The 72089-nt window shown below is 39.0% G+C and overlaps 4 protein-coding genes across 4 annotated transcripts; all 4 read left to right on the forward strand.

The window, feature by feature from the left end:
* Nucleotides 1–17720: 17720 nt before the first annotated feature.
* Nucleotides 17721–20795, forward strand: LOC141631403 (uncharacterized). Its single transcript, XM_074444079.1, has 4 exons — nucleotides 17721–18362; nucleotides 18584–18728; nucleotides 18994–19957; nucleotides 20180–20795. The coding sequence occupies exons 1-4, from the start codon at nucleotides 17721–17723 to the stop codon at nucleotides 20793–20795; spliced, it is 2367 nt and encodes a 788-aa protein (XP_074300180.1).
* Nucleotides 20796–28079: 7284 nt separating this feature from the next.
* Nucleotides 28080–28781, forward strand: LOC141631404 (uncharacterized). Its single transcript, XM_074444080.1, has one exon. It carries the CDS (start codon nucleotides 28080–28082, stop codon nucleotides 28779–28781), a length of 702 nt encoding a protein of 233 aa, XP_074300181.1.
* Nucleotides 28782–30953: 2172 nt separating this feature from the next.
* Nucleotides 30954–31552, forward strand: LOC141631405 (uncharacterized). The gene is made up of 2 exons (XM_074444081.1): nucleotides 30954–31067; nucleotides 31265–31552. The coding sequence occupies exons 1-2, from the start codon at nucleotides 30954–30956 to the stop codon at nucleotides 31550–31552; spliced, it is 402 nt and encodes a 133-aa protein (XP_074300182.1).
* Nucleotides 31553–50278: 18726 nt separating this feature from the next.
* On the forward strand, nucleotides 50279–56295 carry LOC141631406 (uncharacterized). Its single transcript, XM_074444082.1, has 7 exons — nucleotides 50279–50804; nucleotides 50865–51565; nucleotides 51958–52125; nucleotides 52251–53229; nucleotides 55611–55677; nucleotides 56005–56090; nucleotides 56240–56295. Exons 1-7 carry the CDS (start codon nucleotides 50279–50281, stop codon nucleotides 56293–56295), a joined length of 2583 nt encoding a protein of 860 aa, XP_074300183.1.
* Nucleotides 56296–72089: the final 15794 nt, after the last annotated feature.

A 72089-nucleotide genomic window follows, 5' to 3' on the forward strand; every position in this document is an offset into this window, starting at 1 on the left:
GAAGAAAACGAGGTAAGTACACAAAATTTGCCCTTAATTTCTTCTCTTGAACATATTATGTCTGACTGATGTTAACATTAGTTATTTTCTTCTCTTAATCATATTACGTCTAACTAGTGTTTGATGTTAGCATAGCATTAGTGTTTCCTGCGTGCTACTCTTATACTCATATAGTGAATTTAGAATGAAAAAATTAAAGGGTTTTTCTCATTGGTACTGATCATATTACGTGTTATTCTTCATCCCGATTCAACTTCCCCTACTTATTTTACCAATAATTTCGACTTAACACCTTTGTTCATTTAGTTGCCAATCCTCGATTTCAAGTAAGTGTTCTATTATTGATACTTTTTGCTTCTGACTTTCAATCTTATTTTATTGATAATTTTCTTCTATCATCTCAAAGACGTACAGTTTTGATCTTTCTTTATGATTTTGCAAAAGTTACAATCTTTTTTTTATGGTGAGTGAAATTAAGTTAGGCTAGATGATCTTTTGCTGAATTTTCGTTATTCTTTTTTGAGAATTAGATGATGTAGTTTGGAGTTTGGTTAATTGACAGGTAACTTCAGCATGTAAAACTCCAGATAGTGACAGCTAATCTGGTCTTAACCAATTAATTGAACCCATAAGGCTATAATCTGACATATACCCATTCTTTTTCACAATTCTCGCTCATACCCCTGTGCTTTATAACTAATCTCATCCTTGACCATTAAAATTTCAAACGTCAATTCTTCTGTTAACACCTCAGATAGCTGATGACTTGGACTTTGCCTTCCAACTTCACTGAAACCACATGTACATTCCCCTGAATTTGTGCTTACTTTTCATAATTTTCATTCAAATTTCATTCCCCCGCTTTTATTATTCTTTTTTTCTTCCTTATCTCATTTTATAATTCAACCCATTTTTCCCACAAACATTGCAAGGGTGTTCCTAAAATGGAGAGCTGCAATTGGCATCCGTAGTGATTAGTGTGTGATTAGTTTGTGGGATAATGCAAAAAGACATGGGATTATGGGAATGCAAGATGTTCAGGTTAATGATAATCGTATTGGCGTTGATGATGGTGAAAAGTATAAAATAGCAGAGGAATTTTAAAGGGTAGGTGATGCGTGTCATTTATATGATGTTTTACATCCTTTTTTACACGCATTTCAGAGCTCATTTATGTAGTTTACGCTACTATTTGCCCCATTTCGTCTACTTTCGTATTTTTATGTAATATTGCAGATTTATGCGGAAATGAGTAGAAATCAAGCCAAATACGTCCCCGAGTAATCTGCATTGCAAACGACGTAAAGGAATTGCTTAAGGAACGAGCTTGGTGCGCAATCCAAGGCCCAAAAGACAAGTCCACGTGTTTTGAAAAGTCAAGTAGCAGCTCCATTAGTCGATCGACCATCACCCTCAGTCGATCGACCAATGATCGGGTTCCAGAAGCTACTGTTTGCTGAGGAGCAGTCGATCGACCAGCCTTATCGATCGATCGACGGATTGCTATTCCAGACGAGAATTTGAAGACCGAGAAAGCGCAAGCCCATGATGCTAGGTTTAGGAAATAAGATGTTACGTTATTTGCTATATAACGTAACATAAAACATTCAGTTTAGGATCCAAGTTTGGATCCAAGTTTTTATCTAAGTTTCATACAGTAACTTTCAGTTTTGGTTTATTCGAGTAATTAGGGTTTGGAACATTGTTTTAGCATCGGAATTCTGTTCTTGTTCTTAATCTTTCCTCTGAAATCTCGGTATTCCTTCTGTCCTAATTTCAGTTTATTGTTTTACTTTCATCATTAGTACAGATTTGCTAGTTAGTATCCCAAAAGCCAATTATCGTATTATCGCTATTTGTTATCTATTCTAAGCATGAATTCAGTAATCGTTATTAGTTTTATTGTTGTTTTTACCCTTAGCATGAGTAGCTAATTCTTTAGTGCTAGGATGTAGGCGATTTATGGCAAAGGCGGCATTAGATTAGACACGGACTGTCTCGCGTGTTAGTCGATCGGTGACATTGTCGATCGATCGATCCCGACCTCGTAGGGTTTTCCTTCGTTTTAATTGAATTTAATCTTGTATTTAACCAATCGAATGCATGCGACCAGTTAGATACCTATTTTGTGACCGACCCGTTAGATCGAAAGATAGGGAAAGTTATTTGACCATCAATTAAATCGACTAAACTGTTCTAAGATCGAAAGATAGTATAGTTTAGACCGTTAGTCACTTTTCAGGACGAAAGTTAGTATTAGTGATATTAGGGACCTATAGCGAGATCGAAAGATGCTATTTGTTAAGAGTGGACCGAGAGGACCTCTTTATTTTCCGCCTTACCTGTGTTTGATTCAGACCGACTTAGTTTGCTGCCGCCGAAGCTATAATGAACCGACCATCCTAGTACCCTTCTTTTATCTGTTTAAATCGTTTATTTAGTTTATTATCTTTGTTCACTTTTAGCTGTAGACCAATTCAATTCAACCCCGACAATAGTTGCCCCAGACTGAACTTAAATCAACTAAAATTTACATCTGCCTCCTTGTGGTTCGACCCTGTTACCACTAGCCTAGGTTAGTCTTAATAGGAATTATAAATTTTATCTTTGGTACTCACAACGACGGGTATCAAATTTTGGCGCCGTTGCCGGGGAGGCAATAGTCCTAATTTTAGTTGTTTTTATTTTTAGTCTTTCTTATTTTAAGGGACATCCGTTCCTTAAACTTTTCTTATATTCTTTTTGTAGTTTCTTCTTATGCGCAGGTCACAGGGTGGAGAATTAGTACCGTTGAACCCTGAGCTTGAAAGATCCTTGCGCGAGTTGAGACGAACACAAAGAATACTACCGACAGAGGAAGAGCTGAGTACTCTGTCAAGCTATCATGAGAACGAACTGTTCGAAGATAATCCACCATCTTCGCCCGTTTCCACTTCTTCAGCCGAGACAGTTACTTCTCCGGAAATTCCAGTCATGGCCGAGGAAGCAAGTATAGCTAGTTATTCTGAGCCGATAGCCGATAACTTATATAAGGGGTTCGAGTTACCAGGAGATGCCAGGAAGTTCGAACCAAAGCCTGCCTACATTACTATGGTCGAGAGAAACCAGTTTGGGGGAGCTGCAAATGAAGATGCAGCTAAGCATATGGAGACCTTTATTAACTACTGTTGTTCCATACCCCCACCAGCTGGCGTGACCCAAGATCAGATCAAGGAGACTATGTTCATCTTCTCCCTTCGCGATGCTGCAAGGAAGTGGTATAGAGATCTGGACCGAGCCGTTCAAGGGATCACTGATTAGAATATATTGGCATTGGCGTTCTACAAGAAGTACTTCTCTGCTTCAAGGACGATCGCTATTAGAGCTCAAATCACGGGCTTTAAACAAGGGCCAGATGAGAATTTCTACGAAGCATGGGTCCGATTTAAGAAGTTGGTGCGAACCATACCGCACCATGGGTTCGAAAAATGGAGTTTGTGCAATCATTTCTACAATGGGTTGTACGACGATCGGGGCCATTTTGGATGCTTTGCAGCCAACGGAGATTTGTTTGAAAATTTGGGAGCAACCAAGGGGTGGAAGATCATTGACGATCTAGCTACCCACAAGGCCGAGTATGGGAATTCTAGAGGGAACCGGAGGAGGAGAGAGCTGCTGAATCCTCCTCTGTCGCTGCGCTTGAGGCTCTTACCGCGAGATTTGACAAGTATGAGCTAGGAGGAGCTTCCAAAGGTGGGATGTACCAAGTCAATGCTGTGTCAGACGGTCCCTTCGTCTGTGAATGGTGTGGAGGTGAGGGCCATGTCTCGAAAAACTGCCCTAGTCCCTTTGAATCTTGTGCTGCCTTTCAACACTATAGGCAGACCAACACCTACTATGAGCCGAACACCCATTCGAACTTGAGTTGGAGGAGCCAAAATGTCCTTAACCCAACTCAAGCTCCGCCGCAGAAACAACCCTATATACCCCCTCATCAAAAGCAACAACAATATCAGAAACCTCCTTATGTGCCACAAAGAAGAATCAATCGCGACTTCTGAATTTTCGAGCTTAAGAACCTGTTGCGAAAGGAGTCCCAAGCAAGAGAGGCCGAGATGAAGTTACTAGAGAGCCAAATTGCTCAACTGGCTAGCAAAAGTAACACTCGAGCTCCCGGACACTTACCTACTCAACCGGAACAAAAGGAGACCCTAAATGCCATCACTTTGAGGAGCGGGTCCACCCTTGATGGTCCTGCCATGGTCGAGGACGCTGTTGAAAAAGATGAGCCGGAAACAAGTCAAGAGAAAGCTTCAACGAACAAATCAAAGGAAAAGACGTCTGCCAGGTATTTCAGTCGATCGACTGATATACCTAGTCGATCGATCGAAGCACGGGTTACTGAGCTTAGAATCAGACATCTCGGTCGATCGACGAGGACGATGGTCGATCGATCGAGATCGGCTGCGATCTTTGAAGAATTTCGTCCTTTAATGCCAAATAACCTACGAGACCACTTGTTTCGGGGTACCACGGTCCCGAAGATTTTAGGACAAGACCCGAGTGCTGATGGGTCAGCCCCGGTCCCGAAGTTCGACCCAATGACGGTTAATGGTTTTCATTTGAAACGGTCTGAGGAGGGGTCTAGCTTCAACAAAGAGAAGGTGACGGACTTTCAGCCTAAGTCCAAGGGCCGCGCGCGCGTGAATTGGAGGAGAGGGCTAAGGTACTCCTCACAACCCCATATCCGGAGAGACTCATGCCGACGAAGGAACAGTATCTTTCGATAAGTTTGAGAAAGTTATCCGTAGTCTGAATGTACAAGTCCCCTTCCTTGAGTTAGTTAACCAAGTGCCCGCTTATACTAAATTTATGAAACAACTGTTGTCCAAAAAGCGGTCACTTGAAACAGTGCTTACTGTCGCACTAACCAAGGAGTCTTGCTCCTATCTGTCTCACACTGCGCCTCATAAGTTAGAGGACCCGGGTAGCTTTTCTGTTCCTTGCAAAATAGGTACCTTCTCAATTGAGATGGCATTATGTGACCTAGGGGCTAGTATAAGTGTCATGCCCTTGAGTTTAGCTAGGAAACTCAAGTTGACCCGGTTTGGTATCACAGACATGACAGTTCAGATGGCTGACCGATCTGCGGTCGAGCCTATAGGAGTCCTGGAGGACATACCCGTCCAAATAGGGAAGTTTTTCTTCCCTGTTGACTTTGTTGTCCTGGACATGCCTGAGGATGCCCATATACCGATAATCCTAGGTAGGCCGTTTCTGCACACTACTGGTGCGGTTATTGACGTAGGCTCTGGAACTTTGACCTTCAAAGTTGGGAAACATTCTATCATTTTTGCCCAACCTGTTAAAAAGAAGGACCCCATGTGGCTGTTACATGTAATACGGTTTACGAAAAGAAATCGTACTTTGTGGTGCCCTGAATTGCCTTTCTCTACTACTACTCTGTGCTAACCCCTCCGCCCCAGTTTGGGAGCAAAATGGAGGAAGAATCATTGTTTTAGACATTGCGAGCCGGTTTGGAGAAGGATGAGCTGCAGTCACTCTAGTGCGACAAAGCCTATCATTCAAAGAGGAGGCCTTGGATGCCTAAGCTATGGGACTGATGAGGAAGTGGAAGATGAGCCAACCAAGGTGAGACGGTCTGACTTGGATTCCGTTGAACCCAAAGAAATCCTTGATTGGGGAGCTGAAGAAGTTGATCCATTGAGTTCTCCGACTGTTGAAGCTGAGAAGGGTGCAAGGGATAAGATGAGCACCATTGAGGCTACCTCTAGTAGCCAGAAGCCGACGAAGTGGGCCATACCGTGGCCTTTCCTGATCAACTACTAGTTGATCAAAAGCTTTACAAACATTCTATTGCTTTCGAACAATTTTATTGCTCTTTGTGTGCGCGAAAATTTCGCTTTTATTTTGTTTGCTTAGGATTTTCAAGTACTTTAGACTTTTTTCTGGGTTTTGCGAAATTTTGGGCGCGTATTATTGTGTACTTGCAGGTGTTTAGAGCTTGTTAGCTCAAATCATTGAGCAAAAACGAAGAAATAAGGAGTACAGCAGTACTTTCAGTCGATCGACTGACCATCATGGTCGATCGACTGAGTTGCGCTTTCCAGGAGCTTCTATTCCTATTCATCTAGTCGATCGACTGCCCCTATAGGTCGATCGACCGTAGACACTGCTGTACCTGTTCACGACCTCTCCCTTGCTGTGTTTGGTCAATTTGCGGACTTAAGGGAGTTTTCTACTCCACTTTATTTTCCATCAAATTATTTATCTCTTCTATTTTCTCATTTGTGCACAATTTTACCGTTTCAAAAATTGTTTTCTCAGTCTTATGCGTGGTATTTTCTGTCTTTCAGGCACCCTTATTGATAGCACTGCTAGCTACTGAAACCTCCTAGCTCACGCTGGTTTGGGGAGGTTTCCTTTGCTGCGCTTAAAGTCTTGTGAGTTCCATATCTTTCCTTTGTGTCTTGCTTGTTTATTTTCTCGCAAATTCCCATTTCTCTTTCCTTCATTACATGATTTTGCACAATGGGGACATTGTGCGATTTGGTTTGGGGAAGGGTTTTGCGTCGCATATCATTTGCTTGCATTCATGTTTACATTTTGGTTTGCATCGTTTATTTCATTTTTCTTCATTTTCATCAAAAATCAAAAAAAAAATTTGAAAAATTTCAAAAAAATTCCATAAAATGCACGTTTATTTTTGCATATAGGTCGAGTCGGAACGGTAGTATTTCTATGATGATTTTGCATTTGCACTGTTTCTTTGAGCCTTGCTAGATCAACATGTTATTAGTAGAATCGTAAATGCATATCTACGAGTTTTCGTTACATTCTTGCTGAACTTGAGACTTGACTTTGATTTTTGGCAAACTACATCATACTTTCTGAGATTTAGAGCCTATAACTGGTGACATTCATGACCGGTTTAATTAGGAATGTGATTAGTACTCCTTATGAGACATGTTTCCTTAATTTGCATGAATATGAATTTGATCTACTTAATACCTGTATGCATTCGGTTTGTGGTTTGTTGACACATGTGGTAGAGGTTGCCTTTTCTCATTTTACCCATAAGCTTCACACTGCCAAAAATACCCCTTTTTGTCCCATTTACTACATCTTACATTTAGCCTGTCCTTTGTCAAGCTAGTAGTCTGAGTTTTCGGGATTGTTACTCATTTTTGGTGGCATATGCTCTGTTGAGATGATGATTGGAAAATGAAAAAGGAAAGAAAGAAACAAAAGAAAAAGAAAAAAAATGAGAAAAAATGATTCGAAAAAGAAATGAAAAAAAACGAGGTTCTGTACTGTTCAAATGGGTCGATCGACTGCCAAATATGGTCGATCGACTGAGATTCGAGGAAGAAGTCAATTCGCATAATTTAATCCTTATCTTTTGGCGATTTTTGCTCCCATGTTTCATTGATATCCTATGGGGAGTTTATTGATTTGACAGTTTGGAGATTGTGAGTTTTGTGCTTGCTATAGCACCTTTTCGCTTGATTATGAGCAAGAAGCTGGATGTTGCCACTTGGTTCCGTTTTGGTACTAGCTTGATCACCTGTACCTCCACTTTACCATAAAATGTTTTTTGCCTCTTCTTACCCATACCTCACATATCCCATATATACCTCGGCATGTGTCATTGGTCATCTGTTTGGTTGGAATGCGTATGTACGGTCGTAGAGGTCATTTTCATATTTTATTGCTGGCATGTTTTCATAGGTCATAGTTAGATGAGAGTCACTACAAAATTAATTCTTTCTATCTTACATATTTATCACCTGTGCTTATTGAGTGATTTGAGCGACCCGCGAGAGTCCAATTTGACAAGTTTCTACAGTTGACGGTTCAGCAGTCTCTAACGACCTCATAACACGTTTGCATGATTCACGTTACTAGTTGATTGTTGGTTGTGAATTAAATTGGTTTAGGCTTAACAGTTTGCATTTCGCTCTGAGATTGAACTCGTTCCATTAGGTCATTAGATCGAGTCTAGTTCTTGCTTGGGGACAAGCAAGGGTTTGGTTTAGGGAAGTTTGATGCGTGTCATTTATATGATGTTTTACATCCTTTTTTACACGCATTTCAGAGCTCATTTATGTAGTTTACGCTACTATTTGCCCCATTTCGTCTACTTTCGTATTTTTATGTAATATTGCAGAGTTATGCGAAAATGAGTAGAAATCAAGCCAAATCCGTCCCCGAGTAATCTGCATTGCAAACGACGTAAAGGAATTGCTTAAGGAACGAGCTTGGTGCGCAATCCAAGGCCTAAAAGACAAGTCCACGTGTTTTGAAAAGTCAAGTAGCAGCTCCATTAGTCGATCGACCATCACCCTCAGTCGATCGACCAATGATCGGGTTCCGAAGCTCTTTTGTTTCTTTGAGGAGCGATCGATCGACCACCTTATCAGTCGATCGACCAGATTGCTATTCCAGACGAGAATTTGAAGAACGAGAAAGCGCAAGCCCATGATGCTAGGTTTAGGAAATAAGATGTTACGTTATTTGCTATATAACGTAACATAAAACATTCAGTCTAGGATCGAAGTTTGGATCCAAGTTTTTATCTATGTTTCATATAGTAACTTTCAGTTTTGGTTTATTCGAGTAATTAGGGTTTGGAACATCGTTTTAGCATCGGAATTCTGTTCTTGTTCTTAATCTTTCCTCTGAAATCTCGGTATTCCTTCTGTCCTAATTTCAGTTTATTGTTTTACTTTCATCATTAGTATAGATTTGCTAGTTAGTATCCCAAAAGCCAATTATCGTATTATCGCTATTTGTTATCTATTCTAAGCATGAATTCAGTAATCGTTATTAGTTTTATTGTTGTTTTTACCCTTAGCATGAGTAGCTAATTCTTTAGTGCTAGGATGTAGGCGATTTATGGCAAAGGCGGCATTAGATTAGACACGGACTGTCTCGCGTGTTGGTTGATCGACTGACATTGTCAGTCGATCGACTGACCTCGTCGGGTTTTCCTTCGTTTTAATTGAATTTAAACTTGTATTTAACCAATCGAATGCATGCGACCAGTTAGATACCTATTTTGTGACCGACCCGTTAGATCCAAAGATAGGGAAAGTTATTTGACCATCAATTAAATCGACTAAACTGTGCTAAGATCAAAAGATAGTATAGTTTAGACCGTTAGTCACTTTTCAGGACGAAAGTTAGTATTAGTGATATTAGGGACCTATAGCGAGATCGAAAGATGCTATTTGTTAAGAGTGGACCGAGAGGACCTCTTTATTTTTCGCCTTACCTATGTTTGATTCAGACCGACTTAGTTTGCTGCCGCCGAAGCTATAATAAACCGACCATCCTAGTACCCTTCTTTTATCTGTTTAAATCGTTTATTTAGTTTATTATCTTTGTTCACTTTTAGCTGTAGACCAATTCAATTCAACCCCCACAATAGTTACCCCAGACTGAACTTAAATCAACTAAAATTTACATCTGCCTCCTTGTGGTTCGACCCTGTTACCACTAGCCTAGGTTAGTCTTAATAGGAATTATAAATTTTATCTTTGGTACTCACAACGACGGGTATCAGTAGGAAATGTGGGGTTTTGTTTGTCACTTGAAAAGAACGGAGGAGTTGATGATGGTGAAAAATGAGACGCATAGTAACTAGCCAGCTGTAACACTCCCATTTATTTAGGAGCCTTTGGCAAGACATCCCAAGTAAATGAGAGTGTAACCATCTCGGTTTCCCGAGGTAGTGAATAACAAATTACAACAAACCAAAGTACATTAGATAAAATTTAGCGATTACATGTTTATTAGAAATTAACCAAACTAAAATTTAATATAAAATTAATTATAACTCGCAGCGGAAAAAATAAAGTGAATAATAAAGCTATATGATCTAGACTTCTAGGTAGACTGGCCAAATCCTCACGCGTCCCCATAATTTCCCAAGTCAGCTAATCTTAAATACCTGTCAAGTCTGCTCTCCCATTACGGTTCATCACAAGTGTTCACCAATAAACTATCAACCACGAGGTTGAGTCGTAAAAAACTAAACAACAATAATTACTCAATATAAATAAACAACGGCACTAGCATAACCAATCGATATCTAACCATTGCCAACTCATCCAATCATACCGTAACTAACTCAATGAATTCACTAGCATTAGCACAGCCCCTTTAACATCGTGCCTTCCTCAAATAAAATGGCAGTACTACCCACCATACTATGCACATCTGGCAGTAACAACTCTCTTGTTATGCAAAACTGACAGTAGCATCTCTCCCGCTATGCACAACTAATCACAATACTCGTATGAGTTATCAATAATAATCGCAATAGTATAAATAACAGTGACATCCATCTCAACATTTAATATAATACTTTTAACCACAATTCATTATAAAACATATCTCAGGCATAACTCCGTCATATAAGGACATAACACAAGGTTGAGTAGGATATTCCTACCTGATAAACAAATCCAAGTAAAGTAATCCGAGAAGTCAATAGAATTCGTCACTAAAACCGTCACCTAGCAATTACAATAATCGTATATAATTACTTAACAAATCTATTTATTTAAAATAGTTAAACTAATTGTAAAGAAATTTACTATTTATAAAACTAATTGTTCGTTAATCATTATAATTATTTTATTACGTAAATTAGTATTTATAAACCCGTCTCAAACTAAAATCAAACTTGGCCATAAACCAAACCCAAGGAAAAAACCCGCAACCCCACAAACATACCCAACAAACACGGTTGTCACCCGTGTTCACACCTCCCTTAAACAACTCACGAAACTCGCCCAACCACCACACATCCACCTCTGCCACCTGCCCCACCGTGAGTCACCACTGCCACCAACTCAGCAACGGCCTAAACACCAGCAACAACTGCCATACACCAGATCACCACCTCGCTCTAACACTCACGACCAACACCCAACAAAAACACGCAACAACTCATACACCCGCAAATTACCACCACCACACGCCGCCAGTAGCCACCACCCCTAACTCCACTGACCCACGGTGTTCCACCGACAATATCCCCTTCCCTTGGTTACGGTCTTGGTCAAACACGAAGGACCCACACACGATTTAATACAAACAGAGACACCCTCGAAAATCCGCCAGCCACCTACACAATCCACCACCCCGACCATCCTAGCACAACCACTAGAACCGCCTAGCCCCCACGAACCCAACCAACGCAGGTTCAAGTCAAACAAGTCATTGTAAGTGGTATAAAACGGGTTTCATCGTGTTTAATCAATAACCATGACCTAACTCGTAATTCCGGCCAACCACCGCACAAGCCACCACCTTTAACCACCCTACTGCATCCCCGATGGCCGACCAACCACCCCGAGTCCACTTGCCCAGGTCCAAGTCCGGTCAAGTCACAAACAAGGGTAAAAGCCCATGTTCAATGTAGGCAACAACCACCCCTAAATCCGCCTGAAACGCCCCTTTCCTGAGATCCGTGGTGGTCAATGGTGGGTCTTGGTCACTCCCTGGTGGTCTACGACCAAGGTTATGATCCTAGAGAGTCACGCGGTGATCTACAATGCGAGTTATATTAGTTACAAAATGAATATATTGTAGCATAAGACGGTCTTACCTTGAAACGATAATAAAAGCTGAGTTCTTCCCTTTTCTCTCTTCTAAATCTCCTTCTCTCTCTTTTATGAATTATTCAGATTTGATGAAGAATAATGTCTACTATTGTAGGTTATCATTTATTTATATAGGTAGGTTATAGGCCATATGGAAGCAATTAGGAAACTATGTAATTATTATTTTATTATTATACAAATCCAATTGTTTTTAGTATTATCGTAATTAATAATAATAATAATAATAATATTATTATTATTATTATTATTATTATTATTATTATTATTATTATTATTATTATTATTATTATTATTATTATTATTATTATTATTATTATTATTATTATTATTATTATTATTATTATAAAAGATAGAATTAATAGTACTATTATTATTACCATATTACATGCCTATTACTCAGCCCAATTCGTCTTCTCGACTCATCCATTATTTTATTATTAATTATCGTCTTATCTTCATTTATTTATATAAATGCCCTTTTAATTAATTATTCGAATGACATAAATTATTCTTAGAAATACTTATCAAATTTCGAGGTATTACAGTCTTGCCCCCTAAAAATTAACTTCGTCCCGAAGTTCACCCAGAAATACTACAAAAACCACTATAACACCCTTACAACTGAGTACCATTCCAATTTATGACCATTGCAACACAATTAACCATTTGTTATTATCATGCAATATCAACTTATCAAAATCCATCACAAAATAAAGTTAACACACGGAAATGTATCTCAAAATAAACTCAAAACATGAGGTGTCACATTCTACCCCCCTAAAAGTAAACTTCGTCCCGAAATTTCGGAACTACGACTACCCGAGGAAACATGGCCTAACATTTTTAAACATTCTATACCTACAATCAAAACAAGGTGTAGTCAACAGTATCCTATCTTACCCCTCCTTTGGTTCCCCTATCGTCCCTCCTACACCTCAACTATCATAGTTTAAGAATTGATAAAGCATTTATTTGAACTTTTGGTAAAAGTCGCGTTTTCAGAAATCAAAGTCAAGCAGTAACTTTCAAAAATCACCATTAAATAACCGTTACATTCCACTTTGAGTTTTTATCCTTTTCAGAAAATATAGGGAGGTTTCAAAACATGAGAAAAAGAATATAATTCAAATCTTAATCAACCATTTTATAATGATTTTTACAATCCAGTTGGTCCATACAGAAACCGATCAACAATTTGTCAAAACCTTAGGTGAACTTGTAAAATTCACTATTAAATATCAAAATATTATCTTGCAACTTGGCTTATCAATTGGAAAACATATATGAATCTTTTAAACAGTGGAGTTTAAATTTGGAAAAAAATTGAAGTACAGATTAAATGAGGAATTTTACAAAATCGTTTGTCGAAAACTTAACTGTACAGGAACATTTTAATCACTATCAACTAAAATATTTATTTCTCCTAAACCGTAAAACATCTAAATATGAGACCAATGTCATTGGAAATCTAACTAATTGGGTTACCAGTCATAAATATTTCGACCTAAGACGATAAACAGATGTCCAACGGCAGCTAGATCAAATATCGGTAAAAATCTAATAAAATAAGGTTCAGCTCTAGGTTCCTTTTTAATAGGTCATAAGCCCTTATTAGCACCCTCCTATACATGTATCAACATAACTTAGTCATCATACTATTCACACGACTAGCATATACTCTAATTTATCCCTATCACAAGTTTAATCATTTCAAAGCATTGTAAATAGCATGGTATCGGGATTTACATAGCTGCATATCACTAGACATGATACTACTATAACATCCAACCACATATTCAATATCAATTCACAATTACTTTCATGCTCATGATCAAAACAATTAAACATCAAATCCTCATTTCATCCATTAAACAATATCAATTCTCATGTTATGGTCAAGCCAAGAATCATTCACAATACTTACCGTAATCTCTCCCAGCAACAATGTTAGTAACTTCCTAATAAATATCTTCTAAAATATAATATACCTTATTATAACTACCACATACTCTAAAATATTCTCTCAGGGTTCCCAGTTCAACACTGAGAGGGCCATGGTATGAGCTAAGGCGCGCTTCTTAACCGCACTAAGAGGCGCACTTAACAGTTTCTAATCGGGATTTATTTTATTAGATACATCCTACGTTCATTATTGTTCTTTTGTTTAGGCCTGAGGATCGTTTTGCTTTGATACCATTTTGTAACACCCTCATTTATTTAGGAACCTTTGGCAAGACATCCCAAGTAAATGAGAGTGTTACCATCTCGGTTTCCCGAGGTAGTGAATAACCAAGTACAACAAACCAAAGTACTTTTGTTAAAATTTAGCGATTACATATTTATTGCAAATTAACCAAATTAAAAATTAATTTAAAATTAATTACAACTCGTAGCGGAATAAATACAGTGAATAACAAAACTATATGATCTAGACTTCTAGGTAGACTGGCCGAATCATCACGCGTCCCCATAAGCTACCAAGCCAGCTAATCTTAAATATCTGTCAAGTCTGCTCCTCTGTTACAGTTCATCACAGGTGTTCACGAATACACTGTCAAACACGAGGTTGAGTAGGAATAAACTAAACAACAATAATTACTCAATATATATAAACAACCGCAGTAGCACAACCTATCGATATCCAACCATCGCCAACTCATCCAATCATACCATAACTAACTGAACGAATTCTTTGGCAGTAGCACAAACCCCTTTACCACAGTGCAATGCTCAACTCAACTAGCAGTGGTACTCTCATACCATGCTCAACTGGCAGTAGTACCCACCGTACTATGCACATCTGGCAGTAAGAACTCTCTTGTTATGCACAACTGGCAGTAGCATATCTCCCGCTATGCACAACACATCACAATACTCGTATGACAAATAATTAATAATCGCAATAGTATAAATAACAGTGACATCCATCTCAACATATAATAAAATACTTTTCATCACAATTCTTTATAAAACATATCTCAGACATAACTCCGTCATATAAGGACATAACACAAGGTTGAGTAGGATATTCCTACCTGATAAGCAAATACAAGTAAAGCAATCCGAGCAGTCAATAGAATTCCTCATTAAATCCGTCACCTAGGAATTATAATAATCGTATACAATTACTTAACAAATCTAATTATATAAAATAGTTAAACTAATTGTAAAGAAATTTACTATTTATATAACTAATTATTCATTAATCATTATATTTATACTATTACATAAATTAGTATTTATAAACCCGTCTCAAACTAAAATCAAACTCGACCATTAACCAAACCCAAGTCAAAAACCCGAAACCCCATAAACATACCCAACAAACACAGTTGTCACCCGTGTTCACACCTTCCTTAAATAACCCACTAAACTCGCCCAACCACCACACAACCACCTTTGCCACCTACCCCACCGTGAGTTACCACTGCCACCAACCCAGTCACGACCTAAACTCCAGCAACAACCTCCATACACAAGCTCACCACCTCGCCCTAACACTCACGACCAACACCCAACAACAACACGCAAAAACTCATACACCCGCTAATTACCACCACCAACACATGCCACCAGTAGCCACCACCCATGTCTCAACTGACCCACGGTGGTCCACCGGCAACATCCCCTTCCCCTGGTCACGGTCTTGGTTAAACACGAAGTACCCACACACGGTTTAATACAAACAAAGACACCATCGAAAATCCGGCAACTACATACGCAATCCACCACCCCCGACCATCGTAGCACCACCATTAGAACTGCCTAGCCCCCACGAACCCAACCAATCTAGGTTAAAGTCTAACAAGTCAAGGTAAGTGGTATAAAACGGGTTTCATCGTGTTTAAACAATAACCATGACCTAACTCGTAATTACGACCAACCACCGCACAAGCCACCACCTTTAACCACCCTACCGCATTCCCAACGGCCGACCAACCACCCCGAATACACCTGCCCAAGTCCAAGTCTGGTCAAGTCACAAACAAGGGTAAAAGCCCATGTTCAACGTAGGCAACAACCACCCCAAACCCGCCTGAAAAGCCCCTTTCTCGAGGTCCATGGTGGTCAACGGTAGGGCTTGGTCACTCCCTGTTGGTCCACGGCCAAGGTCATAATCCTAGCTAGTCACACGACGATCTACAACGCGAGTTATATTAGTTAAAAAATCAATATATTATTGCATAATACGGATTTTCACCTCTCTCTATAACAAACTTGCTCTCTCTACAACAAACTTTTCTCCTCTTTTTACGGTTTCATGACTTTTCTTTGACTCTCTGTTTTCTGTGATTTCTTTCGATTTCCATGGCGCGAACACAAGGTCGTATTGCAAAGCTTCGTTCTACTCTAGCCACTCCTAAACCATCGGCTTCTCCGGGTGAATTATTCTTGTCCGGGTGTGGAATTTGTCACGGTGAATGATCTAATTGTCTCCGCCATGGATAAAGCTCGAAGCTCGGGTTTGCGTTCTTCTTCTCCAATAGCTCGTCCTACTACTAGTTCCTCAACAATGGTAAACCCTAACTCCATCGTTACTCCAATTGTTTCTGTGGATAATACGGTTCCTATGAATACTACTATGAATACTGCTTCTAATGATACTCTTGTTACTCCAAATAATAATGTCTCTCAATATGGTCAACCAGTAGCAAAACCCTGGTCTCATGTTGTTAAGACGCCTCCTAATGCTGGGATGAGCTTGCATTTTTGTCATGATAGTGTAAATGCTGTAGAAATTGATATTGCTACTTCTGATTTTGAAAAGGAAATGAAAATTTGGGAGTTTACTTTGATGGGTCATATAATTGGGGGTAAACCTTCACTTAAATCTGTTCAAGCTTTTGTTACTAAAAACTAGAGCTGCATTGCCCTTCCTGTTGTTCAGTACTATCGAAAGGGCTGGTTTGCTTTTAGGTTTGAAACCCAGGAAGCCATGACTAATGTTCTAAGGCAGGGTCCTTGAGTGATTGAAGGAAATTCTTTGATTCTAAAGCAATGGTATGCTTCCTTTTCTACTGAGATGGATACAGTGGCCAAAGTCCCTGTATGGATATTATTTCCTAGCCTTGACCCATATCTTTGGTCTTAGGTGGTATTGAGTAAGATTGCTTGCAAACTTGGAAAGCCTCTTTTTGCAGACCTAGCTACCACTAATAAAGAAAAGCTGTCTTTTGCTCGATTAATGGTGGAAATTGATGTTTCTAAGGATTTTGTGGATTTTGTGGTTATCAATACTCCTTTATTGGGGCAAATTACTTAGAAAGTAGTCTATGAATGGGTTCCTTTTTACTGCTCAGGATGTGGTAAATTAGGGCATAAGAGTTCTACTTGTAAATGGCTCAAGATGGCTTCCAAGACTAGTGTGGATCAGCCTTCTCTGGAGAAGGATCAGGTTCCTCAGTAGGTTTTTGGGTCTGGTGATCAGGTTACCACAGACTCAAAGCCTTCTCTTCCTAATCCCCTTCCCAGGACTGCTAGTCCTGCTGCTCATGATATTGTTTCAACCAAGAATTCTTTTCAAGTGTTGGAAACTGGTGAAATTTCTCAGGATGAGATACGTGGTGATATTACTAATCCAGAACTAGGTGGTACCTTGGGACTTATTCAGGAGCAAAATGGTGCTCAGTTGGAGAATGTAGGCTCATTATGTGTCTCACTAGCCAAAGAGATCTCCTTTTTTTGTTCCAGTTCCTCTTGATATTAGTTCCACAAAGCGCTTAGGATGTTCTGTGTTACCCAGTACTAATACTAGTGGTGTTCCCAAACCTCATAATATTTCTCAATGAGGATCTCTGCCTAGAATATTAGAGGTTTCAATTGTCCCATTATACATAGTGAAGTCCTCCTTTTTCTGAGGGATAATAAGATTGATGTTCTTGCTCTTTTGGAAACCAGAGTTTCCAGTGCTAATGCATCTATTCTTGTCCAATAAAAAATTAGAGATTGGGTTGTTGTTACTAACTATAGTAAGAACTATAATGGGAGAATTTGGGTTCTTTTTAATCCCAAGTCTACTAAAATTGTTTCTCAAGATATTTCCGATCAGGTTACAACTTCAATATTCATCATTTTGAGTCTAATATGACATTTTATTTGAGTATGGTCTATGGCAGTAATTGTGCCTTTGATAGAGAAAGACTTTGGTCAGACTTGCAGAAGTTGGCCCCCTCTACTACCTGGTTAGTCTTAGGGGATTTTAATGTTGTTAGGGATCCTGCTGAGAAACTCATTCCTAATCCTCTCATTCTTCAGGAAATGATGGCTTTTAATTCTTGTCTTGCCAATTGTCAACTTGATGATCTTAATAGCACGGGCTGTGAGCTTACTTGGACTAATAAGCATGATTCCTCTACTAGGGTTTGGTCTAAGTTGGACAGGGCTCTTGTTAACCCAAGCTGGCTCTCTAGCTTTCCTCACTCTTTTGCTCATTTTAGTGAATCTGGGATCTCTGATCACTCTCCCATAATTGTTCATATTTCTGAGGATAGAAAGATTCAGAATAGGTTTAGTTTTCTTAATCAATGGATTTCTCATCCTGATTACCTTAGTACTGTTGCTGATGCTTGGAGGACTGATAAAAAAGGGAGCCCTACTTTCTGCTTTTTAGTGAAACAGAAATCAGTGAAGCATGCTCTGACTAAACTTCACACCAAGGATTTTGCTTATATTTCTGCTAAAGTGAAGTTTGCTAAGGCAGCCTTGAATGATTGTCAAGCTCAACTTGTTAAAAAACCCTTCTAGAGTCTCTAATTCAGGAAGAGAGACAAAAACTCAAGGATTTCATCTCTGTCAAAAATCAGGAGCTTAATATGCTCACTCAACGAGCTAAAATCAAGCATCTTCAAGATTCTGATTGCCGCTCCAAATATTTTTTCTCCAAGATTTCTGAAAGAAGGCATCAGCAGTAAATTGGACTTATTAATGATGTTCATGGATTTCCTCAGCTGGGTCATACCCAAGTTAGCCAGGCTTTTCAGGACTATTATCATGGCTTCTTAGGGCAGTCTACTCAGGTTCTCCGTCTTTCTGATGAGCATAACCTTGGCAATAAGTTGTCTGCTGATGAGAGTCTTATCTTAGCAGCTCCTAGTACTTTAAAAGAAATTAAGGATGCTCTTTTTTAGTATGGATAATAATAGTAGCCCAATGATTGATTGGTTTTCAGCTGGGTTTTTTAAGCCTGCTTGGGCTATCATTGGCTTGGATTTTAGTAGAGCAGTATATCATTTTTTCAAGACTAAGCACATGTCCAAGCTTGCGAACTCTACCATTCTTTCCCTAATTCCTAAGAAAGTTGTCCCTACTTTAGTCATGGATTATAGACCCATCTCTTGATGTACTGTATTCTATAAAGTGGTTAGCAAGATCCTGGAAAATAGATTCCAGCAAGTTCTTCCTTCTCTTGTTGGTGTAGAACAAGCTGCTTTTGTTAAAGGAAGGAGTATTTTTGAAAATGTTATGTTATCTCAGGCCCTGATGAAGGGTTATACTAGACAGCATATTTCTCCTAAATGCCTCATGAAAGTAGACATTAGGAAAGCTTTTGATTCCTTGAGTTGGGATTTCATAGGTCACTATCTCCATAATTTTGGTTTCCCCCAGATTTTCATTGACTGGATTTTAGGTTGCATCACTAATCCTTGGTTCTCACTCAAGCTTAATGGTAAACTTACTGGTTACTTTCAGGGAAAGAGTGGCATTAGGCAAGGTGATCCTTTGTCACCATATCTCTTTATCTTGGGAATGGAGATCCTATCCAGAGCTTTAAGGAAAATTTGCAATAAACCTCAGGTTTCTTACCATCCCAAGTGTAGTAGCACCAACTTGACTCACTTCATTTTTGTAGATGACTTAATGTTCTTTATTAGAGGGGATGTTCCTTCTACTACTAATGTTGCTGAGGTGCTAGCTCAGTTTGCTCAGGTTTTAGGTCTTACTGCAAATCCTGAAAAAACAACTATATACTTTGGGGGAGTTGATTCTTCTATTAAGGATATTATTCTTCATAATACTGGGTTCTCTGAAGGCCTCTTTCCCTTTAACTATCTTGGGCTCCCACTGAATCCTTCTCGTATTACTATTAGCATGTTTGATTCCCTGGTTGTCAAGATCCAAAAAGCTGTTGCTCATTGGTCGACTCACTTTCTCTCCTATGCTGGAAAGTTGCAGCTAATTAACTCCATTATCTTTGGGATAGAGAATTTTTGGTGCTCTAGTCTGTTGTTACCTCATGCTGTGGTGCAACATCTTAACAAGATTCGCTGGAATTTTTTCTGGGGCATTCCAGATGGTGAAATGAGGATGGTCTTTAAGAGTTGGTACCAGATCTCTTTTCCTTTCCTGGCTGGAGGGTTTAATGTCAAAGATCTCCCTGCTTGGAATTTCTATTTTCTTAGTAGATGGATTTGGCTGCTCTCTCTCCCTGGCACCAGTAAATGGAAGAGTTGGGTTGATAAACACATCCTGAAATAGGAGGATATTTAGACAGTTAGGGCTAAGGATCATTTCTCTTTCAGTATATCTGGTATACTTTCTACCAGGGATCACTTACTTAATCTGGCTGGGTCTGTTCAGGCTGCTAAGTTGTACCTCAATGCTTGGACTGTAAACCCTAAGTTCAGTGTTCAGTCTGCATATGGGTTTTACAGAAATGCTCCTGCTGCTGATAACTGGACTACGGGTCTTGCTCATTCCAACATTGTTCCTAGTCATAAAATAATTTGCTCCCTGGCTGTTCAACATCAGTTGGCTACAGTGGATAATCTTCAGAGGAGAGGTATACCTTATGCTAATAGGTGTGCTCTCTGTCTTGCTCAGGAAGAGACTCATGCCCATCTCTTCTTCACTTGTCCTGTTTCCTCTGCAATTTGGCAGCAGCTTCTTCTTTGGTTGAGAATATCTCGAGTTATTTCTTCTCTTCAAAAGGAATTAGATTCTATTGGTAGTAGTAGACATTGGCATACTGATTGGTTGACAACTACTCTGGCTGCTACTGTTCATCAACTGTGTGTTGAAAGAAACAAACGCATTTTCCAGGGGATAGATCAGCCTATCTCTTGTATTGTTAAGCATATTAAATATCTGGTGGCTGTGAGAATGTTCAAGTGGTCGCAGCATGAGTGTTTTCCTATGATCTGTGCTAGTCTTTGTTCTTAGCTTATATCTTGAGTCTTGGAATAGTTGAGCTTTTGTATAGTGGATAGCTTTGAAAAAACATTGTAATTTCTTTCTATTATGAATGAAATGATAATCTTTTGCAAAAAAAAAAAAACAAACAAAAAAATGTCTACTGTTGTAGGTTATCATCTATTTACATAGGTAGGTTATAAGGCATAAGGAAGCAATTAGGAAACTATGTAATTATTATATTATTATTATTCTACAAATACAATTGTAATTAGTATTATCGTAATTACTATTATTATTATTACTATCATTATTATTATTATTATTATTAATTTTTTTTTTTATAGAAGGATGCGCGCAGCTTTCATTAAAACAAAAATAAAAGTTTACATGAAATTGGTGGGGAGCCGTGAAACAATCTGAGCTCCCACACCCTTAGCAATAGCAAAGCTAAGTCTAGTAAAAATGTAAGCGGCAACCCGAGCCCCCGCATTCTGAGATACCGAGAATTTCTGGATCCGCTTGAGCAAGGCAACAGCATCCGAACCCAGCTCCCCTAGTGAAGAGAAAGAGAAAGGAAGGAAACCATAACCCGCTACCGCGCACAAATCCCCATACTTAGCACACTTTCGCTGAGCAGCATCAGCAACAACCCGGCCCGGCACAAAATCTGCCAACCCAGTCTGAGTCAAAGGTGAAGAACCTGTCAGGTCGACGCACACATCACGCCCCCTGTACGAGGAGAGCCACCATGCCCATCAACCATACCGATATCAACCTCCTTCCCCGCAGTAATACCAGATCTATAGCAGATGTCGAAAAGGGTGTCCCGGACAAGGTTATGCCAATGTTTAACACCCACAAGATCAAAGATAAGAAACAGCGTGGTCCCCAAAAACATCCCAAACAAAAACCCGAGAGCAAGCAGGACAGGCCTAGATACCGTGAATAACGGAACACCCGGACGATACCCCAAAGACACTCCCGGTAAGTCCTCCCGTTCATAGTCTGCCCCAACCCTGAGATAGGAACCGCACGTAACCAATCAGAGGAGTGAGAACCCTTCTGAGACTGCCATAAGGCAAGCTGGCGCGGTGTCAAGGAGAAAACAGACTCTGAGGCAACAGCAACCGTCGTGAAATAAATGTCTGCCAATTTCTTCATAAGTTTAGGGGCAGCAATTTCACTAGGGTGACCTAATATATCAGAACCTGTAGTCGCAGTAAACACCTGCGCGACATCATCAAAGGCGGGGCAGCGCTACAATACCGAGAAAAGGCCGAGGAGCTTAGCCTCGCAAACCAATGAGATCTATAAGCGGGACGCAATAAAAGCATAAAATAAAACATCTCCCGCCGCATAGACACCAAGACCACCAAGATGAAAAGGGAATGTAGCAAGGCGCCACTGCCAATCCCCAAAACCCGGCCCTGACGCGGTGATAATACGTTCCAAGCTAGAACAAAGAGCGGCATCAAAAGGAAGATGGACAGACGCAAAAACACTAGGCGAGCAAGTACGAAGGGAGAAGTAGAGCTTAGAGATACCAGTACAAGCTCGAAGAAGAAGCAACTCACATTGCGGGTCCTCAATCCTCGCAACCAAGTCCATTAGCTCAATGGTCTTAGTTACTCTCGTCGCCACAATCTCGCTGCTAAAACCAGGACAAGTACTGACAGGTCCTCCCAAAACTGTAACACCACACAAAGGCCGAGAAATAGAAGTGGGGAAAACCCCAGGAAGCCGACTCCGAGGATCCTCAACAGGCCAAAAGACCTCCGTCTTGGAGACATTAAGATGCAATCCAAAAAGAGGGCCATCCAACCTAATCAAGTCCAAAACCTTCCCCACCTCCAAAGTATCACCCACGATGGTGCCATCATCTAGTACCATGCCTGTAAAGTGAGATCAAAAGTGTCCCGGATCTTGCAAACCAAGGGATGCAAAACCAACGCGAAAAGCAAAGGCCCCAACGGATCACCCTGCTGAACACCCTGACAAGACCACAAGCAGTGCTCCCCATAAAAAAAGGCGGGCCGGGCTGGAATAACAAAACTCCACCCAACGGGAGAGAGCCGGGCAACGACGGCGGACCTCCTGAAGCATGGTCGAACGGTCAACAAGGTTAAACGCATTCTGGAAATCAACCAGCAGCATAGAAAGCCCCACCCGAGCCCCCTGAGCCTCAACAAGCCGGTTCAAGGCATGCAAGATAGCCTCTCCTCCACCGGACACACCCACCCCGAACTGAAGCCCATCAAAATAAGAAGATAAAGACGGACCAACCATAGAAGCACCAACCTTAGAGACAAGCCGTCTCCAAACCGTACCAACAGCAATAAGACTCACTCCACCACCCGGTTTAACGAGTGGCGTGAGAGGGGCGCTGGCAATGTACTCACCCAGAGGAAGAGGACATCGGCCCTTAAGAAAAAGATTAACCACCCTAGTAATAGAGGTGATCAAATCATCGGAGATAGCCACAGCAGCGCCACTCAAACAATCCATAAGGTGCTGGGCACGAAAACCATCCCTCCCACATGAAGTACCACGAGGGAAGCTCCGAACCATATCCAAGACAACCACCGAAGAGGCAACCAGAGGATGATGATCCCCAGACAGAGGAGGCAATGAAGGAGGCGGGGCGGCATGATGCTTCTCACGCAGGGCCACAAGAGTGGCATCGGAGTAGGGGGCGACCCAGAGGAAGAAAGCACCCGTACAGCAGCAGTATAATGGCCATCAGAAATCTTCCGCCGACATTGGCGGAGGTTAAGCTCACTCAAATCCAGATCCTCATCCACTTAAAAAGAAGAAGGACCCTCATCAAGACACTCCTGTAACAACTGCAACCCCCCCCCCCCCAGTGCCCCCAAGCAAGGATAGCCCAGCAATACTCTCCTCCTGATGCTGACGCCGAATAGCAGTCCGACACTCATGATTACTCCGAGGAGCGAAAGTCCTGAGCAAACAAAGTGGGAGAACAAGCAAACGAATCCAGCGGGAAACATCACTAGGGTCATCATACACCGCATCCAAGGCCCCTTTCAAAGCCCGAGCAAACCCAAGACGACACTTAGGAGGAATAGATTTCACGGATTATTATTATTATTATTATTATTATTATTATTATTATTATTATTATTATTATTATTATTATTATTATTATTATTATTATTATTATTATTATTATTATTATTATTATTATTATTATTATTATTATTATTATTATTATTATTATTATTATTATTATTATTATTATTATTATTATTATTATTATAAAAGATAGAATTAATAGTACTATTATTATTATAAAAGATAGAATTAATAGTACTATTATTATTCCCAAATTATATGCCTATTACTCGGCCCAATTCGCCTTCCCGACTCATCAATTATTTTATTATTAATTATCGTCTTATCTGCAATTATTAATATAAATGCCCTTTTAATTAATTATTCGAATTACATAAATTATTCTTATAAATACTTATCAAATTTCGTGGTATTACAGTCTTCTCCCCTAAAAATGAATTTCTGTAACATTTTGTTTTATGGGCCTAAGTCCATGAGTTCTTTATACTAGAAAATCTGTATTGGTACCCACATCGTTGCGTGGGGGTTTGCTAGATGAGCGAACTTCGGGACGAAGTTCATTTTAAGGGGGGAAGACTGTAATACTCCGTATTTTATATTACTATTTAAGTCGGGTTAATTGTTTAGTCGATAATTACGTTAAGTTATTTTACTTGACTCGCGTTATATCGTAAGATCGAGTTGTTTCGTAAGTTAATTGAGACGGGTTTATATGGAATTCGAGATGTGAGCTAACCCATTTACCCTCGACCCATTTGAGCTTACCCAATAACATGTTTAACCCAACACCCAACATCATGTTTTTAACCTAATTTTACCCTAGCACTACAAAACCCTACTCCCTCACCCGCCTCCCTCATTTCATCGGCATCAATCTCAACCTTCACGCAAATCGAGAGAGAGAGAGAGAGAGAGAGAGAGAGAGAGAGAGAGTGAGTGTGGGTGTTGACGGCGCAGCAAGGAAGGCTTTAGGGTGGTTGTCGACGTCCGTAGGCGACCCTGGTGGCTGTTGTGGTGGAAGAAAAGGTATGAGTACAACCCTTCCTTTATGTTTTCGCTTTTTCCTTCGGGTTTTGATTGTTGTGGCGTGTCTTAGGGAGGCGGTACTGGTGGTTGTTGACGGGGTATCTGAGTTATGTGGTACGTGTCGGGTGTTGTGGTGGTTGTTAGGGAGGTTTTAGGCGGTCGTAGTGGCAGGGAGAGGCTGCATCGACATAGGGTAGCAACAGGTTAAAATACGGGTTTTCAGGCGGGTTTAGACGGTGAGGATTGGGGTGGCGCCACCGTGGACTCGGGGGAGGTCGAAACGGCAGCGCCACGGCGTCTGGGTGCGTTGTCTGACGGCGAGCAGGGCTGTGGTGGTTTGGCAGGGGATAGGTGATGGCTGCGGTGGTTGTAAGTCGAGAACAGGGGGCGGTTGGTGAGGCACGGTGGTGTGAACCGAGCCAAACGACCCTGGTTTGACTCGCCGGCAACAGTCGACCCTGTTGGGGGCGCTCGTTGGTGGCTGGGTCAAACTGGGGGTTTGGGCTGGTGGCTGACACGGGCTAGAGGCGGCGCGTGGGAGTGCGTGGGATGGGACGGTGGTGATGACAGGTTGTTTTAGTTTTGAAACGGTTTTGTCGTAGATTTAATCGTTATAATTCGTTAATTTGTCGTATTCTTAGTTAGTTAAATTAATTCCCGAGTTATTTAAAATATTTAGAGACGGGTTTTGAGTCGGGTTTGTTAAAATGGAAAAGCTGCTAGATCGAGAAAGTTTCCATTTAAGGAAACTTTCCATTTTAAGAAGTTTCTATTTTTTTAGTAACTTTCTATTTTGGGAACGGGAATAGCTTAAGTAATTGTTTATCGTTTATTTATCTTTCAGAGGGCGAATTTGTTGTGGAATATTACTGAGCACCCGACTATTTGACTGCAGTACTGAGGTAGGGGAATACACTAATTGAGTTCTTACAATTATAAAGAGTTGGCATGTTCGGTGATTATATGACATATCTGATTATCTTATTTATCTTGTTGAGCATTATTGTTTCATACGTTTCATACATTGCATTTGCATCGGAATTGGAGTTGGAGGAGAGGAGATTATTGCGATTAAGGCCCAGGCGGGTTCTGCAGGACTTGCCCTGGTGTCCTCAGCTACGAGCTGGTATATCGACGACGCTCGATTGATATAGTCTGTCGGGGATCGGTATGGTCAAGGGCGTTCGGGATGTGTGTGATGGAGTTGAGAATGGAGGATTATAGCATTGCATTCTTTATTTATATCGTATTACCTACTCAACCTCGCGGTTGACCCCGTGTATTCATGTACGCCCGTGATGATCCATTTACTTGGGAGCGAGATTGACAGAGTTGTTGAGACATTTGGAGCTGGCAGGGGAGAGAGCATGGATCACCTGACTTAGAGCTAGCCCACTTTTATTTCCGTTTAGCTATAAGACTTTATTTCCAGTTTTGAGACATGTTCCATTTCAGTTGTAAACATTTATAAACTTTTAATTTAAAGTACTGTTTATCTTTCCCTTTGTTATCTACTGCCTCGGGTTTCCGAGATGGTAATACCATTCTTTATCTGAGGAGTCCTAGTACAGGCCCTTAAGTAAATGGGGGTGTTACAAAGTGGTATCAGAGTGAACGATCCTCAGGCCTAAAGCAATGAATCCAATGAACATAGGAAGAGTCTAAATAAAATGAACCCCGGGATAGAACTGTTAGGAGCACACTAAAGGTAAGGGATGAGTTAGGGGCCCCCTCACACCGAACCATTGCCCCTCTCAGTTTGACCCGGGAACCCTGAGTGTAAATGAGAGAAAGGGTAGAAAAGTTGCATGATGTTGAGTATGAATTCATATATCGTTGCCTAAGTGTTAATTGATTGATATATTAATTGTTGCATAAAAGAGTTGATGGGAGGTTGTGGCATAATACTTTGCATATTTTAAAGTTTATTCATACTTATATCTCTATAAAGTTTGTGTTAGAAGACTATGTCTAGTGATATGCGGTTATATGATCCCTAAACCATGCTAGGTAGACAAGTAGGGTAAGAAGTGATAGAATTGGCTAGAGTTGCCAAGGTGATTTTGTGTTGCAGCTAATTCCTAAAATTTTTTTATAGTCATGCCTCCACGAAGGAACACGGCTGTAAACATCACCCAAGCAGAGTTAGATCGCCCATCGGTGAGAATGAGGCCCTAAAGGCCAAAAGAATGGACCCTGCTAAGATGAGTACAATAGTGGCGAGGCATAACCCTACCATTTTCACCGGAGAGGGGAACCTCACTTCTTTGGGAGATTGGTGTCGGGAGTTCACCAACCTATTCGAGCCGATAGGTTGTCCCGAAGAGCCGCAGTAGACCAGGCCCCACTACCTCGGGGCCACAAATGGGAATGGTGGACTAGGAACAAGGCGAAGATCCGACATATTGCTAAGGATATTGAGGAAGGATACGTGTCTTGGTTGGAATTTCAAGCGATACCGACGGACCGTTCATGCCGTGTTCAGAAAGCTAAGCTAAGGGAGGAGTTCGATACGTTTAAGATGACAGAGGACATGACGGTGGACACATACCATAGGAAGTTCGATTTGTTGGCTTCATATATCGATGAATTTGCTAAGAACGAGACCATGCGGCTATGAGGTTTGAGAGGGTTCGACGGTGGATATCAAGAAGAGGCTCACGTCGGCTCCACCTACCACCGTTCGGACATCTACCCGAGGGCCGGTGTCACTGAGAGGCTCTCCGAGCGGATCAAGGAGGATAAGAAAGGAAAAGCCGAGAAGAGGAAGCCGGAAACCGCCGATGATAATACCGGGGCCAAGAAGTCGAATTCGGGCAAGTTCGGTGGATACTCCGCCAATAGTGCTCTGGGGGATGAGGAATCAAAGCGGAGGCGATTCTGAGAGGTGCTATTATTGGAGGTAATGCGCCCGGGGTCACTTGTTTTGGTGTGGGAAGTTGGGGCACAAGAGATGAGAGTCTTTGAAGTTCGGAGGAAACCAATCTGGGGTTTCCTGGACACCTACATCTGGGTTCAGTGGATCTCGAACAGCAGGATCAGGGTACAACAACTACCATACTCCTAACACTGGCTATGGAGGAGGTGCCCGATCTGGGATAAGTAACAGTTATCAAGGAAGCTACAACAACTATCAGAACCGTAGCCAGCTGAACCAGCCCAGTGGGGGTGGCAATTTTTCGAGGAACCGAAATGAGGGGAACAAGCAATCTGGGTACGGCTTCATCGAGTCGGGCCGGAGCTAAGTCCGGTGGCAAGCTCTTTGCCATGGGAAAGGAAGCAGCTAAGGAGGATGCTCACGTAGTGACTGGTACTTTTCTTGTCAACTCTAAACCCACCTTCGTGTTATTCGATTCTGGTGCTACACATTCATTCATATCTAGGGAGCATGTTAGAGCCTTGAACCTTACTACATATGATAGAGTGGTCGATTCTGTTATAGTACCCTCGGGAGAGTCTGTGTCTTGTGATAGAATCTATACTAGTGTACCTATTCAGATTGGGAAGGTTGTCTTTCACTCTGACCTTATGGAGTTTCCATTGGGTGGTTTCGAGGTGATTCTAGGGATGGATTGGTTGGGGAAGTACAAAGCTTTCATTGACTGTTACCAAAAGAAAATATCATTAAGAGGACCTAAGGGAGTCAGAGTAACCTACAAGGGATATAGGGTCAAACCCAAAGTCAAATTTATTTCAGTAAACACCCTCAAATCGAGTCTGAGGAAGGGAGACCAGTTGATCTTTTGTCAGATGTGGGATAGAGAGTCTGAGACCCCTAGGATTTCTGACATACATGTGGTGAGAGACTTTGAGGGGGTATTTCCGGAAGAGATTCCTGGGCTACCACCTAAGCGCGACGTTGACTTTTCCAATGATCTAAAGACGGGAGCTTGACCTATTTCTAAACCACCATACCGTATGGGACCGAAAGAGATGGAAGAATTGAAGAAGCAATTGGATGAATTGGCTGAGAAGGGTTATATTCGACCCAGTGTTTCACCTTGGGGAGCACATGTCCTATTTGTCAAGAAAAAGGATGGAAGTTTGAGGCTGTGTGTGGATTACCGAGAGTTGAATAATGTGACTATCAAGAACCGTTATCCTTTGCCAAGGATCGATGATTTGTTTGACCAATTGAGTGGGGCTGGAGTGTTCTCGAAGATTGATCTGAGGTCGGGTTATCAACAACTGAGGATAAAGAACGAGGATATTCCTAAGACTGCATTCAGAACTAGATATGGACACTATGAGTTCGTGGTCATGCCCTTCGGATTGACCAATGCGCCAGCTATGTTTATGGACCTAATGAATCGGGTGTTCAGTCCTTATCTGGACAAGTTCGTGGTTGTATTCATCGATGATATATTGGTTTACTCCAAGAATGAGGAAGAGCACGAGGAGCATCTGAGGATAGTGTTAAGAACTTTCGCAGAGAATCAGTTGTATGCCAAATTGAGTAAGTGCGAGTTCTGGTTGAAGAAAGTTGCCTTTCTGGGGCATGTGATTTCCAAAGAGGGGGTGTCAGTGGATCCTAGCAAGATCGAGGCGGTGACTAGATGGCAGAGTCCAAAGAATGTGGGCGAAATTCGAAGCTTCTTGGGACTAGCTGGATACTACAGGAGGTTTGTCAAAGACTTTTCGAAGATAGCAAAACCATTGACATCCCTAATGAGGAAATACAACAGGTTTGTTTGGGATAAGAGTTGTGAGAAGGATTTCTTGACACTTAAAGAGCGCCTAACCACAGCTCCTATCCTTGCTTTGCCAGATGGGAATGATAACTTCGAAGTGTATACTGATGCTTCCAAGAAAGGGTTAGGGTGTGTGTTGATGCAGAACGGGAAGGTAATCGCGTACGCTTCTCGACAGTTGAAGACCTATGAGGAGAATTACCCTACCCATGATCTAGAGTTGGGAGTCGTGGTGTTTGCCCTTAAGTTGTGGCGACATTATCTCTATGGAGCGACTTTCACGGTATTTTCTGATCACAAGAGCCTGAAGTATATCTATACTCAGAAGGAGCTGAACATGAGACAGAGGAGATGGATCGAGTTGATTGGCGATTATGACATGGACTTACTCTATCATGAAGGGAAAGCGAAAGTCGTAGCCGATGCTTTGAGTCGGAAGTCTATCCATGCCCTGATCAGTGCCAGATCCAGGGTGAGGATGCTTGGTGAGCTAAGGAAGATGGGGATTTACATGATCCGACGAGGTGAGACCATTGAAGATATGACAGTTGAGACGGAGTTATACGAGGAGATTCGAGAGCTACAGAAAGAGGATGCTATATTTCAAAAATGGCGCAATGCGGTAGAGCAGGCAGGCGCAGAACCTTACTCTAAATTCAGTATTCATTCAGATGGGAGCTTGAGGTTTGGACAGAGGTGGTGTGTGCCAGCTAACGAGGAACTGAAGAAGAAAATTCTTACTGAGGCACATGCTACTCCTTATTCTGTACATCCTGGAGGGGATAAGTTATACAAGGATCTCAAGAAGACGTTCTGGTGGCCTAATATGAAGAAGGAAGTCACTGTGTTCGTGTCTCGATGTTTGACATGCCAGAGGGTGAAGGGTGAACACAAGAGACCGCAGGGGAAAGTCCAGCCGCTAGATGTGCCAGAGTGGAAGTGGGAGAGTATATCCATGGACTTCATCGTCGGGTTGCCTCGGACTCAAAGAGGTAACAACATGATTTGTGTGATCGTCGACAGGTTGACCAAGTCAGCTCACTTTATTCCCATGAAAGATACTTGGAGTAAGGCTGAGTTGGCTAAGGCTTATGTTCAGTACGTGGTAAAGTTGTATGGTGTGCCTAAGGATATCGTCTCCGACAGAGATTCCAGGTTTCTATCCAAGTTTTGGCAGGAATTGCAGTCATTGATGGGTACTCAACTGAAGATGAGCACCGCTTTTCATCCTGCTACTGACGGTTAGACAGAGAGGACTATTCAGACCCTCGAGGATATGTTGAGAGCTTGTGTTCTAGAGTTTGGCGGATCTTGGGAGGACAGACTGGGGTTGATCGAGTTTTCTTACAACAACAGTTATCACGCTAGCATTGGGATGGCACCATTCGAGGCACTCTATGGTAGGAAATGCAGGAGTCCTGTGTGTTGGGATGATCGATCTGACGCTGTTGTTTTGGGGCCAGAGATGATTCAGGAGATGGTTGAACAGGTACAGATTATTAGACAAAAGATGAGAGCTTCCTAGGACAGACAGAAGAGCTATGCTGACACTAGGAGAAGTGACATTTCTTTCGAGGTGGGAGAGAAGGTACCACTCAAAGTGTCGCCGATGAAGGGAGTTATGAGGTTCGGGAAGCGAGGAAAGCTGAGTCAGAAATTCATCGGACCTTATGAGATTTTGAACAGAGTTGCAGAGGTGGCATACCGTTTAGCTTTGCCACCAACGTTAGCCAGAGTTCACAATGTCGGTACTTGAGCGATCCATCACATGTGTTGAGTCCTGAGGTGATCGAGGTAGATGAGCAGTTGTCCTATCTGGAGACACCTAAGGAGATTTTGGACAGGAAAGTGAGGAAGACCAGTAATGGAGAGACAGCTTTGGTGAAAGTCTTGTGGACTAACCACAATGTTGAGGAAGCTACATGGGAGACTGAGGCTTCCATGAGGGAAAGCTATCCACACCTGTTTGCATGAGGTAAGTTCCGGGACGTAACTTTCTTTTTAGGAGGGTAGAATGTAACATTTTGTTTTATGGGCCTAAGTCCATGAGTTCTTTATACTAGAAAATCTGTTTTGGTACCCACATCGATGCGTGGGAGTTTGCTAGCTGAGCGAACTTCGGGACGAAGTTCATTTTAAGGGGGGAAGACTGTAATACTCCTTATTTTATATTACTATTTAAGTCGGATTAATTGTTTAGTCGATAATTACATTAAGTTATTTTACTTGACTCGCGTTGTATCGTAAGATCGAGTTGTTTCGTAAGTTAATTGAGACGGGTTTATATGGAATTCGAGATGTGAGCTAACCCATTTACCCTCGGTCCATTTGAGTTTACCCAATAACATGTTTAACCCAACACCCAACATCATGTTTTTAACCAAATTTTACCCTAGCACTACAAAACCCTACTCCCTCACCCGCCTCCCTCATTTCATCGGCATCAATCTCAGCCTTCACGCAAATCGAGAGAGAGAGAGTGTGAGTGTGGGTGTTGACAGCGCAGCAAGGAAGGCTTTAGGGTGGTTGTCGACGTCCGTAGGCGACCCTGGTGGCTGTTGTGGTGGCATAAAAGGTACGAGTGCAACCCTTCCCTTCTGTTTTCGCTTTTTCTGTCGGGTTTTGATTGTTGTGGCGTGTCTTAGGGAGACGGTACTGGTGGTTGTTGACGGGGTATCTGAGTTGTGTGGTACGTGTTGGGTGTTGTGGTGGTTGTTATGGAGGTTTTAGGCGGTCGTAGTGGCAGAGAGAGGCGGCATCGACATAGGGTAGCAACGGGTTAAAATACGGGTTTTCAGGCGGGTTTAGACGGTTAGGATTGGGGTGGCGCCACCGTGGACTCGGGGGTGGTCGAAACGGCGGTACCACGGCGTCTGGGTGCGTTGTCTGACGGCGAGCAGGGCTGTGGTGGTTTGGCAGGGGATAGGTGATGGCTGCGGTGGTTGTAAGTCGAGAACAGGGGGCGGTTGGTGAGGCACAGTGGTGAACCAGGCCAAACCACGGCCCTGGTTTGACTCGCCGGCAACAGTCAACCCTGTTGGAGGCGGTCGTTGGTGGCAGGGTGAAACTGGGGGTTTGGGCTGGTGGCTGACACGGGCTAGAGGCGGCTCGTGGGAGCGTGGGAGTGCGTGTGAAGGGACGGTGGTGATGACGGGTTGTTTTAGTTTTGAAACGGTTTTGTCGTAGATTTAATCGTTATAATTCGTTAATTTGTCGTATTCTTAGTTAGTTAAATTAATTCCCGATTTATTTAAAATATTTAGAGACGGGTTTTGAGTCGGGTTTGTTAAAATGGAAAAGCTGCTAGATCGGGAAAGTTTTCATTTAAGGAAACTTTCCATTTTAAGAAGTTTCTATTTTTTTAGTAACTTTCTATTTTGGGAACGGGAATAGTTTAAGTAATTGTTTATCATTTATTTATCTTTCAGAGGGCGAATTTGTTGTGGAATATTACTGAGCACCCGACTATTTGACTGCAGTACTGAGGTAGGGAAATACACTGATTGAGTTCTTACGATTATAAAGAGTTGGCATGTTCGGTGATTATATGACATATCTGATTATCTTATTTATCTTGTTCAGCATTATTGTTTCATACGCTTCATACATTGCATTTGCATCGGAGTTGGAGTTGGAGGAGAGGAGATTATTGCGATTAAGGCCCAGGCGGGTTTTGCAGGACTTGCCCTGGTGTCCTCAGGTACGAGCTGGTATATCGACGACGGTCGATTGATATAGTCTGTCGGGGATCGTTATGGCTTGGCGTTCCGGGGATGTGTGTGATGGAGTTGAGAATGGAGGATTATAGTATTGCATTCTTTATTTATATCGTATTACCTACTCAACCTCGCGGTTGACCCTGTGTATTCATGTACGCCTTTGATGATCCATTTACTGGGGAGCAGATTGACAGGTTGTTGAGACATTTGGAGTCGCGGGGAGAGAGCATGGATCACCTGACTTAGAGCTAGCCCACTTTTATTTCCGTTTAGCTATCAGACTTTATTTCCAGTTTTGAGACATGTTCCATTTCAGTTGTAAACATTTATAAACTTTTAATTTAAAGTACTGTTTATCTTCCCTTTGTTATCTACTGCCTCGGGTTTCCGAGATGGTAACACCCTTCTTTATCTGAGGAGTCCTAGTTCAGGCCCTTAAATAAATTTGGGTGTTACAATTTCGTCCCGAAGTTCACCCAGAAATACTACAAAAACCTTTATAACACCCTTACAACGGAGTACCATTCCAACTTATGATCATTGCAACACAATTAATCATTTGTTACTATCAAGATATATCAACTTATCAAAATCCATGACAAAATAGAGTTAACACAAAGAAATGTATCTTAAAATAAACTCAAAACATGAGGTGTCACATTCTACCCCCCTAAAAATAAACTTCGTTCCGAAGTTTCGGAACTACGACTACCCGAGGAAATATCGCCTAACATTTTTAAACATTCTATACCTACAATCAAAACAAGGTGTAGTCAACTGTATCCTATCTTACCCCTCCTTTGGTTCCCCAATCGTCACTCCTACATCTCAACTATCATAGTTTTAGAATTGATAAAGCATTTATATTGAACTTTTGGTAAAAGTTGCGTTTTCAAAAATTAAAGTCAAGCTGTAACTTTCAAAAATCACCATTAAATAACCGTTATATTTCTCTTTGAGTTTTAATACTTTCCATAAAATATAGGAGGTTTCAAAACATGAGAAAAAGAATCGAATTCAAATCTTGAACAACTATTTTATAATGATTTTTACAATCCAGTTGGTCCATACAGAAACCGGATTAGCAATTTGTCAAAACATTAGGTGAACTTGTAAAAATCACTATTAAATGTCAAAATATTAGCTTGAAATTTGGCTTATCAATTGGAAAACATATATGAATCTTTTAAACATTGGAGTTTGAATTATGCAAAAATTTTAAGTACAGATTAAATGAGAAATTTTACAAAATCGTTTGTCGAAAACGTAACTGTACAGGGACATTTTGACCACTGTCCACTAAAATGTTTATTTCTCCTAAATAGTAAAACTTCTAAATATGAGACCAACGACATTGGAAATCTAACTCATTGAGTTACCAGTCATAAATATTTCAACCTAAGAAGATAAACAGAGGTCAAACGGCAGCCAGATCAAATAGCGGTAAAAATCTAATAGAATAAGGTTCAGCTCTAGGTTCCTTTTTACTAGGTCATAAGCCCTTATTAACACCCTCCTATACATGTATCAAAACAACTTAGTTATCATACTTCACACACGACTAGCATTGACTATAATTCATCCCTATCATAAGTTTAATCATTTCAAAACATTGTAAATAGCATGGTATCGGGATTTATATAGCTGCATATCAATAGACATGATACTACTATAACATCCAACCACATATTCAATATCAATACACAATTAATTTCATGCTCACGATCAAAACAATTCAACATCAAATTCTCATTTCATCCATTAAACAATATCAATTCTCATCTTATGGTCAAGCCAAGAATCATTCACAATACTTATCGTAATCCCTCCCTGCAGCAATGTTAGTAATTTCGTAACAAATATCTTCAAAAGTATAATATACCTTATTATAACTACCACATTGATGAAGCGCGTCGTTGTACCCCCTCAAACACATTTATACCCAACTACTAGCATAGCAAGCAAGTCGGGGTCGATCCACGGGACGGGGATACTCAAATTGTTCAATCTAATTAAGGTTGCACTAAGGGTTATCACAATTGAATTGGGTTGAAGATTCTAAACTAATGAAAGCAATAAAGTAGAAGAAGAAATAAAGCAAATAAAGAAGTAAACATATAATAAAGGATACTAGGATATCATGGGATCATCGAGGAATCATGGTAAGATAGCATAAATGAGTTATATAGACGCAAGCAATTTATTATTGTTGGACTTATGTTAGTTCATGTCATATAATTCATATGAAGATTTGGGTCCCGGAGCCGAGTCATTTGTGACATTACAACACCTACAAGTCAACTTAATTCTTACTATTAAACAACATACATAATGAACCGATTCCTAGGAAAACTTACGTCTCGGAGCCTGAAGCATGCTTGGTCCTGTAAGGTGATCCGCTCGGGCTGGCATCGGGACGCTCGGTTCACAGGCTGAGACGCTCGTCCTGAGCTCGGGACGCTCGGATCCTGGGACAGGGTTCCTTCTCCATTCTTGACTGCCTAACAATCCGATCGTCTTGGCTTGGGGACGCCCGTCATGAGCTGGGGGATGCCCGTCCTGAGCTCGGGACGCTCGGAATCATAGGTCAGGTTGTCTACTTGAGTTCGGACTGTAAAACGAACGTCATTTCCTCATCCGGACTCCTATTGGAGTGATTCAAAAGCCTAGACCACTTGATTTTTCGACGCCGTTTCATCTATCATAGTTTTAGAGCCAAAAAAAGAAACTTTTGGTTTGGTTCCAAGCAATTTCCTCTTGTAATGGCTTCTTTCTCGTCATCCTTGCTCAACAACTTGTGGGGATTGATTCTTGGGTCGTGGGGGTTGTCCTTCATTACCCTAAAACTTGATTTATTGAACTACGGCCTTTAGGCTTGGTCTCCTCTTTGATGCTTGGTCGTTGGATGTTATCAATTTAGCTCCATTTCACTCCGTTTGGGTAAGGTTAGTACTTCTCTTCTACAAAGGACACCAAACCTCATAGAATATGTATAATAGGAAGCTAAAGACAAGAAACGACCTTAATATACACTAAAAAGTATAGGAACTAGGCTAGTTAAGGGACTAAATGTGCGTAAATATGAGTCACATCAAACATCCCCAAACTGAACCTTTGCTCGTCCCGAGTAAAGAGGCGACTAAAACTATGACCTTTATTTATTCTAACCTAATAATATAGCCGATATGAGACAATTAGCGGGCCTCACTCTGCCCCTTCAACTCATAACAAGACATCTATGAGGTAAGATACCTTCTTGCAAGGCAAGGAGGGGCTTGGCAAAATGGCGATACATCCAAGAATTAAGCACACAAAACAAGTAATGGATGCATCTTATAAAAGAATAGCCACATTCCTCATCTAAGTGGCGGAAATCATCTAAAGGGGAAGCAATCTAAGGGTACACACCCCATTCTAGATATTATTTCTCTAAGCTACTAAGTCTAAGAGGATACCAACAAATCACCTCCAAGTTTTGTCAAACTAGGACACCTTTGTCCACAATCGCTAAATGCTTTCGTCAAGAGTAGACTCCCTATGGTGTTAAAACACTGTAGGATCGCGGAATTCCCCCTCTTGCCTAGACAAGAACTAGGGTCGTCCCCTCTCCACCATGCAACAAAATAGGATAAATGGATAAAAGGGATCAAGATGTTTTGAGTTTCACATTTGTAGTTTGCTTTTTTATTTGTTCCTTCCCCCCCCCCCCCCCCCCCCCAATTTCTTGTGGTATTTGACATTTTTGAGAACATTTATTTTGCCACTTTTGATGTTCGGCATTTTGATGATTGGAAAATTTTTCAATCTTTGCATTTTTAAACATTTTTCAAAGCAACTCCATTTTGTAGCAAGGGTACTTTTATTGAAGCGTATGAGTCTATTTTTGCTCCTCATTTCATTTGATGCATTTTGCAAACTTTTTTATTTTGATTTTGGTACTTGAACTCAATTTGGAGATTTTTGTGCCCATTCCCTTTTTGTTGGCAAAATATGATGATAGAAGTGTAAGAGCGGTTGCATGGCTTCAAAGGTCACTTTGGAATAAACGGTAGCCAAGGAGTTATTACACTACAAGGTACTCTTGACTAAGCCTTAGTCCATGGGTCAAAAGATACTAGTATGACACATCCTAGGGTGTCTTGAGGGTATTCTAGCAAACAAAGTCTCAAGGAGAAAAATTATCTACAAGGGCCTTATATACACTAGTCAAGCTTCCCAAATAGGCATTTTCACAAAATTTTCTAACCATGCAACTACATGCCATGATGCAACTAACATATATACAACTTTAATGCATATGCTTCTATCAACTATTATGCCATGTAATCTAAACGCAACTCCTAACAACACATAGATACACAAACCGCAACAACAAAATACACCATACACTAGTAGAAAAAACACCTATTGCGTCAGGCAATTACATTAGTTCTACAAAAACTGACGCAAAAAGTACTTAGTTTTGGCGGGAATCCATTTTTACCCTATAGTCATACTTTTTGCGTTAGTTCTTATAAGCAACTAACGTATATAATGCGTCGGTTCTCAGCAAAACCGATGTATTTGATCAAATACATCAGTTATGTTACTAAATCGACTTATTTGATATTATGTTTTTGAAGGAAATGTAGATTCATATACATACTAACATATTCATATATGTCAAAAATAATTTGTCATAAAATTAAATGTGGATTTTATGCATGCAAACAATATAATAAAGGAGAAGAAATCATGTCCTTACATTGTTGTTTTCGGTTTTATGGGCACAAAAGAAATCTCCTTTTCTTTTGTTCTTGAGCTTTCCAAATGGAAGAACAAGAATTCAAGAGTAGAATTCCTCCCAAAAGCATATACCCAAGGAATACATCTTAATAAACCAATACTATTTAGATCTAGTAATAATAATGGTTTTACAATAAAATTGATACAAATAAATTGTATTTGGGCTCTTGATTATTTCGGTCAAGAGGGGATGTTTTTGTGAGATTTTATTTCTCTAGAATTATCATAAATTGTAGAGAGTTTTTTTTAAGGATTTTCTTACTCTAAGAAAAATAAGATGGGAGGAATGAATGATGTAAAAGAGAAGAGCTTTTCTCTCTTTCTTGTTGGTGGCCGAAAAAGGGGCATTGGGTAGTATGCCCAATGCCTTTTGTTTTTGCTCTTCACAAGAGACTAGGCATGCAAGCCTACTACCTAGCTTTTATCATTGTGTCTACCATTAAACAATTAACACAATTTTATTCCACTAACTCCTTATAATTTCGGTACATACAAAATAAAATGGATGGTCCATTTTATTTTGTCATTTGTCAATTGTAACATATGTGACATGTTACTTGACATATGAAATTGTAATGTATTTTTAACATATTAAAAATCAACATACTCATAAAATATGTCATATACAAAATCGACTAGTAATTCGTAATTACTTGTACCAAAAAGGTTTCCAAATTATAAACTACAACATTCTGTATTTATAATAATTTATTCATTCCGTTTCAATTGTTTCTTTAAATAATAATTTCATCCAAGTAATAAAATAATTCAATTACTTAGACCGTGTCTTATTTAATCATATTTACAATAAGATACGTAAATTATACTCACAAAATCATCCGTCAATTTTAAGCAATTTAATTAACTCATATCGGTATACGATTAATTAAATAATCAATTAAGAGTATTTCCCTATAGGTATGACCTAAGGGGATCAACTGATCACCACCGTCGCACGACAATAATGTCAAACTCTAGTCAGCCAATCATTACCGATATATGTTGACCAGTTGATAGTAAAATATTACATCCCACATGTATTCTTAAAATGAGATTTAAATAATGATATTTAAATCATGTGATCGCACTATTGTTGAGGACACATTTCCCAACAATCTCCCACTTGTCCTCGACAAGTGTGCGTCACCAATTCTCTTGTCCTATTACTATCTCCCACTCAATGCAAGGTGTCTTTCGGTCGTACTTGCAAGTGATCATATCGAGAGTGGTTTCCTCGATCCGGAGAATAACCGATTGACCGGATTTATCCACTCGGATACCTTCCGAGCGTGGCCACGCATTTCGATTCATTACTCCTCGAGTGGCCCCGAGATATTGTTTTAACCCGACAAGGGGATGGACAATTCCTATCGCACTCATTCCCTTCGACTAGCCACAGCCATCATAACCCAAAATATGCCCATTTGACCCCATTTACGAAGGTCGTAGTAACACAAATCAAAGTTAATCTGAAACTGTGCCATCTTAGGCGAATAGTCTTTAGTCAAAAGAATCGACTCATTTGAATACTATAGTAGCTCTCGCCACGACCAGGATATATAAATTTGCCAGAACTCTATAAGCGGTCATAAGGCCCGACAAGGTGTTCCTAACAGTCTGCCTATGTGATCGACTAGTCATCTCACATGACTGTATGGCACTTGAACTTGCCATCAATCGAATCACACTCTAGTCACTTCGAGACGTCACCTCATACAAGTGACTATGGGCGAATACAATGCTAATCCGTGTTCACTTTAACGGGGTTCAATTGTCTCCACAACCCGTTTGGATGTAACAAAGTATAATAAAAGAGTTTTAAAATAAAACTCGAACGACAAATGCGATTATCACACATGAATAGTCAATGCTCGATTACTATTTCATGTTCTATAATCTAATTTGATCTTGTACGTAGTTGTTCATTTCAATTCAATTGAAATGACATGACTCATCATGTTTAGCCTTTGAGAAGGCTTTGGTTAGTAGGTTTTATCAATTTCTTGTACCTTACTCAACCTTACTACATACTCGTTTTCCTTTGTAATGTATACATTTGCATTACAAAACTTTCTGAGTACGTGTCGAGATCCAATCAAGACATAGGTCCTCTAGCCTAAGAATAGCTCCCACTGTTTTCACAGTTTGCGGGACCCATCCCTCTTGCACATCTCATGATCGCAAGTGTACTCAATTTCCGTTATAAATATCTCTCATTGTTCTTTATTTCCTAGAACGATTCTAGAAAATCTACTTCTTAATTAATATAGCCACAATGGTATCTTAACCATCTTAATGTGTTTTGATTATGGTTTTGTCGGAAATCATGCGCAATCTCAATTGTAAATTGTCACTTGTGTAACACCCTTACACAATATTGCATCATAAACACTTTGCTTTATAGCCTTAATGCTTCTGTAAGCACTTAAGGGTAATCTTTATGGCTTACTTGGTAAAGATTACTTAAATTCGATTTTGAAAAACAATTCATCATACTCAAAGTATATGAAGTGTTCTACATCATTTTCTATTTAATTGATTTGACAAATGGAAGCAAATGGAATCAATCAAATATGTTCAATTTAATTGAACTAGTCATGAATCTTATCAACATAAGACTTCTTATTGACGCTAGTATCACGTGGATTTATCTTCATAAATCTGGATATTAAAGATGTATTGTAATACTCCAAAAGTCTTAAATCATTCCTAATGATCAATATGTCATCCACATATCGGACTAATTAAAATTTCCGTAACTCCCACTAAACTTCATGTATAAACACAACTTCTCGACTTATCGAGAAATGTTTTATCACATGATCAAAATGTTGATTCGAACTCATTGATGTTCTACTTAAGACCCTCTCTTAAGTTTCACATTATCTTAGGATTGCAAGAATCTACTAAACTCATGATATGTATTGAATACATTCCTTCTATTGAAGAAGTGGGTTTTAGATTCACTCGCTATGTATTTCATAACCTCATAATGAAACACAATCCCTAAGAAGATCCTAATAGACTTAAGCATTTCAACTAGTGTAAAACCCTTTGCAACCAATCTTACATTGAAATATCTCTTTATTAGTGCAAAAACCCTTTGTCACTAATCAAGCCTTTTATTTCGGATTCTCATGGCTCTAAGCCTTGTATTGAGTTGTGACTTGAACACTCTTATGTAAGTCATATGTTCATTACTTTCCTGAAGTAATCAACTTGAATCAAACAATTTCTTTGTAAGTTATAAGCTCTTTACTTTCTTAAAAGTAGCATGAATTCATCATTTTTTTAACAAGTGACGAATTTAATCTCCTAGGTTTTAAAGAAACAACACCTTACACAAAACGTCTTATGTACCAAGAAAGACCAGTTTCTTGCGACATAACATTCTTCGTGGCATTCTTTGTGGCTCTTGAATAATTTCTCCCACTCTGTCTTCTAAAAATAAACTTGTATTTTAGAAAGACAGCTTCACGAGCCGCAAACCCGTCGTACTCGTGATAATTGAAGAGGGAAAAATGAGCATTTGTTTCTTGTGAAAAACTTACAACCATGGTACCCTTACCATTTCATATCTCATATGATTCGATTTAGTGGAAAAATAATTTAGACAAAATGATAAAATCCCCAAAATGAGCGTTTGAATTCTTATCCAATCATACATTATCCCATAATGCGTGTTAAGAGAGATTAATTTGTGATACTATATCACAATTCATTTGGCTTATATCAAAGTCTTCACTTTGATAATCCCATCACGACTAAATCGTGATTACTTGAACTCTTTGAAATTCTTCAAAGATTTCTCTATTTACCTTATTAAGTGAACATATTAGTGTCAACTTAAATCGTTGGTAAAAGATAATGATCAACCTATTTTGGATAGATGATTTACAACCTCGATCTCCTTTTCAACCAAAAGGCACGAGACATCTTGTTTTGAATACAAGATACGCATATACCATTAACAATCTAATGGTTTCAAGAGTACTCAATAACTCTTTGCGTTCATCATTCCAAAACTTAAGGTTTAATCTTAGGTTACCAATTTGAGTCTTACATCATCTTCATGATATATCATTCTAGTTTGGTTTAGAATATAATCACCTTGATGATGGGCTAGCCATACATCAAATCATGGTGTATAGGGTCACAAAAGTGAAAACCTCTTTTGTATCTTAACAAGTTTATATTCTTATTTAGAGTTAATGCACTTAATAGTCATAATTAAGTACAACTTTAAATCCAAAAACTAGATTGAGTACACAATTACTCTATCTCTCGACTTCATTGTTGCTAGTCGTCATATTCTAATCATCCTATGTATCAAACATAATGATGAAAACCACCACCGGTTTCTAATATTGACGAAGTAATACTAGCAAAACTTATGTTTAACCAAATAAACACTTAACGAAGAAGGTCCCATTAGATGTCACACAACTAACTTGTTGATTCTTCAATAATTTGGGGTAGTTTCCTTTCTCGTGTCTAACATTTAAGACAATGGAAACTTTATCGGTCGGGATTGATAGGTTTAGTATCGTCATTCTCAACAACTTTACCTTTAACATTACCTTGTATCAATTCCATTATAATCTTTACTTCTTGAACCTCGTCCTTATCTTAACGGTTTAAGAGAATGCTCCCACTTAATTCAATGAGTCTTTGCTTTGAGAAGCAAAATTGAATTCATGAAGATCACTCTTCATTTGTTCGTTTTAGTCTTAAAACTTTCATTGAAGTGGTTGCGTTATTTTTGGTCAATTACGAATTCTGACAAAACTAATTACCAAAACAATTTATCGCTTTAATGTACTTAATTCATTTAAGTACATGAAACATAGTCCATTGTAAGTAGAAGTGTTAGTCAAGAATCAAAACCTGTTTGATAATGAATAACTTTAATCTATACTCTTTACAAGAGATCCTTAGCAATGGTTAATACGAGGTCTTTAGAAGAAAATTCAAATTTTGTCTTTAGTTACGATGTTTTAATGGAGTTTTGAATCAAAAACGAAATGATATCGTATATGAATAGTGGTAAAGAAATAGAACAATATAAAAACGGAATAGTGGAAAACTTAACATTTATCGTTTATTAATACTTGAAAAACAAGTATAGCATTTACATAGTGACCTCTACCCAACTATGATAAATGATTCCAAGACCCAAATTCATATCGACTTAGGCACGGTATGGTCGATGAAACCCTTATCAATATAACTCGGTGGATTAACGTTTTAATCGATTCTACTTTTAGAACTCTTGGTCGATAAAATTACTCTAATATTTATCTATAGCCCGGAACACATGCAACTACGGCCGCGAATACTTCCGTTGAGCTCAATCCAAATTTCGAATAAATGTGTCCATGATCCAAGTCCACATCAACTTGGGCACGGTATGGCCGATGAAACCCTTATTAATATGAACTCGGTGGATTAACATTCATCACCCACTTCCCCTACGTAACAAGGTTTGTACCCCGGTAGGGCCGAGTGCACTCCCTCGCGAAATAGGTTTTCATGGTTTCTACTATTTGGTAAGGCTATGTCTCAATTAATTGTTTTAGCGAGAGGTCATGTCAATTTATTATCTATCACGTTTTAAGTGAACCAAAGCGGTGAACTACGATAATTCTAATTGACACGGTCGATAAACTCGATAAGACAATGCATGTTTAGTTATGGCGATTTAGCGATGCATGTGACATAAAATAAAATGCAAGCATAAAGATAAATAAATCCTAGTATGGCCTTTCCTAAAATAGAAAAACTATTTAACTATTACATATGCGGAAACCAACTCCATTGGTCCCTTGAACTTCGGTTGTGGCACGCATCTCGAGGTAACACCGTCTTTATGTATCGCCATTCTTGAAGAAATCCGTCTTTTGGAACTCCGGAATGAATAAAATTACATAATAAATTACATAATTTCCTATTATACATTTGTAACTAAAATAAAATAAATCTATTAAATTACAAAACGGTGATACGAGATCACAATAAAAATTACAACCGAATCGATATTCCCATACATTTCGGGAAATACCAATTAAAATCTAAGGCCATACTAAGTAAAATTACATAATTCAAAATTACATAAATTAAAAATTATGACAATCATAAAGAAAATGCAGCATTATAATATGTATGAACATGCTCAATTTTATGCTAAATCGCCTTTAATTAGCCAATATCGTATATTACTCGATTTTTACGGATTTGCGTGATTTCAACATTTTATAATCACAAAAATACATAAACTCATATTTATGCATAAGTTAATTACCCTAACCTCTTAGGACTCAAAATATAGTCTTCACTAATAATTTGACCATAATTAACTTTCATTTACAAAATTGTTCATAAATGGACCAAAAATTACAAAAATAAGCTATTAGACTTCAAATGAATCCAAAAATTTCAAATAAATTCAAAATTTGAAATTTAAATTCATGAACATTCTGAAAAAATTCCATGACACTCATAATGTTCAAAATCTTAGGTTAAAAATTTCGAAAATTTTCCGGAAAAACAATGTTGCGGTTTATCGATTTTAATAAAATAATCATAAAACATGGAAAAATTATTTTCATTAACTTTTCAATTTTATATCTGAAAAATATAACAAAATGCAACATTTGACATTTTTCCTAAGTCATAGATTATGTTTTATTAATTTTCCACTAATAATGTCACTATTTATGCTATTTTTACACACATCTTGTAAAATTCATAAATCATGCTAAAAGACTTCTTTATAGCCAATTATTTTACACACATCTTGTAAAATTGCATGTGACAACATATTAATTTTCTATGACCAGATTCGAAATTTAACTCATATTAACCTATTTTTCTCTTAAATTCGAATTTAATGATGAAAAATTCTTTTTTCGAGCATAACAAGTCCAAAAATTATGAAAATTTACAGGTTATCTCAAAATAATATATGTAACAACATATCCAAAAAGCAACTTAAAATTCGACGTATAGCTAATTTTCGACCAAAAATGACATTTTTACTCAAAAAATCACATTTAAATGTCATTATAGAGAAATATGAACAATAAAAATCCGTAAAATTAACCAAAATATCCTAAAACATTTTAGGACCAGAAATATTAACATGCATGTAATAATTTCGTGATATATCATAATAACACAAATTTTACAAGTTTTATTTGTTATTCATATAACTCGGAAAAACTTTTAACCAATTTGCATGCAAACAACCGTGGCTCTTGATACCGATTGAAGGAAATGTAGATTCATATACATACTAACATATTCATATATGTCAAAAATAATTTGTCATAAAATTAAATGTGGATTTTATGCATGCAAACAATATAATAAAGGAGAAGAAATCATGTCCTTACATTGTTGTTTTCGGTTTTATGGGCACAAAAGAAATCTCCTTTTCTTTTTTTCTTGAGCTTTCCAAATGGAAGAACAAGAATTCAAGAGTAGAATTCCTCCCAAAAGCATATACCCAAGGAATACATCTTAATAAACCAATACTATTTAGATCTAGTAATAATAATGGTTTTACAATAAAATTGATACAAATAAATTGTATTTGGGCTCTTGATTATTTCGGTCAAGAGGGGATGTTTTTGTGAGATTTTATTTCTCTAGAATTATCATAAATTGTAGAGAGTTTTTTTTAAGGATTTTCTTACTCTAAGAAAAATAAGATGGGAGGAATGAATGATGTAAAAGAGAAGAGCTTTCCTCTCTTTCTTGTTGGTGGTCGAAAAAGGGGCATTGGGTAGTATGCCCAATGCCTTTTGTTTTTGCTCTTCACAAGAGACTAGGCATGCAAGCCTACTACCTAGCTTTTATCATTGTGTCTACCATTAAACAATTAACACAATTTTATTCCACTAACTCCTTATAATTTCGGTACATACAAAATAAAATGGATGGTCCATTTTATTTTGTCATTTGTCAATTGTAACATATGTGACATGTTACTTGACATATGAAATTGTAATGTATTTTTAACATATTAAAAATCAACATACTCATAAAATATGTCATATACAAAATCGACTAGTAATTCGTAATTACTTGTACCAAAAAGGTTTCCAAATTATAAACTACAACATTCTGTATTTATAATAATTTATTCATTCCGTTTCAATTGTTTCTTTAAACAATAATTTCATCCAAGTAATAAAATAATTCAATTACTTAGACCGTGTCTTATTTAATCATATTTACAATAAGATACGTAAATTATACTCACAAAATCATCCGTCAATTTTAAGCAATTTAATTAACTCATATCGGTATACGATTAATTAAATAATCAATTAAGAGTATTTCCCTATAGGTATGACCTAAGGGGATCAACTGATCACCACCGTCGCACGACAATAATGTCAAACTCTAGTCAGCCAATCATTACCGATATATGTTGACCAGTTGATAGTAAAATATTACATCCCACATGTATTCTTAAAATGAGATTTTAATAATGATATTTAAATCATGTGATCGCACTATTGTTGAGGACACATTTCCCAACAGTTTTTGCATCCGTTATACCTAAAGCCGATGGAAATGATATTAATTAAAAAAAAAACAATTACTAAACCCTCATTATTATACAATGAGAACAATAAGAATTCCCCACACCAACCACGTCCTTCCCTCGCTTCTCATGGATTCTCCCTAATTCTACTCCGTCAGCACCACACGACTGCCTCCCTACACCAACAACTCCCTCCCTCACATCTTCGTCACCACCACACGACTGCACAAACAAGTCAAGAACAATACGGTAAAGTTAATAAACCAACAGAGTCACTTCATTCGCAATTGGTTTGATTAGTGCAAAAGGAAAAGTGGCGATGACGATAAAGATGGCCGCATTCCAGTTTCAAGTAAGATCTTCTATTGGGATTAATTGTAATTTCTTGCATTATTTTGTGAACATGATAAGAATTGGGGGTTACTGTTTTGTTTTTTTGTTTTGATTGATTCAATCAAGCTATAGATTTAATACAAAATTTTGTTTGTTTGTTTTGATTGATTCAATCAAGCTATAGATTCAATCTAGACAAGGCTATTGCTTCATCAAAAGAGTGTGATTTCCAGGTTTTTTCTATCAAGTCTTTTACTCGCACTTCCCAAACTATATTGAACTTCAATTTTATTAGCTTTAGAGTCTAGAGGGTTTGACGAATTAATTTCAAACAAATAAAATGGCATCCTTTTCTCCTTAATCCTTCTGCCCCTAAAGAGGGTGTGAATAAGAGAGATTTTGTCAGACATAAGTTTGGTTCTCGTTCAGAACAGATAATTGCGTGAATGACAGATGTACCTCTCTTTAGACTCCAATTTATGAAATATTTTGTATTTGCACAGTTGCGTCTTAGATTTGTGGCGAAATCATATTATTTCTTGAGTTGCAGGTATACAGGGGTCTTGGTCTTGAGTACAACATTGATGGCCTAACGTAAGAGAATTAGGTGTTGAATTTTGGTTACCTAGCTTGACACAATTAAAGGTTAGTATAACATCAATAATGGAACGGAGTGTGTGAGTCGGGTTGTGAAGTTTGTTGTTTCGTTTTTGTTTATACTATATTCCGTCTTATACTGTACGGTGCTGTATGCATCTAGTTCATTATTTGAATGTGCTTTTTGTTGTTTCATAATACTAATTTATTATGTATACTAAGCACACTCGTCATCCATAACCACCATTAACATGGTAAAAATAGTAAGGAAGGTTTTAGATTTTTGTAAATATGTGAATTTGTCTTTGAGTTATTATTGTTGGATTGTCAAATAGACGCTTATGCATGTGTGCTTTAAAGCTAGGAGCTAGCTGCATCTTGCTTCATACAACATAATCGAAGTATTGTTCATTCAATGAACAACAATGGAGCTTTCAATATAACTGAATACTCAAATTAGTTTGTGTGTTTATCAACTCATTGCATTCTGGTGTTGTTCCTATTTGATTTGTTCTGACTCATATTTGTGCAAATGAGGGTGAAGTATTCCTATTTGATTCGCAGGCATCATAGGCAAAATGTTATTTTTCTTTGTGTTTGTACACAAGTCCAGCTAAGAGTTTTCACATTTTTGTCTATATGATGATAAACTAATAGACGACTAGTGAGCCTAAGGGAGTGCTCATCTCTAATGAGACTGTTGTCACTGTTGTATCAGGCATTAATTTCTCATTGAAGAGCATCAATGAAGAGGTGTGTTCACTCTCCAACGTTATCCACCGTAAATATTGTAAAAGCGCTAGATCACTATAAGACGGTCTTACTCAAAACTTCTCTTGTTCTGATTTCCTTGCCTTTTGTAATGATGTGAATCCACAGCTAAGGCAAACAGACATGTATCTGTCACACCTTCCCCTAGCACATATATTTGATCGAGTAGTCGAGGAATTATTCATCTCAATTGGTGCTTCATTTGGCTATTGGCGCGGGGTAAGTAAAATCTTAACTCAAAAATAGTGAGCAAAAGAAAAAAAAACCTACAGATAGAGAGAGAATGAACGACTATTGCCGCCATTGTTTTGCGTATGGCTAGGAAAACTAGCCAACAACGTCAGCGTGACATGAACCTGAGAGGAAGGAGTATCATTGCTAAGAAGAAGGACGATGATGAAGTGATAGAAGAAATTGAAAACATGGAAAAGAGTAACCCTAATGCTGCTCTTGCAGGACCAGATGTTGATGAAGTAGGCAAATCCAAAAAGATACATGACATGGTAGGAATACCAGAATTGGTTGTGGAGACGGACGAGGAGGGAGAAACTGAAGAGGAGATAGAGGAAAGTGATGAAGAGGAAGAATATGTGAAAGACAGTTTGGAACAGGGGATAGAAAACCCTGAACAGGGGATAGAAAACCCTGAACAAAATGAGGAAACAGAGACTAAGGAGATTGAAAATATTGAAGATGATAAAAAGGACGAGCAAGAGGAGATGTTACAGATCCAAATAGAGGATGTTGAAGAAGAGGTAGAGTACTGGAAGCAAGCAGTAGTGTGTTTTATCCTAGGTGCTAACCCCCCATGGGAGATTGTGGAAGGTTTCATAAGGAGAATATGGACAAAGTTTAACATCGACAAAATTTTATTCATGCCAAATGGGATTTTCTTAGTTCGTTTCAAAACATTGGAGATGAAAGACAGAGTTCTAAGTTCAGGGCATTACCTCTTTGATAATAAACCCATGATTGTCAAGCCGTGGGAGAAGGACATGGAGATGAATAAGGAAAATGTGAAAACTGTGCCTGCGTGGATTAAAATTCATAATCTGCCTATCAAATTTTGGGGCAAAGGTCTTCCTAAGATCACTAATTTGGTTGGCAAGTATGTGAAATGTGATGTGGCCAAAGAGGAAAGAACAAGGTTAGGGTATGCTAGGGTTATGGTGGAGTTGCAGGTGGACCAACAATTGCCAAAGTGTGTATCGTTTAAAGATGAAAATGGAGGTGTGGTTAAGGTGGATATCGAGTATGAATGGAAACCTGTAACTTGTAAGAAATGTAAAGGTATGGGTCATGAAATGGAGAATTGTAGGAAGGGGGAACCTAAGAAATTAAGCCAGCAACCTATTAAGAAGGTATGGAGGCCTGCTCAGAAGGTGACTGCCCCTGCTAGGGCTCCTGAGCCAGCAGTCCAGGATACTAATTATGTGGATGGGAGAGCTGCTGTGGGGTTCCAGACTCCTAGAAAGAGGTTTGTGAAGATGCATAGCAATGAGAGACCAAAGGAGGGGTACAGTAATGAGAGTTTTGGAGCTTACTCCTATAAGGAGGTTGCTGCCTCCCCTCCTAAAAAGATCAGTTCTGAAATGGGTAATGAATCAAATACTATTTTATCTAATGGATAGGATAGGCTTTTGGAACATAAGAGGAATGAATAGAGTAGGCAAACAAAGAGATATAAATAATTTTTTGCAAGCTAATAATATAGGTTTATTTGGTTTACTTGAAACAAAAATAAAGAATAAAGCCTTTCAAAAGGCTTCAAATAGTTTTTCTAATTGGTGCATCACTACTAACTCTGGATATCATTCTGGAGGACGCATTTGGATAATCTGGAAGCCATCTTGCTTTAGGGTCAATGTGATAGAATACAATGCCCAATATGTGCATATGAAAGTTGATTCTTTGGTGGATAGGAGGAGTTTTTGGTTAACAATGGTGTATGACTTCAATGGACAACATGAGAGAGAGCCACTGTGGGATAGCTTGAGGAAGAATTCGAATTTGGTAAATGGGCCATGGGCAATTGCAAGAGACTTCAACTGTGTACTGAATGCATCAGAGAGAGTAGGGGGTAATACTCCAGCTGGTGAAATGGAACCTTTTAGAAGATGTATTGCAGATTGTGGGGTGGTGGATGTTGCTGCAGTAGGAGCCTTATTTAGCTGGAACAATAAGCAGAAGCCTGAGGAACGTATATATAGTAGAATTGATAGGTTCTTGGTCAATCAAGACTGGTGTAACTCCTTTTCTGATATATATGCTCACTTTTTGCCTGAGGGTTTGATGGATCACACGCCATGCCTATTAAAGAGCACTAATCACAGTCAGGGTAAAAGGAATTTCAAATATTACAACATGTGGGGTGGTTCAGAGAAGTTCATTCCTTTGGTGAGGGAGAATTGGGATCTTTGGTTTCACTTTGGTACACCCATGTTTAGACTGGCAAAAAATTTGAAAGGTATGAAAGCTGTTCTTAAGGAGCTGAATTAAGAGTGTTTCAGTGATATTGAAAATGCAGCTACTATACTACAGAAAAAGGTGGAGGGGTTGCAGGAACGGATTAACAGGGATCCTACTAATGTGCAAAAGATCACTGAAGAATATGAAGCCTCTCTTCATCTGCAGGAGCTAGCTAAGGCCAGGGAAAGTTTTGTTGCTCAAAAGTCTAAGCATAAATGGATAAAGGATGGGGATGCAAATACTTCATACTTTCATGGTCTGCTGAAAAGGAGAAGGAATATGAACAATGTTGCTATGATTGAGGACATGAATGGCAAGGTGTGTGATACTAAGGAGCAAATTCAGAAGGCTTTTATTGATTATTATCAACTTCTACTTGGATCAAGTAAAGAGACTAAGAAGATCCATAGGAGAATCATTGCTCAAGGATCTGTTTGTACTGCTGATCACTGGCATATCCTAAGGAAACCTTTAACTGGGGAGGAGATTAAAGAAGCCCTATTTAGTATTCCTGATATAAAATCACCAGGGCCAGATGGTTACACGAGTAAGTTTTTCAAAGATGCTTGGGGGGAGATAGGAGGGGATGTTATAAGAGCAGTTCAAGATTTTTTCCAAAGCAGGCAACTTCTCAAGAAGTTTAACTCCACGAATGTTACACTTATTCCTAAGTGTGACAGGCCAAAGAGTGTACTCCAATTCAGACCAATTGCTTGTTGTAATGTTGTATACAAGGTTATATCAAAGCTGCTTTGTTCCGTACTAGTCAAGTGTTACCTCACATTGTAGGACGAAACCGGGAGCTTTTATTCAAAGAAAGAAGCATTCAAGAGAACATCTTAATCTGCCAAGATTTGATCAGGCTATATGAAAGGACTCATGCTTCAGCAAGATGTATGTTCAAAATAGACTTGCAGAAGGCATATGATAGTGTAGAGTGGTGCTTTGTTGAGAATCTTTTGGAGGAGCTTCATTTCCCGTCTGATTTTAAAGCAATGATTCTTCAATGCATTACTACAACTACCTTCTCCCTCTCTATAAATGGAGAAATGTTTGGCTACTTCCAGGGGAAGAGGGGCTTGAGACAGGGGGATCCTCTCTCCCCCTCGATTTTCACACTGTGTATGGAGTACCTGAATCGTTCCTTGCAGTATGCTTCATCAAAGCCTGATTTTCACTACCATCCTATGTGCAAGAAACAAAGTCTCACTAGTCTTATGTTTGCTGATGATGTCATGCTCTTCAGTAAAGGGGATGCCACTTCTATGATGTTGTTGTTACAGTCCTTTTCTACCTTTTCTAATGCTTCTGAACTGCAAGTTAGTGCCTCAAAATCTAATGCCTACTTCAGAATGTACCGAGCGGCTTAAATCCGAGATATTGCGAGATATCAGGATTCAGTGAAGGGAGCATCCCTTTTAAATACCTTGGTATGCCAATCCAGACTACAAGACTCTGGAAGCAAGATTGTGAGTGTCTTGTGGATAAAATTTGTGCGAGGATACATGGGTATGGGGCAAGAAAATTCTCTTATGCAGGAAGGTTAGTCATAGTCAAGAGTGTGCTTAATTCTCTTCATTCTTACTGGGCATCTATGTTTGTTCTCCCCAAAGGAATCATCAAAAGGATTGAAGCAGTTTGTAGGAACTTCCTTTGGGATAACTCAGCAGATTACAGGAGGGCTCCTCTTGTGGGATGGGACACTATTTGTAGACCTAAAGATGAAGGTGGTTTGGGGATTAAAGACCAGGAATCTTGGAATAAGGCAATGGTAGGAAGACTGGTGGACTGGGTTGCTACACAAAGGGACTCTATCTGGGTTAACTGGGTGCAAAGTAACTATCTTAAGGGTCAGGAGTGGATGGAATACAAGCCTAGTTCGAACTCAAGTTGGGTTTGGAGGAGAATATGCAAGGTTAAGGAAGAAATGAGGAATGGTTATGTTAATGGGGAGTGGAGTGTTCAACCAGGAGGGTACTCGCCTGCTGGTTGCTATGACTGGTTCAGAGGAACAAGGCCAAGAATTCAATGGGATAAGGCAGTTTGGAATGGGTGGACAATTCCCAAGCATCAATTCTTGGGATGGATGGTTGCTCATAAAGCCCTGAATACAGCTGAGAGACTAGTCAGGTTTGGAGTGATCATTGAAGATAAATGCTACCTGTGTGGCATAGCTTCTGAAACAATTGAGCACTTGTTTTGTGAGTGTCCTTATAGTAGAAGAGTGGTGCTGGAGCTGAACAGGAACACGACCTGGACATTCCCTGTCAGGGACTTGGTTGAATGGTGCAGTTTCAGAACAGGCACGGGGCTTCAGAAGGGAGTGCAAAATGCCATAGTGATGAGCCTGATGTATCGTATGGCAAAAGAGAGAAATAGAAGCAGGAATGAGATGACTCTGCTTAGGCCTGAAAGGGTGGCAGGTGCTATATTGGAGAATATGAGGTCAAGAGTTCGAACCCGGGAAAAAACAATGATGACTCTAGCATAACAAGATTGGCTGATTAAAATGCGTCTTCTAGAATGATATCTTTTGTATGATCACCATAATGTAATTATTTTTTCATATTAATATATTTCTCACATTTCACCAAAAAAAAAAAAGAAAAAATCTTAACTCAAAAATTTACTTTTTCCTTCCTAAATATTTAGGTTGATCTCACATACTCCCTCCTACTCACTATATTCTTCCCCTTTACTTTTTATCCAAGAAATAAGGAAATCAATTAGGACCACACAAAACACACTACCCCACATGTCATTGAATTTGCACCACACAAATCAACCCAAAAAAGGAAATAGGGAAGAAAACCCCAACAACCGAATATGGAAATAGGGAAGAAAACCCTGAATAGGAGGAAGTATGAAACTGTCGCACATAAGACTCGCAGAAACCTTACAGCCATTATTCATGAAATGTCGAGTTTTCTGTACTTTGATAACTGATTGTTTGTTCAAGATGTCAAGCTGTTATCTGAAGACTTTAGTAACAGCAGGTTTCGTGAATATACTGAGCCATTTCACTTTATTCCCTGCGTTACAAATACATCTCGAGAAAAAACTGATGTGACCATGTTTAGCGCATATTTAGCCCCCGAATTAGCCTTGTTCCCATGCTTTTTAGTGCATATTTGGGTCATTTATTGTCTTTAGTTCTTTGTTTTGCATATTCTTTTGAGATTTTGATCCCTTGGTAGGAAAGGAGTGCAAATCTTGCATTTTCATGGCAAACGAGACTAAATTGATTGAATTCGATGACCAAGCATCAAGGAGAGACAAGATTAGAAGGCCTTTGTACATATGATAGTAGATGAGCAATGTTGAGAAAGGATCCTTGCATCCCCGAGGAAATCCCCAAGGATTTTATGAAGAAAAGGGAAGAAAAGAAGAAGAAACAATGCTGAGCTACAATCCGAGCGGATTGCCTTGAATCCGCCCATCCTCCACAGCACAATCCGTGCGTCTTCTGCCAAAGACGCCCGGGTTAGCAGCCACCAGAATCCGCCCGGATTCCCTTGAAGACGCCCGTCTTCCCCTGCTACAATCCGCCCGTCCCGACACCAATACGCCGGACTCCACCAAAGACGAATTCGTCTCTTCATGCATCAAAGAAAGAAGCCCTTCCTTCGAAAAATACCGGCTTCTCCCTGTTCAATCTAAAAAGTGTAATTACTAGTTTAGCCCTTAGTTAACCCTAAAGCATCCACCTAATTTCCACTATAAATACCCCATTAGTCTAATTAGAAGAGCATGTTCTTCTTATCAATTATTAGAGTAGTTAATATCAATCAAATCTCTCTTTAATATTGTAATCAACAATTAATCAACTTTTAATACAAGTTTTATTTCCTTAATCTCTCTCTTGTTCATCCTTTATTTTGGGTAATTGAAGATTATTTGGGTTATTATTGGGAGATTGACAACCTCTCAATCAAGCATCAAGTACTTCTTTTATTCTTTGCTTTATTATTGGAATCATTAGTAGGTATAATTCTCTTAATCCCTTTTTAATTATTGCTAATTACTTTCATTTATTCATCACGTTTCCTTTTGTTGGTATGATTGACAACCTTGCTAGCATGATCAACATGATAATGAGTGAGTAGTGACCTAGCTAGGGTTAATGGGTAATTATGGTAAACCAACACGGGGAATGATTCATGCTTAAATTAATATGCTTTCATGGTTTATTTGCTTGCTTGTTTTGATCTCAACTCATGCACATGTTATGTTTGATGAAATGTGAGCCTATGAATCCTTGCATTTTTTACCCATCACCTATCTTTTCAATTAGACATGTAAGACATAAACCAACTTGAGTCTCATTAGACCATGCATGTTGTTGAGTAGGGAAGACTAAGTCGACTTGTAGGTGTTGTACAATCTAATCGATTCGGCTCTGGGACCCAAACTTTCCTAGGATTGTAAGATATAACCCAACTCAATCCATCACAAAAATAATTGCTTGCTTATAATTTGAGAACATGTTTGTATGATCAATTCCCATGATTCCCCTATGACCCCATGACACCCTAGTGCTTTTTATCAATTTTTTACAACCCTTTTATTTCATCTTGCTTATTTATTTTCATTGCTATTTAGTTAGTGACCTTCTACATCAACCCAAATTGTGACACCCCTAAGACACCACTAGTTTTGATTCGGACGTGACCCAACGACAACATCTATTCAATTGTGAACACGAAACGGACCGATCAGAAACCCACACTTTAAGCATTTATCGATACAATTCTAGTACTACTCATCTGTTTAAGCTTCTGATGCTTTGTTGTCTGACTCTCAGGTTTAATGGAAAAGATCAAGTCAAGTGGTACCGTTGAACGTACATTATTCAATCTCGCCTACTCCTAGTAAGTAAATCACTCCTTGCAAATTTATCGTACTGAGATCTGCAATTTATGTTCCCCTCACTATATTGTTCCGATAAGTATCTTCCCATGCCCCCTGTATTCGTGTCAGACAGTCAATGATCATCCAACAAACACTTATGAAGACTAGACATGAGCATAGTGAGCATAGATGACCAAAAGAATCGTTATTATTTTTGTTCTTTAATAATATGTTTTCGAAATTTTTATAATATGAAGACTAGGCAGGGGAGTGGGAGTGGGAGTGGGAGTGCAGAGCCCTACAAATAAGAACATTTTTTAGAAGTGCTTTTTAGTTCATTTGACTAGCCGGAATCGTTTTAGTGGCTGCTCTGTGCAGTTGTTGCGCACCTTCTATGCGAAGTTGAATAAAGATGAGGCTGCCAGAATGGAAGGTTTACTCCTTTTCACACTTAGTAGGCTATAAAATGAGTAGAATACTTGATTACTTCCTATCTTTTTAATTTTACTACTAATAAAAGGCAATCTAGAGGTCAAAGCTTTTAATTTTGCTGTTTTCCGTTACTTTTCATTTCTTTTGCAGCTGTCAAAGGAATTCGCCGTGTGATGCGGGGTCGAGACTGTATTTTTGATGTCTAAAGATCATGGTAACATTCTTCTGCCTTGCTTTTGATCAGCCCAACAACTATCACAAATTTGTTTATGTATATTTGATGGCAGGTTTGATATACTAGCACCGTATCATTGATTTGATTACCTTTGATTAAAATACCTCTCACAAAGAATAAAAAGTAAACAAATGACCGAGAGTAAGGGAGTACTATTTATTTTATTCTATTTGCTCGTCTCTAATGGCATACTTCTCCATATAGCAGCATAGAATTAGGTGGATATTCATTTGGTAAACAAGCTATCTAATATGTTGTTGATCAGCCTATTGTCAATGTTTTCTTTATATGTGATATCATATTATGGTTTCATATATACGGGCGCTTCATACAAGCTACGCGGTATTTTGTTTTACCGTCTTGTCTGCGATTGTAATCTGCCCGTATTATTGGGGCAGCGATAAAAAAGATTGGCTAACCCTTACTAAAGAGTGACTTAACATTGCAAAAAAATTTAGGACTATGTTTCTCCTACACTATAATTTTGTATATTGCTGCCATTGTTTTACTTCAACATCCTTGCCTTATACGGAATGTGAATGTGGGAACGACAATACTTTGTGTAAGCCATCATTTATGTTATAACTCATTGTAGCCTCAACATCCTTACCTTCATTGAATGTCGGCGGCATACTCCTTATTTCTTTGTTTTTCGTTCGCTTTTTCTTGCAGCATTGCAACTCTGATAATTAGCTCAAGGGTTTTACCAAATCTGTGTTCAGAGAAGTTTTGCGGACACCAAATTTGACTGAAAGAAGCTCTCAACTATGCTTTTGATCATCCCAGAACTTGTCAATCTCTTAGTGGGGTTTGTGGCATCGAGTTTGGATTGATATAGTTTTATGTAAGTTTACTAGATCTTTAGAGAATATTTTGTATAGATTAGCTTAGTAACTAAGATGTTTGTGGGATTATTGTACTTTGGATTGTATTTGGAACGTTGTTGGGTTGAATAAAATGTAATGTTGTTTTACATGTGATGTATTAGTGGTTGCTTGGATTTTTTGTTGCAGGTTTTTAAGTTTTCATATTCGGATTGTGAGTTCTATGTAATTTCCGCAGCAAATTTTTATATATATAAAAAAGCATTAATAAATTGCGTAGGTTCTGGAAAGAAATGATGAAAATGAGAAAAATGAATTGGCCCTCAAACAAAATATCAATTGCATCAGTTATGATAACAAATGACGCAAAAACTAATAAAAATACATGAGTTCTTTAAAGAACTGACACAAATAATAAAGCAAACACATCAGTTATGATATCAATGGCGTCAGTTTTTAAAACACAACTGACGCAAATGGTGTTTTTTTGTGTCAGTTTTTAAAGCTTAACCGACGCAAGTGTTGAACTTTTTGCGTCGGTTCCACAACTGACGCATATCAAATACGACCCCTCGATATACGTCAGGCCACAACCTACGCAAAAGGGCCTCTAGAACTAACGCAATAGAGGTTTTTTCCATTAGTTATATCCTTCTTGACATGTAAGCCCATCCTCCTGATATGAATAATGAAAAAGAAATGGAAGGGAAATAGGGATTAGAACGATCGTACCAAGCAGTCTTCACATTCCCTTGACAATGCCTCAAATGTAGTGTTGTATCTATGTGAGAAGAGATCAAGAACACAAGTATATACAATTCTACACTACTAAATTAAAGAACATGTTTTTGGTTTTTGAATTTTTGAATTTTTTATGGATTTTGTTTTTATGAAATTAAAGAACATATTTTTGGGATTTTTCGAAATTTTTCAACTTTTATGTATTTTTGGAATATAAATTCCCATCCCCCACTTTATTTTGGACATTGTCTTCAATGTACATGTAGGAGTAGGAATGAAAAAGAAATACATGTTTTTGGATTTTTAAAGTTTTATGGAAATTGAAGTACAAATGCAATGATATGAATGCATGCTCTAACTAAAAGCAATTCTATATGACATATATAACAAATGAATGCAATCTAAACTACATTAAATGATGCATGCTCTCTATGTAAATGCTTGGGTCACCTATGATCAAACCTCCCTAAACCGATTTAAGCACTATTTCTAGTGTAGAAAGGAATAGGTTTGGTCATTAGTGACTATGCATGAATTCTAGTCTATATGCAACTAACTACATGAATCATGTGAGATATATTACAATGCAAACTACACTATATGAACTAACTAATGTGAATTCAATATGAAGTATTTCACAAATGCAAGCTAAATGTATATGTATATAACTAAATGCAAGTGTAAATGTAATGCAAAGTCAAAGGATAGGATATCTTACAAATGGTGATTTGAGGGAGGACTCCACCAAACTTATTCCTTGTTGCCATGGTTTTTGATGTTGTCCATGTTGCTCAATGCTCTCAATAACCGGTCAAAGGCTTGGGCACAATCCTCAAATAAGCAAAGATAGAACCATGACCACTTCAAAATGGAGTCGAGCCAATCCTCCACAAGGGGCTTTTCATTTAAATTTCTCCCATTCTCTACCGTCTCCCTCAAATATGGTGATGATGATAGCATTCGGATTTATCAATCCTTCAAGAAGAGAAGGAGAATTCTCATAACATTGATGACGGGATAACTTAGGAATTGAGATTGTGGGTGCCAAGTCTCCACAAGTAAGCTCATTCATAGCTTTGTTCTTGAGCTTCTCCACCAAGTACCTTTTATACAACGATTTGACCTTTTGGAGAAGGTTTACCATATCATCTCCAACGATCATAGGTTTCATGGTGGGTGCAAAAAGGTCTGCATAGTCAATAGAAAAGAGACATTCATCTTCTTCATGGAAGCATGCCTCAAACTTCTCAAGGATGGGCTCCTCAAGTGAGGCAATCTCACCACTCCATTCCTCTTCTTCATTCCATAAGTCCTTTCAAGACACATATTCCGCATAAGCTTCTTCCATAGGCTTGTCATTATCGCTATCTTCATATGAATCATATATGGGGGTTTCACTCCTCCTCGTTAACTCTTTCTCCATCACCTCAATGTTGACATCAAATGACACACCCTTATACTCACAAAGGCTAAGAGTATTTGGCTTACTCAACCTCATATCTTCTTCATTAAACACCACACTTTCATACTCATAAGAGCTCAAGGAGATTGGCTCTTCCCACTTCTCACCAAAGGTAACTCCTTCAAACTCGCATTCATGATCAATGTCTAAGGAATGGTGAGGAGTAGTTACTTTGGCTTCCTTCATTTGCGCAATTTGAATTGTCAACTCCTCACCATGGGTAACAATGCTTTGAAGAACATTGTCCCTATTTTGGTTCTCCTCTAGCACTTATTTGAAGAAATTTTGTTTATCTTCCATCATTTGGAGAACCACATTTTGAATGTCAAATTCATGCTCATCTTCTTGTTGTGGGTGGGTATGAGACTGGTTGTATTGTGGCATTTGGAATTCATTGTAAAGTGGGTATTGGGAGGGTAGTGTTTGTGGATATTGGATGTGGGGGTTTTGGTGGGAAAAGTTGAGGTAGTCGTTAGGATTTTCATTGTATGAGTTGTAAGGTAGGTTTGTGTTGACTTGCTCCTCAAACTCCTCATACCCATTCCAGTCATACTCAAAAGATCCACCACATACTCCATATGTCAAGTCTTGAGCCATCATCATAGCTAAGAAAAGGAAACAACTACAAGCACGGAAATTATAATAAAATGGTAAGAACGAACCTTGAGGAACAAGTTCCTCAAGGATAAAGCACAAGAAACGAAATTCCCAAGGAACCAAGGCTCCTCAAGAAGAAGCACCACTAAAACTAAACAAAAGAACGATTCAAATACACAACACAGTCCCCGACAATAGCGGCAATTTGATGAAGCGCATCGTTGTACGCCCTCAAACACATTTATACCCAACTACTAGCATAGCAAGCAATTCGGGGTCGATCCACGGGACGGGGGTACTCAAATTTTTCAATCTAATTAAGGTTGCACTAAGGGTAGTCACAATTGAAATGGGCTGAAATTTCTAAACTAATGAAAGCAATAAAGTAGAACATTCAATAAAGCAAATGAAGATTGATGCATGTCATTTATATTATGTTTTACACCCTATTTTACACGCATTTCAGAGCCCAATTATGTAGTTTCTGCTACTATTTTCCCTATTTCCGTCTACTTTCGTGTTTTTGTATAAAATTGCATAAATGTGAAGAATCCAACGGAAAATGAGCCAAATCCGTTCCCGAGTGTTGAGCATAGGATTTGACATGAGGTATTGACTCGAGGAATGAGCTTGGTGCTCGTTTCAAGGCCTAAAGATAGCAAAATCATGGGTGCGTACGAGTTTAACAAGCAAAGAAGCACTTCACGATATTGCAGCCTACTTCAGATGGAAATATCTCGAGTTCTATTGCTGATAATCGAGTGATTCCAATTGGAGGTGAAAGCTTATCCTCTTAGCTTTTCAACGCCGTGTAGAAGGCCTGATTTGACCACGTAACAAAGAAATGGCAGCTCTTTTAAGATCGTTGCGCGCTGTAGAATTCGTCCGAATGCATTACTGTACAGCACTCTTGGTCGATCGACTGACCTACATGGTCGATCGACCAGAGCACGACAAACAAAAGCTACTGTTCAGCAAGAGTCAGTCGATCGACTGGCCTCAGTGTTCGATCGACCACCCCACGAGCTGATGCGTAAATTAAAAGACGAGAAGCCCATTGTAATTAGGTTTTAGGAAATAAAAATCACGTTGTATTCCTATATAACGTAGCTTTAGGTTTCAGTTTTATCATCAAGCTTTACATTCAGTTTTTATCAGATTTCTATCATCAGTAATTAGGGTTCTAAGTTTGTTTCGTTTTCAATACAATTTACTTTTGCTTTTCGGATTCTTCCTTTCTCTGCAATTCCATTCGGTATTTTTCTGTTCCATTAATCAGTTTATTTACTTTTAATCATGAATTCGTCTGTTTTATGTTACTCGTTTATTTAGCTATTTTAGTCATGAATTCATCTGTTTTATTTGTCAATTTTATCGTTGTTTTTATCATAAACATGAGTAGCTAATTGCCCAGTGCTAGGATGTAGGGGAACTGTAGAAGTAGGCGGCATTAGAATAGTAGCCCTAAATCGCGCCATGGTCGATCGACTGGGTTCCCTGGTCGATCGACTGGCCTCGTGAGATTACCATCGTTTTAATTAATTTAATTGTTATGTTTGACGAATCAAATGCATGCGACTAGTTAAATGCTTAGTATTTGACCGACCCAATAAGATCGAAAGATAGGGAAGGGAGATACACTACCAAATTAAGACGACTAAATTAATTAGATCGAAAGATAAGTTAATTTAGACCTTTTAGTCACTTTTCAGGACGAAAGTTAGTATTAATGATTTTAGGGACCTGTAGCGAGATTGAAAGATGCTATCTGCGAGAGTGGCCCGAGATGACCTCTTATTTTCCCGTCTCACGTGTTTGTTTTAGACTTACCTAGTTTGCTGCCGCCGAAACTATAGTGAACCGATCATCTTAGCACCCTTTTAATATCTGTTTTCATCAATTAGCTTAGTCTACCTTTCATTTATTGTCATTAGTATAGAACAAATCAAACCAAAACCCCTTCACATTGTTACTTTAAGACTAGAATTAGACAATTAATAATTGCATGCCTCTCTGTGGTTCGACCCTGACTGCCACTAGCTATAGTTGTAGTTTGGACTTATAAATTTATCTTTGGTGTACAACGACAGGCATCAAATTTTGGCGCCGTTGCCGGGGAGGCAATTGTTTAAATTTTTAGTTGTTTTTCATTTTAGTCTGTTTTTCGCCTCAAGGGAAGACTAAGTACCTTGAGGCAGTTCTTATCTTCTTCTTTAGTGTTGTTTACTTCCAGTACTTCAGGAGAGTCCACTCATGTTCCATTCTTGGGAACAGCAGGTGGAGATTTGTGGGAGATGTGGCGCTGAGGGGCATGATTCTGTTATATGCCCAGCGGATAATGATCAAGTCTATGCTTTTCATTATTCAAGAGCTCAGTTTTATGTGCCACCACATCCGTACTATCAACAAGGCTTTCAAGAGCCTTCATATTCCTTTGCACCGCTTCAGCAAGACCCTCTTCCTTCTGAAGAGAGTGCGGAATTGAAGTCTATGGTGGAGATGCTTAAACTCCAAATGCAAGAAGAGGCTGAACAGAGAGAAGCTTCTTTCAAAAGACTTGAGCTTCTCTTGGCTCAAGTAGCTGCCGAGCAAAATGAGGATATGTATGACTCGGAGGATGATGATTTGGAGGTAGATGAAGCGTCAATTGAAGACTTCAATGCTGTGCCACATGAAGAATTCGATCAAGCAGATTTGTGTGGTCGAACGATTAACATTGCAGAAGGGAGAGCGGTCGATCGACTGGAACCAGTGGTCGATCGACTAGAACCAGTGGTCGATCGACCAGTTATGCTGGAGGAGGAAACTACTCGATCGAGTAGTGACGCTGTTCGATCGACCCCTGCAGCCTTGGGAATTGTTAAATCGTCACCAACGCCTATTCCGGATGACGATGAGAAGGTGAGTGAAGACCATTCCTATCCGATTAGAGGTAATTCTACTCCTTTAGTCGATTATGTATACCTTCTTAGTCCTTTTGTTGAACCATTTGCTGCTGTAGAATTGACGCCTCCGCCCAGTTTAGGGACAAATTGGAGGAACATCGCTTTGTTTCTCTTTCTACAGGTCATGACAAGTTCAAAGACCCCGGAGGTGAGTTGGGTATTCCTAGCTCAAGTCCTGGAACTCGGATATATGATCCAGGAGGAGGTCTTGATGAGGATGTGCCGTCTAAGAAGAAGCTGTGCGCTGAGGTAAAAGATTGGGATCCGGATGCTGCGAGACGTTGTTGTTCTTCCGTTGCCTTGTTGTGGAGGCCGGGAGTAGATTTGACAGTTGCTGAAGCCACTGCGTTCAGTCAGAAGCCTAGTAGTGGGCTAGTGACTTGTGCTTTTTGATGATCGAAAAGTGGGTCGAGCTAGGACCGTCTAATCTAGCGCTACCGGGAGGCAACCCGGAGTTTGAAACATTTCGTTTAATTTGGTTTTGGAACATTTAGCTTTATTTGTTTTTGTGTGCTCTAATAATTAGCTAGACTTTAGACTGTTACTTTGGGTTTTGCGCAATTTTGGGCGCGTTATTATGTGTATTTGCAGGTTTATAGACCATGTTGGTTCAATTTATTGAGCTAATTCGAAGAAAATCAGAACTTACAGCTGGTAATCCAGTCGATCGACTGACCTGTTTGGTCGATCGACTGAGCTGCGAATTCCAGGAGTTTCTGTTCCTGTTCACTCTAGTCGATCGACTGGGTGATGTGGTCGATCGACCATGTTCGCTACTGTACCTGTTTTCGATCATTCCCCTGTTGAGTTTGATCGATTTGTGGAGTTGAGGGAGTCTTTTCTCCCCTTTATTCTCCGAGTCATTTATGTTTTTTTCCGTTTCTTTATTTTACACATAATTTTGCGTTTAATAAATTGTTTTCTCGGAATTATGCGCGGTACTTTTGTTTGTCTTTTTAGGTACTTATTTAGTAGCACTGATAGCTACTGAAACCTCCTAGCTCACGCTGGTTTGGGGAGGTTTCCTTTTGCTACGCTTAAAGTCTTGTGAGTTTCCGAGTCCTTATTTCATGTCCTTTTTTAATTTTATCGCAAAATCTCATTTCCTTTTGCTTCTTTATATATGATTTTGCACAATGGGGACATTGTGCGATTTGGTTTGGGGAAGGGTTTTGCGTCTCATTTGTATATGTTTTTATTGCATTTCTGCTTCACGTTTATTGCATTTCAGTTTGCATTTGTCATTTCATTTCCTATATATACAAAAATCCAAAAAATTGAAAAATTTCAAAAATTGACAAATTCAAAAATTGCATGTTTATTTTAGCATATAGGTCGAGTCGGAACGGTAGTATTTCAATGATGACATTGCATTTGCATCTGTTTATGCCTAAGCCCTGCTAATTGACATGTTATTAGTAGAATCATTTGCATAGTCTACGAGTTTTCGTTAAATTTCTTGCTGAACTTGAGACTTGACTTTGATTTTTGGCAAACTACTTATATTTTCTGAGTTTTAGAGCCTATAACTAGTGACATCTATGACCAGTTTATCTAGGAATGTGAGTAGTTACTCCTTATGAGACATGTTACATCAATTTGCATAAATATGAACTTAATCTGCTTAATACCTGTATGCATTCGGTCTGTGGTTTGTTGACACATGTGGAAGAGGTCACCCCTTTATTCTTTTTACCCATAAGCTCCACACTGCCAAAAATAGCCTTTTTGTCCCGTTTACTATATCCTACATTTAGCCTGCCTTGTCAAGCTAGTAGTTTATGTTCTGGGATTGTTACTTCATTTTTGGTAGTTAATGCTCATTTTGAGATGATGTTGGGAAGATGAAAAAGGAAATAAAAAATAGAATTGAAAAGAGAAAAAGAAAAAAAAAAGAAAGAAAAGAGAAAAAAAGAGAATCACGTACTGTGGAGGGCGGTCGATCGACTGTCCATCTTGGTCGATCGACTGAAGGCCGAGAAGGAAAGAAATCAATTCGCATAAATTCAAAGTCTTATTTAAATGGCGATTTTTGCTCCCATGTTTCATTCGTATATTATGGGGAGTTGATTTATCATGGAGATTGTGAGTTTTGTGCTTGCTATAGAACCGTTTCGATTGAATTTTGAGCAAGAAGTGGATGTTGTCGTATGGTTTTGTTTAGGTACTAGCTTGATCATCTATATCTCCACATTCCCATAAATGTTTTGCCCTTCTTACCCATGACCTCACATATCCATATTTACCTCGGCATGTGTCATCGTCATTTGTTTGGTTGGAATGAATATGTACGGTTGTAGATATTATTTTCATATTATATTGCAGGCAAGTGCTTATAGGTCGTAGTTAGGTGAGTGTCACTACAAAATGAATCCTTTCTATCTTATACATTATTCACCTGTGCTTATTGTGTGATTTGAGCGACCCGTGAGAGTCCAGTTTGATAAGTCTCTATAGTTGACGGTTCAGCAGCTTTTAACGACTACATAACTCGTTTGCATGATTCACATTGCCAATTGATTGTTAGTTGTAGCATTAAATCGGTTTAGGCTATTCAGTTTGCATTTCGCTCTGAGATTGAACTCGTTCCATTAAGTTTTAGGATCGAGTCTAGTTCTTGCTTGGGGACAAGCAAGGGTTTGGTTTGGGGAAGTTTGATGCGTGTCATTTATATGATGTTTTACACCCTATTTTACACGCATTTCAGAGCTCAATTATGTAGTTTATGCTACTATTTTCCCTATTTCCGTCTACTTTCTTGTTTTTGTATAAAATTGCAGAAATGTGAAGAATCCAGCAGAAAATGAGCCAAATCCGTTCCCGAGTGTTTAGCATAGGATTTGACATGAGGTATTGACTCGAGGAATGAGCTTGGTGCGCGTTTCAAGGCCTAAAGATAGCAAAATCATGGGTGCGTACGAGTTTAACAAGCAAAGAAGCACTTCACGATATTGCAGCCTATTTCAGATGGAAATATCTCAAGTTCTAGAGCTGATAATCGAGTAACTCCAATTGGAGGTGAAAGCTTATCCTCTTAGCTTTCCAACGCCATGTAGAACGCCTGATTTGACCAAGTAACGAAGAAATTGTAGCTCTTTTAAGATCGTTGCGCGCTACAGAATTCGTCAGAATGCATTACTGTACAGCACTCTTGGTCGATCGACTGACCTACATGGTCGATCGACCAGAGTACGACAAACAGAAGCTACTGTTCAGCAAGAGTCAGTTGATCAACTGGCCTCAGTGGTCGATCGACCACCCCACGAGCTGATGCGCAAATTAAAAGACGAGAAGCCCATTGTAATTAGGTTTTAGGAAATAAGAATCACGTTGTATTCCTATATAACGTAGCTTTAGGTTTCAGTTTTATCATCAAGCTTTACATTCAGTTTTTATCAGATTTCTATCATCAGTAATTAGGGTTCTAAGTTTGTTTCGTTTTCAATACAATTTACTTTTGCTTTTCGGATTCTTCCTTTCTCTGCAATTCCATTCGGTATTCTTCCGTTCCATTAATCAGTTTATTTACTTTATTTTGTTCATAGTATAGAATTGCTAGAATAGTTTCCCGGATGCCAAATTATTGTTTCATGTTACTCGTTTATTTAGCTATTTTAATTATGAATTCGTCTGTTTTATTAGTCAATTTTTTCGTTGTTTTTATCATAAACATGAGTAGCTAATTGCCCTGTGCTAGGATGTAGGGGAACTGTATAAGTAGGCGGCATTAGAATAGTAGCCCTAAATCGCGCCATGGTCGATCAACTGGGTTCACTGGTCGATCGACTGGCCTCGTGAGATTACCATCGTTTTAATTAATTTAATTGCTATGTTTGACGAATCGAACGAATGCGACTAGTTAAATGCTTAGTATTTGACCGACCCAATAAGATCGAAAGATAGGGAAGGGAGATAGACTACCAAATTAAGACGACTAAATTAATTAGATCGAAAGATAAGTTAATTTAGACCTTTTAGTCACTTTTCAGGACGAAAGTTAGTATTAGTGATATTAGGGACCTGTAGCGAGATCGAAAGATGCTATCTGTGAGAGTGGACCGAGAGGACCTCTTATTTTCCCGTCTCACGTGTTTGTTTTAGACTTACCTAGTTTGCTGTCGCCGAAACTATAGTGAACCGATCATCTTAGCACCCTTTTAATATCTGTTTTCATCAATTAGCTTAGTCTACCTTTCATTTATTGTCATTAGTATAGAACAAATCAAACCAAAACCCCTTCACATTGTTACTTTAAGACTAGAATTAGACAACTAATAATTGCATGCCTCTCTGTGGTTCGACCCTGACTGCCACTAGCTATAGTTGTAGTTTGGACTTATAAATTTATCTTTGGTGCACAACGACAGGCAACAAAGATGTAAACAAATAATAAAGGATACTAGGATGTCATGGGATCATATGGGAATCATGGTAAGATAGCATAAATGAGTTATATAGATGCAAGAAATTTATTATTGTTGGAATTAAAGTAGTTCATGTCATATAATTCATAAGAAGATTTGGGTCCCAGAGCCGAGTCATTTGTGGCTTTACAACACCTACAAGTCGACTTAATTCTTCCTATTAAACTACATGCATAATGAACCAATTCCTAGGGAAACTTACGTCTCGGAGCCGAGTCGGTTAAGACATTACAACACCTACAAGTCGACTTAGGTTTTCCCTATTTCAACTATAAGCAAGGTCTAACAAGGCTTGAGTTGGTTTATATCTTACAAGCCTTGTTGAAAGGATAAGAGATGCGTAAAAAATGCAAGGTTTCATAGTCTAGCATTTCATCAAACATGATATGTGCATAAGTTGAAAAATAATAAGCAAGCACTCATATAAACTCATTAAGCATAAATCTATCCCATGATTAACTCCCCTAATCACCCACTAGACCTAGTTAAGAGACTATTCACTACTCATCATGATTATTATGCTAGCAATGATGCCAAACATCACAACACAAGTGAACATGATGATTAAGCAAGACAATAAACACGAGATTAACAAGTAAATAAAAAAGGGATTAAGAGTGTTACCAACTTGGAGAGTAAAGATTAACATAAATAAAGAAGAATCTTTGAATAAAGAAGAAGACTTGTCACTTAATCTGCAAATACATACCCAAGAGATCCAAATGTAAACAACTTGAATTGAACAAAGGAAATGGAAGAATAATAGAAGAAACCCTTTTATTAATGGTGGAGAGTTGTCAATTCCGCAATACAAACCCAAGAATTTTTCAAGTACCAAGCTAAATCTATGATTGTATGAGAAATTATTGAGGAAAGATTAATGTGTAATTTGTGGAAATATTAAAGACTAATCTATTCTAATCTACTCCTAATGAAGGCTTAATCTAATCTAAGGAAGCTTTTTCTAGTCTAAGGGAACTTGGTTCCATGATTATTACATATGGAGGATATATATGGTGGTACATCATTAGGTTAAGCAAGGGTAGAATAGTAAATAATAATGCTTAAGTGTCGAATAGAGATTTGCAAGTCCTGAGGGACATGCGCGGATTGAGTAGCAACTCCCAAGGAAATCCGTGCGTCCTGGCTTGAAGCATTCTTGGTCCTGTAAGGTGATCCGCTCGGGCTGACATCGGGACGCTCAGATCATAAGCTGAGACGCTCGTCCTGAGCTCGGGACGCTCAGATACTGGGACAGGGTTTCTTCTCCATTCTTGACTGCCTAACAATCCGCTCGTTCTGGCTTAGGGACGCCCGTTCTGAGCTTGGGGACGTCCGTCCTGAGCTCGGGACGCTCGGATCATAGGTCAGCTTGTCTATTTAAGCTCGGATTGTAAAACGGACGTCATTTCCTCATCCGAACTCCTATTGGAGTGATTCAAAAGCCTAGACCACTTGATTTTTCGATGCCATTTCATCTATCATATTTCACAACCAAACAAGCAACTCTTGGTTTGGTTCCAAGCAATTTCCTCTTATAATGGCTTCCTTCTCGTCATCCTTGCTCAACAACTTGTGGGGATTGATTATTAGGTCGTGGGGGTTGTCCTTCATTACCTTATAACTTCATTTATTGAACTACGATCTTTAGCCTTGGTCTCCTCTTCGATGCTTGGTCGTTGAATTTTATCAATTTATCTCCGTTTCATTCCGTTTGGGTAAGGTTAGTACACCTCTTCTACAAAGGACACCAAACGTCATAGAATATGCATAATAGGAAGCTAAAAACAAGAAACGACCCTAATACATACCAAAAAGCATAGCAACTAGGCTAGTTAAGGGACTAAATGTGTGTAAATATAAGTCACATCACACATACTCTCAAATATTCTCTAAGGGTTTCGGCTCAAAACTGAGAGGGTCATGGTACGAATTAAGGCGCGCTTCTTAACCACACTAAGAGGGGCACCTAACAGTTTCTACCCGGGGTTTATTTTATTAGACACATCCTACGTTCATTATTGTTCAATGGTTTAGGCCTGAGGATCGTTTTGCTCTGATACCACTTTGTAACACTCCCATTTATTTAGGAGCCTTTGGCAAGACATCCCAAGTAAATGAGAGCACTACCATCTCGGTTTTCCGAGGTAGTGAATAACCAAGTACAACAAACCAAAGTACTTAAGATAAAATTTAGCGATTACATGTTTATTACAAATTAACCAAATTAAAACTTAATTTAAATTAATTACAACTCGCAGCGGAATAAATATAGTGAATAATAAAACTATATAATCTAGAATTCTAGGTAGACTAGTCGAATCCTCACGCGTCCCCATAAGCTACCAAGTCAGCAAATCTTAAATATTTGTCAAGTCTGCTCCCTAGTTACGGTTCATCACAGTTGTTCACGGATACAGTGTCAACCATGAGGTTGGGTAGGAATAAAATAAACAACAATAATTACTTAATATAAATAAACAACCGCACTAGCACAACCAATCGATATCCAACCATCGCCAACTCATCCAATCATACCGTAACTAACTGAATGAATTCACTGGCAGTAGCACAACCCCCTTAACACCATGCCATGCTCAACTCAACTACCAGTGATACTCTCATACCATGCTCAACTGGCAGTAGTACCCATTGGACTATGCACATCTGGCAGCAACAACTCTCTTGTTATGCACAACTGGCAGTAGCATCTCTCCCGCTATGCACAACTCATCACAATACTCGTATGACTTATCAATAATAAAAGCAATAGTATAAATAACAGTGACATCCATCTCAACATATAATATAATACTTTTCACAACAATTCTTTATAAAACATATCTCAAATATAACTCCGTCATATAAGGACATAACACAAGGTTGATTAGGATATTCCTACCTGATAAACAAATCCAAGTAAAGCAATCCGAGCAGTCAATAGAATTCCTCACTAAAACCGTCACCTAGCAATTATAATAATCGTATACAATTACTTAACAAATCTAAGTGTATAAAATAGTTAAACTAATTGTAAAGAAGTTTACTATTTATATAACTAATTATTCATTAATCATTATATTTATACTATTATATAGATTAGTATTTATAAACCCGTCTCAAACTAAAATCAAACCCGACCATCAACCAAACCCAAGTCAAAAACCCTGAACCCCATAAACATACCCAACAAACACAGTTGTCACCCGTGTTCACACCTTCCTTAAATAACCCACTAAACTCGCCCAACCACTACACAACCACCTTTGCCACCTACCCCACCGTGAGTCACCCTTGCCACCAACCCAGCCACGGCCTAAACTCCAGCAACAACCGCCATACACCAGCTAACCACCTCGCCCTAACACTCACGGCCAATACCCAACAACAACACACAACAACTCATACACCCGCCAATTACCACCACCACACGCCACCAGTAGCCACCACCCATGTCTTAACTTACCCACGGTGGTCCACTGGTAACATCCTCTTCCCCTGGTCATGGTCTTGATTAAACACGAAGGACCCAGACACGGTTTAATACAAACAAAGACACCCTCAAAATCCGGCAACCACATACGCAATCCACCACCCTCGACCATCGTAGCACCACCACTAGAACTGCATAGCCCCCATGAACCAAACTAATCCAGGTTCAAGTCTAACGAGTCACGGTAAGTGGTATAAAATGGGTTTCATCTTGTTTAAAGAATATACATGACCTAACTCGTAATTCCGGCCAACCACCGCACAAGCCACCACCTTTAACCACCCTATCGCATTCCCGACGGCCGACCAACCACCCCGAGTCCACCTGCCCAGGTCCAAGCCCGGTCAAGTCACAAACAAGGGTAAAAGCACATGTTCAACGTAGGCAACAACCACCCCTAAACCCGCCTGAAACGCCCCTTTCCCGAGGTTCGTGGTGGTCAACTATGGGTCTTGGTCACTCCCTGGTAGTGCACGGCCAAGGTCATGATCCTAGCTAGTCTCACGGCGATCTACAACGTGAGTTATATTAGTTACAAAATCAATATATTATAGCATAAGAGGGTCTTACCTCGAGACGATAATAAAAGTTGTGTTCTTCCCTTTTCTCCCTTCTAAATATCCTTCTCTCTCTTTTATAAATTATTCAGATTTTATGAAGAATAATGTCTACTGTTGTAGGTTATCATGTATTTACATAGGTAGGTTATAAGGCATAAGGAAGCAATTAGGAAACTATGTAATATATTATTATTATTATTATTATTATTATACAAATACAATTGTGTGGACAACGCCCGCGGGATCTGCGTCCGCGGGATCAACACTAGGCATTATCGACTCGAGGTTCTTTCGAATCGAATTAAGACAAATTAGAGTCGTCACCAAGTTTTATGGGAACTTGGAACCGTTTAAGTCAACTTTACACCTTTCATCGAAAAGCATAAAGCCAATCGACTACGAGTGATTAAAGATAAAGACTTGTACCCTATATCACTCGATTTGAATGACTCTCATAATCCAATGGTATTTAGACGGATCCACAAACCATTGATCTTGAGTAAGGGGTGAGGGTACGTGTTAGGAAGCCCATAAGGACACCTAACCCCGCCCGTCAATAACGGCCTCTACTAAGTCAAGTATCGGATTTCAAACAAGGTCGTAGCTACTACGATATATGATATGCAAACATCGTTTTAAAACCCTAACATGTGAGGTTTCTATGTCGATTTAGATGCAACTAAACTAACTTTGTCAAAGTTGTAATTTAGCATGTGGGT

This window comes from Silene latifolia, chromosome Y, assembly GCF_048544455.1.
Source record: "Silene latifolia isolate original U9 population chromosome Y, ASM4854445v1, whole genome shotgun sequence".
Taxonomy (NCBI): Eukaryota; Viridiplantae; Streptophyta; class Magnoliopsida; order Caryophyllales; family Caryophyllaceae; genus Silene; species Silene latifolia.

Coding starts and splice junctions, on each gene's coding strand:
- LOC141631406 (XM_074444082.1), top strand. CDS start 50,279: ATGGTGTATGACTTCAATGGACAACATGAGAGAGAGCCACTGTGGGAT. Junction 52,126..52,250: donor CTAATGCTTCTGAACTGCAA/GTTAGTGCCTCA, acceptor ATGCCAATCCAG/ACTACAAGACTCTGGAAGCA. Junction 53,230..55,610: donor TAGGCCTGAAAGGGTGGCAG/GTGCTATATTGG, acceptor TCTGACTCTCAG/GTTTAATGGAAAAGATCAAG.
- LOC141631405 (XM_074444081.1), top strand. CDS start 30,954: ATGGCACCATTCGAGGCACTCTATGGTAGGAAATGCAGGAGTCCTGTG. Junction 31,068..31,264: donor TTCAGGAGATGGTTGAACAG/GTACAGATTATT, acceptor GATTTTGAACAG/AGTTGCAGAGGTGGCATACC.
- LOC141631403 (XM_074444079.1), top strand. CDS start 17,721: ATGACATTTTATTTGAGTATGGTCTATGGCAGTAATTGTGCCTTTGAT. Junction 18,363..18,583: donor ATGATTGTCAAGCTCAACTT/GTTAAAAAACCC, acceptor GGATTTCCTCAG/CTGGGTCATACCCAAGTTAG. Junction 18,729..18,993: donor TCTTATCTTAGCAGCTCCTA/GTACTTTAAAAG, acceptor TATTCTATAAAG/TGGTTAGCAAGATCCTGGAA.
- LOC141631404 (XM_074444080.1), top strand. CDS start 28,080: ATGAGGGGAACAAGCAATCTGGGTACGGCTTCATCGAGTCGGGCCGGA.